The sequence below is a fragment of the Apium graveolens genome, chromosome 5 (genome assembly GCF_009905375.1).
Source record: "Apium graveolens cultivar Ventura chromosome 5, ASM990537v1, whole genome shotgun sequence".
NCBI lineage: Eukaryota > Viridiplantae > Streptophyta > Magnoliopsida > Apiales > Apiaceae > Apium > Apium graveolens.
Genome location: NC_133651.1, coordinates 198,101,134 through 198,173,222, shown reverse-complemented (window position 1 = coordinate 198,173,222; position 72,089 = coordinate 198,101,134). Strand labels below are relative to the sequence as shown.

The window sequence follows — 72,089 nt, the reverse complement described above, 5'->3', positions numbered from 1 at the left end:
TACCCTAGAGGAGGAGACTGACCTTCCTGTCCCCATAGCTGATGACATTGAGGTGCCCCAGGGAGATGGCATAGACTGGAGGGATATAGAGATGTACCCTCTCCCGATTGTTCGCTCTCCTACAACACACCCAGTGATGTAGAGCCCTTTGCCCTACACTGATGAGGACGAGGAGAATGGGATGGATGCACAGACCTACGAGGCTCATGACATATCCTCTAGCGACCCAGACACACCTCTACCACCCCCAGCGACCATACATGTAGCTATGTACGACTGGATAGTGACTCAGCTTAACGCTGAGCTCACCGCGGCATCTGCCCGCATTGTGGAGCTACGACAGGCGCTGATAGCTAAGAGAGCCATCAGGCTAGGATACCCAGGACACTTCAAAGCTGCTTCCTCGGCCATAGCCCGCAGGGAGATCGATGGGATGATGGTGATGGGGGATACATGCTGGTAGTTGACGTAGAGCTGATGTTGGCAGGAGCGATGAGGAGGGTGCGAGACCTCACGTGCAGCGATAGTGACTGAGGGACGAGTGACTATTTATGGACCTTATAAAGGGCTGGGTGACTTGTGACCAATTTTGTTAGGATAGCGAGTAGTAGATAGCGTTCCTAGACCTTCAGGGTAACCGGTATATGTATTTGTATTTCAGTATTCAGGAAAAGTGGTGATGTATTATAATCAGGTCATGTATGAACTCGGATAGTTGTTTTGTCCCCAAGATATAATTGTGAGACATTATGGTATACATCTAGCAATTATTAAGAAATTGATTTCCATATTATTGCACTTGATAAAAACATGCTAGATAATAAATGACATGCTTACCTATGAATAAATTAATCCAATTGTAAAAATTTTTGCAACTATATTGACAAATTTTCATTATCAGAACGATGCCACGCCATAGAAGAGGAACCAGGGCACAACCCGCACAATCTGTTAACCAACAACGGAATGGACCTGACCACATAGTGAATGAAGAAAGTGAAGAAGACCTAAATTAGATGAGTATGATGAGGAAGAGTATATAGAAGAAGAGGCTGGGGATACCCATCAGGGAGGGAACCCCATGAATGAGTTTATGGAACTTTTAAGCGAAAATTTGAACCAACGGCCCATTCCACCACAACCGCATATTTCCCAACAGACTGCAGCCACTGCCTTCAGGGCATTCAAATCCCTCAAACCCCCAGAGTTTCTAGGATCTGCTGACCCCGTTGAGGCACGGGCTTGACTCAAGGAAATAGAAAAGTCCTTCGAGATACTAGGTGTGGAAGAAAGACACAAGACCATTTTCGCTTCTTACATGCTGAAAGGGGAAGCTAACTACTGGTGGGAGTCCAAAAGAAACCTCGAGACTGATGCTGTGATTCAATGGGATAGATTTACCCGATTGTTCTTAGACAAGTATTTTCTTAGGTTTATGGAAACTCAGATGGAGATTAAGTTTCTAGAGTTGAAACAAGATAAGATGATTGTGGCAGAATATGAGGCCAAGTTTACTGAGTTATCATGATTTGTACCTGAGTTTGTGGATACCGAAGAGAAGAAAGCGCGAAGGTTTTAGCTTGGTCTGAATTAGTGGATCCAGAACCGAGTGGCAGTACTAGAGCTGACAGATTACGCCACCTTAGTGCAGAAAGCCTCGATTGTTGAAGCTGGCAGTGAGCAAAGTTTGAAGGAAAAGGAAAGTAAAAAAGGAAGATAGGGAGTCAAGGAGGAGGAGGAGGAACCAGGAACAGGTGCCTTCCAACCAGGTTTGTCAGGGGAGTGGAGTCCCAACTTGTGAGAGGCCCCGGATTTAGAAAAGCCCCAAGTGAGAGTGTTGGCCAGGGCGGAAGACAATCTAGGGCAACATTTCATAGCCAACCCCGCGCCCCAATACCAGAGTGTCAAACATGTAGAAGAAGACACCTTGGAGTGTGCAGCCAGGCGAGAGCCCCTCTGAAATGCTATAAGTGTGACCAAACCGGACACCTTGCCAATAATTGCAACCGACCCAACAAGACGTGTTTCAATGTGGGAAGGTAGGGCACATGAGGAAGAATTTCCTGACATTGAAGCCCCCAACCTCAGGGATGAGCAGAGCTATATCCAACCGGCCCCCAGCTGCTAGGACTTTCAACATGACTGTTCAGGACGCTCTAGCAGGTACCCTTCTGTTAAATTTTGAACATGCAAATGTCCTATTTGATTCTGGAGCGACTAAGTCTTTTATATCTCAAGATTTTGCTAAAAAGTTAAAACTTAACGCCATACCCTTAGGTAAGGTATTACAAGTGGAAATAGAAAACAAATAAATAATTCATATAAATCAAGTACACCCCAAATGCAAGTTGAAACTAGAAGGGACAAGCTTCGAGGTTGACTTAATCCTATTAGTGTTAGAAGAATTAGATATAATCTTAGGAATGGATTGGTTATCCGGTAATGGAGCACAAATAGATTGTGAGCAAAAGAGGGTGAAGATAAGAGTGCAAAATGGAAAGGAAGTAGTGTTTAAAGGTCAACGACAGACCCCAAAATTATTGACCATGTTATAGGAAAGGAGATTGTTAAAGAAAGCTAACGAGGCTTATTTGGCTTATGTGATGGATACTAAGAAGGGAGTTCCCAACATACAGGACATACCCATAGAGAATAAATTCGAGGATGTATTTCCATAGAACTTACCAGGATTGCCACCCGATAGAGAGATTGAATTTGCTATAAAATTAGCACCGGGGACGGCACCAGTATCCAAGGCCCCTTATAGGCTAGCCCCAGTTGAGACGAAGGAACTAGCTTCTCAACTACAATAGTTATTAGATAACGGAATGATAAGACCCGGTGTGTCACCATGGGGAGTGCCAGTACTATTCGTATAGAAAAAGGATGGCAGTATGAGATTATGCATAAACTACCGAGAGTTGAATAAATTGACTATCAAGAATAGGTATCCCCTCCCTAGGATTGATGACCTATTCAACCAACTCAAGGGTGCTGTACACTTTTCCAAAATATATTTGAGAACAGGATATAACCAGTTGAAAATCAAACTTGAGGATATACCAAAGACTGCTTTTCGCACTAGGTATGGGCACTATGAGTTCTTAGTCATGTCATTTCGACTAACCAATACACCCGCAGCCCTTATGAATTTGATGAACAGAGTGTTCAAAAAGTACCTAGATATATGTGTGATAGTTTTATAGACGATATTCTAATTTACTCAAAGATAGAGCAAGAGCATGCAGAACATTTGAGGGTAGTCTTAGAAATCTTGAGGAATGAAAAATTATATGCCAAGTTCTCGAAATGCGAGTTTTGGTTAAGGGGATTTCAGTTCTTAGGGCATGTGGTGAGTAGCAAAGGAGTCTTAGTTGACCCTGCCAAGATAGAGGCGGTATCCAATTGGGAAAGACTGACCACCCCAACAGAGGTTAGAAGTTTTGTGGTTTTAGCAGGATATTATCAGAGATTCATGCAAGACTTTGCCAAGATAGCCGGCCCACTGGCTAGACTTACCCGGAAAATGAAGAAGTTCGTATGGACAGAGAAATGTGAGGAAAGCTTTTAGGAACTGAAAAGGAGACTGGTGTCAGCACCAGTGTTCACTATTCCCGATGAAAACAGAGAGTTTGTGATATACAATGACACATCGCATAAAGGACTAGGATGTGTGCTTATGCATCACGGGAAGGTTATCGCGTATGCCTCTCGGCAATTGAAGGAATATGAGATCAGATACCCAACCCACGATCTAGAGTTAACAACCATAGTGTTTGCCTAAAAATTTGGAGGCACTACCTGTACAGTGAGAAATGAGAGATTTACACAGACTATAAGAGCTTCAAATATATTTTTACTCAGAAGGAACTAAACATGAGACAGAGAAGATGGTTAGAATTAATTAAAGACTATGACTGTGAAATTTTGTAACACCCGGGTAAAGCCAATGTGGTGGCTGACGCCCTCATTAGGAAGGAGAGACTCAAAATGATAATGACATCTAAGGAGTTAGTTAGGGAATTTGAAAAGATGGAAATTGATGTGAGAATAACCGGTAAAGGAACAGAAGGATTATTTGAGATTAAGCTAGTGCCGGAACTGACTGAAAAGATATGAGTGTGTCAGGAAAATAAGATTAATGAAGAAAGAGGAACACTGACCAGTGAGGAAGTCAGATGCGAGAAGGATGAGAAAAGGATCATGAGGTATGCATTCCGAATTTGGATTCCAAATGTGCAAGAGTTAAAGGACGAGCTGTTGCACGAATGGCACAACTCCAGATATTCGATCCACCCAGGAAGTACGAAAATGTACCGTGACCTTAAGGAATATTATTGGTGGCCTAACATGAAAACAGAAGTAGCAGAGTGGGTCAGCAAGTGCTTGACATGTCAGAGAGTGAAGGCTGAACATCAGCGACCAAGTGGACTATTACGGCCCCTGGAAATTCCGGAATGGAAATGGGAGCATATAACCATGGATTTTGTGACAGGCCTACCAAGAACGAAAACCAATCACGATGCCATATGGGTTATCATAGGTAGACTGACCAAGTCCGCGCACTTCCTACCAATCAATGAAAGGTAGTGAGACACGGTGTTCCTGTTGCCGTAGTGTCAGATAGAGACCCAAGGTTTATTTCTCGATTTTGGAGAAGCTTCCAGGAGTGTGTAGGCACCAGACTAAACAAGAGTACTGCTTACCACCCCCAAACTGATGGGCAAAGCGAAAGGACTATTCAGACCCTAGAAGATATGCTGCGAGTATGTGCCATCGGCTTTAAAGGGAATTGGAATGACCACTTACCCCTGATCGAATTTGCCTACAATAATAGTTATCACGCTAGCATAGAAATGCCTCCGTATGAAGCTCTTTATGGAAGGAGATTCCGCTCTCCCCTCTGTTGGGATGAGGTTGGAGAATACAAGATAATAGGACCCGAATTAGTCCAGCAAACCAGGGAAATGGTGGGACTCATTAGGAAGAGACTGGTAGCAGCTCAGGACAGACAAAAGAAGTACGCCGACCAGACCATAAAAGATAGAGAATATGAAGTAGGGGATTCAGTGTTGTTGAAGTTATCTCCATGGAAGGGAGTAATGATGTTTGGAAAGAAAGGGAAGTTGAGTCCCAGATTCATAGGACCCTTTGAAATTTTGAGAAGAATAGGACCTCTAGCTTACGAGCTCGCCTTGCCTCCTAATCTGCAACAAGTGCACAATGTGTTCCACGTATTACTGCTAAGGAAATACCTTGTCGATGCGCGACATGTGATAGAGTATGAGCAGGTAGATTTACAACCAGACCTGACCTATGTTGAGCAACCGGTAAGTGTAATGGACCAAAAAGAACAAGTACTGAGGAACAAGACTGTGAAGCTGGTTAGAATCTTGTGAAGAATTCAAAATGTTGAAGAGTCAACTTGGGAACTAGAAGATGCAATGAGAAATAGATATCCCCACCTATTTTTTAATTGATTCCGGGACAAAATCCTTGTTAGAGGGGAAGACTGTAATAACTCAAATTTTTGAGACTTTCTAAAAACGTTTAATAAATAGTAATCCTGAAAGACTGGGAAAACTTTTTGGCCCACACTATATTGTGCATGAGAAAATGAGTTTCGTAGTTGATAACATGAATATACGTACCAAATGAGTGTATGTTAACGCTATTAGTTTTCGAAGAGAACGAACTTTGAAAAATGACTGTATTTACGAACCATCAAGGATTACGGGAATCACAATATGATTACGAATTTAAAACCCTATGGATTTATATCCAAGGACAATACTTCAAAACATAAAGAATAAATATGAAAGGATTTATGCCGTGAACCGTTTACGAGATATTATTACGAAAATGATTAAGCGACCGAACGAACGCGTAAACGAATAAATAAATGTATCACGCTAACCAACCATTGTAGAAAAGTAACAATGGTTACTTTATCAAATAGTAAGCTAAGCTATATAGGAATGATCACCTAAGGCTAAAGAATAGTAGGCTAAAATGTAAAACCAACTAGCTTACCTTGTAACTTTGGAAAACTAGTAAGATTTGTCCAAGATATGCCAACATAACTCTAGTTTAGGTTATATACTAAAAGATATACAAACATATAACAAAAGTATTATTCAATAAGCAAGCAAGAAGCTCACAAAATCTCTCTCTCTCTCTCTCCCAAAACTTCTTAATTCGGCCCTAACCAAGAAATAAGAAGAAACCAATTTCAAAACTCCTAGCTCTAGTCATGGAAAAAATCCCCCATTAATTCTCAAGCTTCATACATCCTAAACTAAGGTAAGATAATTTTTTAAGCTCATTTTATCAATATTTGATGGGTGAAATAAATTCAAGAAAGATGATAGTGAATAGTATGAATAGTAACTTTTCTTTGGTTTTTTGATTTTATTGGTTGATTTAGGTTCTAAAAACCTTACCAAGAACTCCCAAGATTTCACCATCATCTAGAACACATCTCAAGATTTCAATAAAGGTATAAATCTTTGACCCATCTTTATTTATGGTTTAAGTTCAAGAATCTTTTGGAACATAGTTGTAAACCTAGTTTTGGTGAATGATTTGTTGTAATCTTGATGTTTAGTAAAGTTGATTTAAGGTTGATGGTTGTTTCCTTAAAAATATGATGTTATTGAGATGAGTTAGTGTGGTGATGATGATTTGATGATTGTTGGTGGTAGTATAGAGATTTAAGGCGGAAACGAAACTCGGATCGTAATCGTAATCTCGCTAAAATGAACAAAATATAACATTAAGTTTCTGCAGAAAGTACCGAATATATAAATAGTTTATTGATAACTAACACTTGATTATGATATCAAATTTTATAAGGATCGTTTAGGTACTTGAATCGCTTGATTCCGATTTACGGGTCAAAAGTTATGACTGTTTTACTAAAAGTGATTTACGTGACAAAAACTGCTACAAATTACGAACTTTGGAAATAAAAATGATCGACTTAAAATGTTCATAAATCATGAAAGTTTTACAGAGAGTTTTAAATATAGTTCCTTAACTTCTATAAAAATTTCAAGTGAAAATAATGATTTTCAATTTTATAAAAATATCGGAGCCAAGACCGCACGATTAGAAAGCCGTTAGAACTCATAAGCGGAGTCGACGATGAAAATATAAACGGACATAAGGTACTTCGAAAAGGAAGCGACCGTGACATGAATAAGTACTTAAAGAAAAAAAAGGGTAAAATAAGTGAGAAAACGAATAGTAAGTATCATATGAGTACGAGTCGACGTGAATTAGAACGGGACCTAATGAAACGGTTTGTGTTTATGGTTATAGATTTTCGAGCGGACCCTAGAGCATCCTCCACCTCGAGATACCCAGGCAAGTTTACGAACCCAACTCCATATATTTTTGTGTTGTGAAAGGATTGTTTTTTATCATTGCATAAATACCATGCTTGCCATGATACTTAATAATTGAGTTTTCGCATAATGTAGCGATGTTGTATGATATGTATATGTCGTAAACTGTTTAACGCCGCCACGAGCGTGACGTATAATTATAAGACCGAGAGTCAATCGAGATTTTAAAATAAAAACCCGGGAATCATTACGGTGATATTTTAGGACGATTAAAGTCCGTAGTAGTTGTATTCCAAGGGACTCCGCGTCTACTTGCGAAACATTAAACACCTCAAACTTTTATTAAAATGATTTCCAAAAATTATATTCCCTCAACTATATTTAATTACCCGGATGATGGATATTAATTCATTTATTCATTTAAAATAGGAGAATTATTATCCAATTATTATTTAGTTCAAACTCGATTAATTATTAAAGTTTACTTTAATTATTTAAAACATAAATTAGTTGAGGAATATTATTTCAAATATTTTTTTAAAGTATAATTATTCGAGGTTTAATTATTTGATGATTAATATTTAATTAATTAATTATTTATTAAATGATTTATTATGATTCAAACATCATAAAACCTGATTTAAAAATACTTTCTGAATTTCAGAAAATCATTCAAATAATTTTAGATCGTCGGAGAATGTTATCTCGACTTATTTTAAATATTTTGAATATAGTTTCAAAAGAAACTCCCCGTTATTTAATTATCTGTTGACAACTGTCAACTCACATCCTTAGTACATCCTCCGAAAATTTGGGAAGTACATATATATATACACTAATAAGATAAGTTGTTTCTATCAACAAGTAAAACACTTGGGAACTTCGATATGGTTCGAGTTCCCGAGATATGATAGGATTCTTTTAAAGCACAAGGGAGGGGTAGACTCTAGTACTATGTGTAATAGGGAGACTACCAAAGGTACCACATGCGAAGGTACTCTGTGTACTGAGGAACTTGTGAAGTATGTGTATACCCAAAATGGGACACGTAGCCCGAATGCGGCAGGGGTGATAACCGGGATACGAAGGTGTCGTCCTTCTACTAGTAGAAAAGGTTACTATTTCCATAGTATGCCTGATCATCGTATGTGGTGGCTCCAGTGAATGTCCTATTCTTCCAATTGGAATTGTGATGCAATACCGTCAGCCAAGCCTAAGTGCTGGGTTTACCATTAAGGTATTCACAGGATAACAAATCCACTAGAGAATTGTTTTCAAAAGAAGGTTTGTATCACCAAGGAAAACTATTTTTGAATAAAACGTATTTATCATATATGATGTTATACTTGAGTTTATCATACAGTCATTTCATACTGTACATTATTATGATGGGCATTATAGCTCACACTTGTTTTCTTAAATTGACACAACACAACAGTGAATCAAGATGCCTATCATGAAACTCATAGCCAGGAAATGGGTAGGAAACGACCAGCTGTTCCTTAGGATGTTTGGTGTTGTACCTCAGGTAGACCGAATAAGCTGGATTGGTTTTTCAGTTGTTTTTAGTCCGACTTATTTACAAGTATGACTTATGTAATATAATGAATAAGAAACAAATATTTGGTCGGCGGACTAACCTTACTTAAAGGTTATTTCCCCGGTAAGACTTAACTACTTTTGGGTTGTAATAATTATCACTTTGTAGATTGATTTACTTTAGTAATGAATAGTTCGTTTCCAAGACAATAACCTATAAGTGTGTGTGTGATAAATGTGGGGTTGTAAAAGTGTGAGTATTTATTTATTATGATACGAGATAAGTGTTATATAGTATTCAAGATGGCGTGGCCTCCTAGATCCTTGACCCCGGATTTTGGGGCGCCACAGTTCATGTCTCGTCCCGGCTGCAACCTTGGCTCTTGTTGAGTTCTAAGGCATAAGGGATTGAAATTATCCAAGAAAACGCCTACATATAAACATTTAGAAGGTCTTGTTCAACATCTACTTACATGGGAGGCTTAGGTTAACATCTGAGCTTAAGAACAAGAATTTTCCAAGGCAAAGTGTTAGATATCGACATCTAACATGATATCATGGTTTTGGTCAACTTCTGACACTCCTAAATCCGGTTGATAGACATCTAGGTTTCTATTTTTCTCTCCCCCTATCTCTCTCTCGGTCGATATTTAAAGGCTATTAGATAAGCAATGTCGACATTTGAAGCTAATTCGATGGCATTTGTCACATTCTAGGCTCCCAAAAAGATGCATGTCAACATGTAGAGTGAGGTCATCAAATTTGTCAACATATAACCTCTACTGGCTGTTGAAAATTGAATTTGAGTGGACTAGAAGAGGCCGCATCACCCATCCCCTTGTCCAAGCTACTATTTAGATCTATAGGCCTATATATTCACCAAAATCAAGCATCTAAATCAACACTTTTTTCAGCATCTTAATGAAGCTCAATAAAGTTCATTTCTTGGAGAACAGTTTAATTTTACTTGTTGATTTTTATAAAGAGAAGTGCTGCCCGTTTTTAGTCTCACCATAAAGTCTTACACTCTTATAAATACTCATTAGATCTAGCACTTATAGCTTAAATAATTTATCTTGCATGAGAGTTTTATCTTTTTGAAGTGATAGAAAGCATTTAGTATTGTATTCATTGTTTGTAAGCAAAACCTTTTGGGTATTTATCCTTTTTAATATAAGAATTGTTACGACCGGTATTTCTAAACCTTATCTATATATAATTGTGTGTTTATAATTGAGATTTAAATTATGTGGAATTGTTGGATATTTGAGATGTCATGTCTATTATGTTTCATTTTTAGTTTTCAGAACTTAACAAACAGGAAATATCAGTACTTACTGGAATCATTACTTACTGGAAGTCAGGACATAGTGTAATATCAAGACTTAAGGTCATGTCAGAACTTAAGTATGAGAGGACTTACAGTTAAAGAAGGAAGCTGATTCACAGTAGAAGATCGAGACTAATACAGAAGAAGATATGCAAGGAAATAGTTAGAGGACTAGAAGAATTATATAAGATATCTGATTGATATATTTTAGGAGACAAAATTATATTTCATATTAATTAGAAGTTATCTTGTAACTGTGTTATATAAACACAGACATATGTTTACACTATATGTGTTATCATTATCGAGAAGATCATACATTGTAACCTAGCAGCTCTCGTGATATTTGTTCATCACTGAGAGAGGACAGTTCCATTGTAACAGAGTTTATTATATCGAATACATCTGTTTTCTGTTACTTGTGTTCTAAATCGATTTGATTGTATTATACACTGTATTCAACCCCCTTCTACAGTGTTGTGTGACCTAACAAGTGGTATCAGAGCCTATCTGTTAACACACATACAGTAAAGATCCAAAATAATCATGTCTGAAGAAGCAGAAAATCCATCCAAGCCTGCCAAAACTGAAGAAACTCCAAAGACTCAAACCCACAGTCGATATAAGACTATTAGGGTTCCCATGTTGAGACATTCTGAGTATCCCATATGGAAAGTGAAGATGGCTATGTTTCTGGAAGCTACAGATCCAGAATACCTTGACAGAAATAATAAAGGACCACATAAGCCAACCAAGCTCTCTCTTGTAGTTGCAGATCAGCCAGAAAAGATCGTACCAAAGGAGAAAAGTGAGTATACAGCTGAAGATATTTTATCTATTGCCAAGGATGCAAATGTAAGGCATTTGCTGCATAGTGCCATTGATAATGTCATGTCAAACAGGGTAATTCACTGTAAGACTGCAAAGGAGATATGGGATGCTTTGGAGACAAGATGCCAGGGAATTGATGCAATCAAGAAGAATAAGAGGACTATACTCACTCAAGAGTATGAGCACTTTGACTCAAAAAGTGATGAGTCATTAACTGACTTATATGACAGGTTTGTCAAACTCTTGAATGATCTGTCACTGGTGGACAAGGAATATGATCTTGAAGATTCGAATCTAAAATTCCTTTTAGCTCTTCCTGAAACTTGGGATTTGAAGGCTACTATTATAAGGGACAACTATGCTTTTGATGAAACTACTCTTGATGAAATTTATGGTATGCTCAAGACTTATGAACTTGAGATGGATCAAAGAAGCAAGAGACAAGGGAGAAAGTCAAGGACAGTTGCTCTTAAGGCTGAGGAGGAATTACCCAAAGTGGTTGTCTCAATGAAAGGCAAAGGAAAAGCTCTCATCACAAAGTCTGATTCAGAATCATCAAGTTCTGATGATGATGATTCAGAAACTGAAAGTTTACCTGAAGTAGATGCTGATGAAGAGATGATGAAATTGTGTGCTCTTATGGTGAAGGGTATCACAAAAATAGCCTACAGGAAATTCGGAAGAGGAAAGAAGTTTTCCAGGAAAAGTGGAAGTTCTGATAAGAAGGGTTTCAGAAAATCTGAAGGCAGAGGAGGAAAGTCTGACAGAGGAGATTACTCAAATGTGAAATGCTACAGTTGTGGTAAAAGAGGCCACATATCTCCTGACTGCAAGAAAGAAAAGAGTGACAAAGGCAAGGCACTTGTCATAAAGAAGAAAAGCTGGACATACACTTCAGATTCTGAAGATGAGGTGAACTATGCCTTGATGGAAAATACCGATGGCAGTCCTGAAACTGCTGAGTTAAAGGTACCTCAAACAACTTATGCCTTTCATACTTATGATATTATTGAGTTGAGATTATATCTTAAAACCATGTTTATTAGCTACAGAGATCAAACTTTAACATGTGAAAGATTAACTTCTGAAAATCTTGCTTTTAAGAAAAGGAATGATTATTTAGAAAAGGAGTTATTAATGTTCCATCAAACTCAGAAAGAGAGTGATGATGCTTTTTATGTTAGAGATGAATTGCTGAAATTGAATAAATCTCTAAAAACTGAGTTAGAAAAAGAAAACAAGATTATCAGGACTTGGACTAACTCTGGCAGAACAACTCAGAATTTATTAAGTAGTGGAAACTGGAAAGAGGGATTAGGTTATGGAGATGACAAAAGTGAAAAGAGAACTGAATAAATTAAGCCAATTGTTATTAAACAAACTATTAAGCCAAAGGTAAATCCTGTTAAGTTTATAGCTAAAACTGTAAAGTCTGATTCTGAAAAGATGAAAGAGTCTGTGACAGAAGTTAAGGAGAAGTCAACTTCTAACAAATTAGAACAGGATAAACTAACTGAAGTCAACTTAGGCTTTATGACAAAGAATCAGCTTAAACATAAGCTGAAAGAAATAAGGAATGTCAACAAGGTTAAGGCAGTTAAGAAAAATAGGAATGGAAAAGAAGGTGTGAATAAAAGCAATAATTATATGCCTGTTCCTAATGCTCCTAGAAAGAAATGTTATAACTGTGGAAACTCTAACCATCTTGCTTCTTTTTGAAGGAAAAATAAGATTATAAACTCTTTATCTCCTAAGTCAGGAGTTAAGAGTCAGTCTGTTAGGTTTAAGCCACAAAATCCTTATTTTCATTGTGGTAGTTTATGACATTCCCTTTATACTTGTAAGGAATATCAAAGTTTATACTATGATTATTATCAAATAAAGCCTTCTTTGAAAAAATTTGCTTTAATTCCTTCTAGTGTAAAATATGAAGCAAAGTCTGATATAAGTTCTGAGAAACAGCATGTTAGCATAAACTCTGATATTAAATCCGCTGCAAATGCTAACAAACATAATAAGGCCAAAGGATCCAAGCAAGTCTGGGTCCTTAAAACTAACCATTAGTGGTCTTTGTGAATGCTGGGAAATAGGAGAAACATCCTAGTACTGGATAGTGGATGTTTAGGATATATGACTGCAAATAAAGCCCTGCTCTCAGACATTGTGGAGAAAGCTGGCCCAGAAGTTTCTTATGGAGATGGAAACATGGGAAAAACTCTGGGATACGGCAATATTAATCTTGGGAATGTCATCATTGAAATAGTAGCTCTGGTCTCAGGACTTAAACACAATCTGTTGAGTATAAGTCAAATCTGTGACAGAGGTTATCATGTGGATTTCTTTGAAGAACAATGTGAAGTTGTAAGAAATTCTACAGGCAAAGTGGTTCTGAAAGGTTAAAGGCATGGTAACATTTATGAAGCCAGACTTTCAACAAGTACTGATGGTTCTACTATATGTCTATTGAGTAGAGCATCAATTGAAGAAAGATGGAATTGGCACAAGAAACTCTCTCATTTAAACTTCAAAAATGTAAATGAGCTTGTAAAGAAAGATCTTGTGAGAGGACTGCAAAAATTAGTATTTGCTCCTGATGGCCTTTGTGATTCATGTCAAAAGGCAAAACAAAGAAAATCTTCTTTCAAGAGAAAAACTGAGTCATCAATTCTTGAGCCTTATCACTTACTACATGTTGATCTATTTGGTCCAGTCAATGTCATGTCTATTGCTAAGAAGAAATATGCTATGGTTATAGTGGATGAGTTCACAAGGTACACTTGAGTGTACTTCTTGCACAAGAAGAATGAAACTGCATTTACTCTAACTGATCATGTCAGACAGCTAGATAAGTTGGTCAAAGATTCTGTTAAAATAATAAGGAGTGATAATGACACTGAGTTCAAGAATTCGATTATGGAAGAGCTCTGCAAAGAACATGGAATCAAACAAGAATTTTCTGCACCTGGAACTCCACAGCAAAATGGAGTTGTAGAAAGAAAGAACAGGACTCTCATTGAAGCTGCACGAACTATGCTTGATGAAGCAAAGCTGTCAACCTATTTTTGGGCTGAAGCTGTGAAGACTGCTTATTTTACACAGAATGCTACACTCATAAACAAGCAAGGAAAAACACCATATGAGATGGTGAAGAAAAAGAAGCCAAATCTGAAATACTTTCATGTATTTGGTTGCAAGTGTTTTGTTCTTAAGACTCATCCTGGGCAGCTGTCAAAATTCAATCTAAAAGCTGATGAAGGAATTTTTGTTGGATATCCACTTTCCACAAAAGCCTTCAGAGTCTACAATTTAAGGGTTGTCATGGAATCTATCAATGTCTCTTTTGATGATAAGAATATTACTGGACTTGAAGATTTCAATGATCATGATCAGCTGAAATTTGAGAATGAAGACTTAAATTCTGATTCTATAAATTCTGATGACTTAAACTCTGAACCTGTAAGTACTGATGACATTGAATCTATGGTAACAACACCAAAGAAAAATGCACTTATCCAGGGGGGGGGGAAATGAAGATCCTACCACATCTCAAGACTCTAAAGAAGCATCAGAACCTGTCACTGGCTCTTTAAGAGCTGATTCATCTAGTTATGATGAGCTAAATACTGATAATTCTGGAAGCTCTCATACTTCAAATCCTGAAAATTCAAACTCAAATTCTGAAGTCTCAGAGAGCATAACTACACGGGAAGCATCAGAAAATGCTGATGGAGACAGCATGGATCATGGGGGAGGATCCAGTTCTAGAGATCAACTTCCATCTGCAAGAAAGTGGATTAAATCACACACACCTGATTTAATCATTGGAGATCCTGAAGCAGGTGTCGGAATTAGAACTGCAACATCAAATGAATGTCTCTATCATTTCTTTCTATCTCAGACTGAACCAAAGAAAGTGGAAGAAGCTCTTCAAGATGCTGATTGGGTGCAAGCAATGTAGGAAGAGTTAAATGAATTTGAAAGAAATAAAGTCTGGACCTTAGTGCTAAGACCAAAGAAAAGATCAATTTTTGGCACAAAATGGGTGTTCAGAAACAAAAATGATAGTGATGGCATAATTACAAGGAATAAAGCAAGGCTGGTTGCTAAAGGCTGCTCTCAATAGGAGGGTATTGATTATGATGAAACATTTGCACCAGTTGCTAGATTAGAAACCATAAGGATCTTTTTGGCTTATGCTGCTCACAAAAAGTTTAAAGTCTTTCAAATGGATGTGAAAAGTGCTTTTCTTAATGGAGAATTGGAAGAAGTGGTATATGTTGAACAACCTCCAGGCTTTGTAGATCCTAAATTTCCCAATCATGTCTACAGGCTTGACAAAGCACTTTATGGCCTTAAGCAAGCTCCAAGAGCATGGTTTGAGACTTTAGCACAATTCCTTCTGGAAATTGGATTTCACAGAGGCACAATTGACAGAACTTTATTCTACCTCAACCATGGAAAGGACTTACTTTTGGTACAAATATATGTTGATGATATCATATTTGGTTCTACAAATACTAAACTCTGTGAGAAGTTTGCAAAACTAATGCAGTCAAGATATCAAATGAGTATGATGGGAGAACTCAGCTATTTTCTGGGCCTTCAAGTCAAGCAAAATGAAGAAGGCACTTTTATTAGTCAATCCAAGTACACCAAAAATTTACTGAAGAAATTTGGAATGCAAGATTGTTCAACTGCATCCACTCCCATGGCCACTGCAACCAAGTTAGATAAGGATACTGGTAAATCAGTAGATATTACTAACTATAGAGGTATGATTGGCTCTTTACTCTATTTAACTGCAAGTAGACCTGATATTATGTATGTTACATGTCTTTGTGCAATATTTCAGGCAGATCCAAGAGAACCTCACTTAATAGCTGTGAAAAGAATTTTTAAGTACCTTAAAGGTAGAGCTGATTTAGGATTGTGGTATCTTAGAGAATCAGATTTTGAGCTAATTGGTTACTCAAATGCAGATTTTGCAGGATGTAAAATAGACAGGAAAAGCACTAGTGGAAGCTGCCAATTTCTTGGAGGCAGATTGGTTTCTTGGTTTAGCAAGAAACAGAAGTCAATTTCCACATCAACTGCAGATGTAGAATATATTGTTGTAGGAAGCTGTTGTGCACAGATTCTTTGGATGAAGAATCAGTTACTGGATTATGGGTTAGAATTTTCTAAAATCCCTATTTACTGTGATAATCAAAGTGATATTGCTATGACAAGTAATCCAGTTCAATACTCAATGACAAAGCACATCAGTATTAGGTACCACTTTATAAGGGAACATGTGGATGAAGGTACAGTGGAATTGCATTTTGTTCCAACAGATCAACAGCTAGCAGATATCTTCACAAAACCACTATGTGAGGCTACTTTTATAAGATTGGTAAATGAACTTGGAATGGTTTCAGGTTCTTTTTCTAAATCTGCTTAGTTTCTATTTTCATGCATCAGACTTTATGATCAGTATTTACAGATTGTATTATCTCTATGTAAATTCATTAAATGCTGATTGTTATCTGATGTGGATCTTTATACTCTGACAAGTGTTTTGAATGTTATGTGACTATTCAATCCAATGAGGATAACTGTGCTATATGCTGACCTAGTAGTCTTTAACATACTAGATATCCCATGTTTGAATTAGTTGTTCATGTGGAAACTCATTAACACAAGCAAATTCTGATATTGAGCTTAGTCAAGTTTACTTTGTGTATCTTATTACTAAGTCACAAACTAGAATCTTGTTTCTTATCTGTTAGATTCTGATGTCAGTAAATCTTAAGGATGAATTACATGCTGATAAGCCTCACTTATCAAAAGAAAAGAAAAGAAAAAAATAAAAGTCAGGTACTCCTTTGAGATCTAGAGTAAATATGTGGAAGGGAAGACCTAAGTGCATTGCTGGTATTAAGTAATATGCATTAGAAAAGCAAATAAATTTTCTTGGTGACTTTTCATATTCTTTGATTACTGGAGAAATACTCTGACAACATCATAAATTCTGATAAGCAGTCGTGATTCACATACACTGAGAAGCCACTGTAAAAAGGATCTTCAAAAGATGCATAAAATAAGCACAAACAGTTGAGGTAGACTCATGCATAAATTTGTTCTATAGTAGACTTCATGATTGATGACAGATTTTAAGCACTTTTCCGAGTTATGCCTTATTTCTAAGATGTACTGAAGTTTATCAGACTTTAATCTTTATCTAATATTTTCTGAATGCACGCACTTTCACTCCATATGAATGATAAAAATTAATGTGGTGATTAAGTTGTTTTTGACAAACAATTAAGTGTCATTTGCATAAATTCTGAGGACAAGTTCTGATGGAAGTTCTGATGATTAAACTCTGAAGAAAACAAGTTAGTCTTTGTACGAAGAATTACAGAAACAAACATTCACTTTTTGAGTACGAAAGCGAAATTCTGATGACTGGTAAAATCTGATATAAGTTAAGTTCTGATATTAAATCCCGATGAACTATTTGATGCTTATGTGACATTATTCTTTACTTGACTTATTTTTGGTAAAATATGAAACAGTCATATTTAAATCAGAATATATTTGGGTAAAATAAAAATAGTCATAATCATTTTGGGTTAGTGGTAAACGTGTTGGTCTTTAAAAGCTGCATGTGCATAATAATTGTTAATTATTTCCCGTGCCCATTAACTCTTGCTTTAACTTTTTACTGACTGTTATTATTACACATCGGTCTAGGGAGTCGAGGGATCATTATTTTTACTTGTAATTGTTAAACAGTCCTCGCGTCCCTTGGTATTCTATTGGTTATTTAAACCGACTATTCATCCCAGCCAAACCATCTTCCATTTTCTCACAAACTCACTCTCTCTTTTAATTCTCATCATTTTTCTTTTTCATAAACAAAAATAGTTCGTTTCAACTTGTTCATGAACGATGAAACATTCCAATATCGAGTTGAGTTGTGATGATTGGCAAAAGGAGTGGCATGTCACCGCTATTCCTGAAGAACTCTGGAACTCTGTTCCACAAGAGTTTCACACAGACCTCTTGTTCTTTTCGATGGACTACCATCTACATCTTGATCGATTGGAAGAAGAAAGGAGAGAAGCTCTCCGTCAACAAGAATGGATCATCCGTCTTGCAGTGCTCTTCGTCAGCAGTAGAAGGAAATAGTCAATAGATCTTCTTAGACCAGGACTAAGGCTGTTGATGTTAAGAATCTTAGAATAGGACTATCTTGTAATTTTTCCATGTAATTGATAAATTTCATGAAATGTACTCATCTGATATATTAATGAAATTTCCTTTAATTGCAAGATTTAGTCTCTATTTCTCATATTATGTGACTGTACATGTTTAATTGCAATTTGTTAATCTTTACTTGATCTATTTTTAACTTTATCCTGTGATGAATGTTTTGATTACAATTATGGTCAATAATAAATTTTGTTGATTTGAGGAGGAAACTATTGAAGCACAGGTTCCGGCATCTGAACCTGTGATAAATGATGCTGAGAATGTTACTTCTCAGAAAGAAATAGCAGCTCAAAGTTCTCATACTTTGGAAAGGAAATCTGTAAATTCTAATGCTGCAACAGCAACTCCTTCTTTGGCAAGGAGATTGAAGAAAATGAAAGCTAGGAGGTATTTGGCTAAATCTTCATCGGAAGATAATGAAGAAGCAGAGGAAGGGGATCATGAATCTCTGATCTAAGAAGAACCAATCATTATTGAAGCTCTGATTTCTTCAGCTCAAGCTACAGACACTGCTACTGATACAGTGGTTACCCCTCCTGACTCTCCAATAAAAGTTTCAGATGATGCTAAAGAACAAACTGACAACTCTGAGATAGATATTCATAATTTGAATATACCTCAAGTTCTTTATCTGGAAGCTCCAACTTCTGAAGCTCATCCATCTTCAGTCAAATCTCCAATCTTAGATGCTGAGATACCATCTACATCAAAGAGACCAGCTCTGGAGATAAATTCTGATGATCAGAATTTAGATGATGTTATTCTTGGATCTCCAGTTGCATCACACACTCTTATACTGTCAGAAAATGATGAAACTTCCTCAAGTTCTGGAGACGGTATTTCTGTTGAAACTCCAGTTCCTATTCTGGAAAAGGAAGCTTTGGTGAAGAAATTTGTTAGACATGATGCACCTGTACCTTGGGAAGAAACTCACAGTGGAGTTGAGTGGACCAAGAAGTGGAATGACTCAGATTTTATTCCATGCACCAAAATTCTGACAGAGCATTTATCAAAAGCTGATGAGTTATTATCAAATTCTGATTTCAAGACTGAACTCAAGGTTACAGCTATGAGTACAAGAAGTCTTCATGGTCTACATTCTATTACTCATGCTAAAATTGATACACTCAGAGAATAAGCTGATAAGCTCGATCTACAGCTCAAGCTTGACAAGAATAGGTATGTCAGACCTACTCTTCAGAAAATTGAAGCCATTGAGAAGGTTCAAGAGGAGCAACATGCCCAAATTGCTGAGGTTCTGGTTAATCAAGCTTCTCAGAAAGCTCAATTGGATGAAATCCAATCTTCAGTTGAACTTTTTCTCTCTCTCTCTCTCTTACTTCCTGATAATGCCAAAAAGGGGGAGAAGGTAGTTAAGTGCAAATGTTCACCTACTCAAGTACTAAAGAAGAAGGATGATAAAGGTGATGACCAGGGAAACTCTGAAAAGAGCAGTGGTCAAAGAAAAGTTTAAGGAAAATCTTCTATACAGAAAAAGTCAAGTTCTGATGCCGTGAATGCTCAAAGTCTGAAGTCAAGTGCTGATAAACAAAGTCTGAAGTCAAGTTCAGATATTCTGATTCAGTCTGGATCAAAAGACTCTCAGAAGTTTATGCAAACTCTGAAGCTAAAAGGGAAGCAGACTACTGTTTATTATAAAGATCCTAAAATCCAGACACTTGATGAGGAGATAGCAAGAAGATTATTACTGAAACACAAACCAGGAATGGATTTAAAAGCTCTCAAGGAGGAAGAAGCTAGATTTGCAACTGAGAAGACAAATCTTAAGTCTAAAGCTTCTGATGCAAAGAAACGTTCAAGGCCTAAGGAAAAAGGCATTGTGATCAAGGAAAAGTCAAATTCTGAAAGTTCAAAATTCAAGACTAGATCACAGACTGAGAGTAATCCTTGCAACTGAGAAGACAAATCTTAAGTCTAATGCTTCTGATGCAAAGAAACGTTCAAGGCCTAAGGAAAAAGGCATTGTGATCAAGGAAAAGTCAAATTCTGAAAGTTCAAAACTCAAGACTAGATCATAGACTGAGAGTAATCCCAAAGACAAAGGGAAAGGAAAAGTTGCTGAATCAATTAAGTCACTGGAGATGAAAATTTCTCAAGTTCTGATGAAACCAGTATGCAAAATGGTTCAAGTAACTGATGATAATCTTATTGAAGATGAAACTATTCAAATTCTGAAAAGAAGAAAGATAATTGAAGAATCTAAAATAACCTCTGACATTGCTCAAGTTGTTCAGAATGAAGGACAACAAGCTATAGAAGAAACAGCAAATTCTGATCAAGCTATCAAGACATCAACTACTGACAATGTTCAAGTTGATTTGAATAAAATGATAATTGCTGATAAGAAGAAGCTGTTATGGAAGAAAGCTACTCCAATTGAACCAAAATCCAATCTCATGATTAATCAACTAGCTACATATGGTTTGAGAGCCAAGCAACCTAGAGATAGAGCTGGATTAGGTTCTGACGAAGAGAAGATTCAAACAGGAGTAGAAGTTACTCTAAGAGATCCTTTCATGTTGACAGACAAACCATATGAACAAATCAAACAAAAGCACCTTGACAAGGTATTGTCTGCTCAAGTTGTGATAGATGCTCATGATAAGGAGAATCTAAAAGAGAAATTGATCTTATTTCTCAATAATGGAAGGACTTATAGACTAGCTAATACTGATGTACTAAAGAAGTCTGTTAGAGAACTTCAACATATTCTCTATCTTATGGAAGTAAAATATGATGTTACAAGAAGATGGTCAGAATACATTTTGAAGGCTATAACATATCTACTCAGAATCTCTGGTACAAAGACTTCTCATTACAGTCCAATGATTACTGAAGATGATGGAAGAGAAATTCATATGCTGAAGAATTCTGCTAAGGTGGACGTAATGCTGAAAGGAAAATGTTATGTTATAATGAAAACTCTTGACATTCTAAAGTTATCAGACTTGGTGATGGACTTGAAAGAACATCCATTCAAGCTCTCAGAACAGCCATTTATCAAATTGGTGATAGTAAAGAAGAAGAACTGATGCAGGTCAAAGCACAGTTAGTTGAAGTTTTGAGGAAAGCTGAAGATAAGCTGGTGAAAGATTTTGTTAAGAATCATTATGGATTCAGATTTATCCAGTAATGTTGGTAAAGCTGGATGTTCTGTAAGTTGCAATTGATAGTCTTATTCAACTCTTATTGCATTTGAACTTAAATGTTTTTGACATCATTAAATCTATTAACTTGTACATTCTTGCATAATTTACAAGTTGGGGGAGATTGTTGGATATATTTGAGATGTCATGTCTAATATATTTCATGTTTAGTTTTCAGATTTTAACAAACAGGAAATATCAGTACTTACTGGAATCAGTACTTACTGGAAGTCAGGACTTAGTGTCATATCAGGACTTAAGGTCATGTCAGAACTTAAGTATGAGAGGACTTACAGTTAAGGAAAGAAGCTGATTAACAGTAGAAGATCGAGACTAATACAGAAGAAGATATGCAAGGAAAGAGTTGGAGGACTAGAAGAAATATATAAGATATCTGATTGATATATTTTAGGGGAGAGAATTATATTCCATATAAATTAAAAGTTATCTTGTAACTGTGTACTACATAAACACAGACATAGGTTTACACTATATGTGTTATCATTATCGAGAAGATCATACATTGCAACCTATCAGCTCTCGTGATATTTGTTCATCACTGAGAGAGGACAATTTCATTATAACAGAGTTTAGTATATTGAATACATCTATTTTCTGTTACTTGTGTTCTGGTAGGACGCAGATATATCACGTCAAAAGATTATGATAATGCAGTAGATCTGCAATAAAAGGAATATCACCAGGAAAAGATAAAAAGAGTGTAATAATCATTTATCTGAGAGAGCAATCAATATCCAATCTTTCAGAACACCAGCAACTCGAATGGTCACTGCTCCGGTTCGACCAATCACTAAGAAAATTGAGAAGTTCAATGCTAGCGCACAAATGGAATTGGAAAAAAAGATCTAGAAGTTGAACTTAATCTAAGAGACTTCCACTCCAGGCTACTCCAAGAAGTACCAAGGTACAAACAGAAATGCGAAACTGTAAGTGAGAAATATTGTAATACAGAAGTTACCTAACGAAAACATGGTAGCTTCATGAACTTAACAATGCTTTCTTCTAAAAGTAAAAAAAAGGCAATTTACAGGAAATATCACCCCATCACAGAGTTGGATACAATGATATAGGAGAAAATATCACCCCATCAGAGAGTAGATCATATAATGATGGAATGAGAACATTCGTGTAATGGAATTCATATGCTGATTCTGAACTTTCAGCAACAGGTGCACAAGTTGTCCGCACACAGTACCAAAAAAAAACTGAAAAAGAAATGAACTTAAACCTGCATGGAGCGATGTAATATAAGCTTGTGATAGGATTCCGAGTCAATCCTTTCTTTTGAGGAAGGACCTGAGTTAAGACTAGCCTCAAAGCTTCTGCAAATATACCCATGACTTGGTAAGCTGTACCAATTACATTAATACGGATCTCCCCATATGAAGAAACAACCACCCCAACACTGATCAACAATATATTTAAGAAAACATCCCATCTTAATTTTTTAGTGCCACATACAACAACCATGAGGAATGTTGCCACATGCACTGCATAATTCAAAAACTGTGTATAAGCAAATCTTCACTCTATAGCAAGGAGTGTAAATTTTGTTCAAATCACATACTCAGGGATTTAAGCATCTGAATGAAAGCCACAGATATATGCAAGTATGCCGTGTTACCAAACCTGTGTCAATAATAAAAGTGAACATTACGGTTTAGAATACTGATAATGTGGGTCAACTTGAGATAGAATGGAATTTACAATGCATGTTATAGTTATTGTCTTTCCAGAAGCTATCTTTACAAGTTAGGGAACTTTAATGACATAACTAACAATATTACATTCAAACATTCTTAACTAAACACCGAAGCAAACTGTCCAATATACTGTAATTTATCAACAAACACAGAATGGAAACATCTCAATTAAGGAGTTGAAACGGTTCTTAGTGTATATAGTTTATTAAAATAGAATTGCACATATATCATGGCGAAGGAAGTTAGTTCACAAACACATAAATTTCCCAAATCTAAATAATCACTTTTAGAACTAATTACAAAAATAATTAATAAAGACATATACATAACAATAAAGTATATAATATATAATCAAACAACAATCATATTCGGTATTGGTTGGATTTGGTGGCATAATTGTGGCGTTTGCGATGAGTAAGACCCTGAACCATCCTTCCTCTGCTTTTGCTTTTAACGTCGACTCTGGATGAGATAGTAAACCAAAAGAATGTTTTATAAGAGATACAATGGCTATATATATATATATTCACTTATGTTTAAAAGTAAATTAGGGTTTCGATTTGAAAAAATCCCAATTTACAAAATTAGGAGTTTGATTTAAAAACTGTCCAATTTACAAAGTTTGTGTTGATCAAAACATCAACACTAGTTTCATTCCACGTTACCAATTAGAGTTTCTAATCAAATAAGCTTACCAGAGGTAGGCGAGAGGTTGAGCACAAAGTCGAGAGAGGGATGATGTGAGCACAAATGCGAGGGAGAGAGAGAGAGGTTCGAGAGAGACGTGAGAGGAGTTGAGATGGTGAGATGGAGATTGTGAGCGGAGAGAGGTTCGAGAGAGAGAGAGAGGGGTTCGTGAGAGAGAGAGGAGTTTGAGATTCAGTTTTTTAATTTTTAGTTTTTAATTTTTAGTTTTTAGTTTGTTGTCTCAATGAGGGGAATAAAAATTTGGTTAAGGGGGGGAAATTTTGGGAGGGGGAATTTTAGAACTAAAACTGAATGAAATTTTGACTAAGGGGGGAAAGAAAAGGTGGGCGCGAATTTTTTTGTTTTGGTGAAGTTTAGACATCGGTTTAATTATAACCGATGTCTACAAAGAACAAAGACATCACAAAAACACGGGATGATGTCAATACCTCTTTTAACATCATTGGCAAAGTTAACTGATGTCTAATGTGTGATGTCTATTGACATTATTCTTGTAGTGAATATAGCATCTGTGACCCCAAACTACACCCCAGATCTTTTAAGGTTACAGTTCTAGAAACAAGAATTCCAAATTCCATAAATAAGTTTTTTCTCTTTCTTTACAAAATTCTTTTCAACAATTCTCAATCTCAAAACTTAACCCGCTAGTATAACTTTGAAAAGAAGTATACTAGGCCCAACTATAAAATACGTAACTATAATATAATATAATATAATATAAAACAACTTTACACAATAGAACTTACACTAGTCCGCAAACCCTGGACCAACCACCTTCTAAAAGCTCCTTCTTTGCTTCCTTGAATTACGTGGTTAAACAGCGCAAACTAATCCTCATTGGAGGTTAAATTTGAAAACAGGCAAGTATGAGCAAAAAAAATGCTCAGCAAGTTCAGTATAATATATAGATGGTCGTTTTGATATAAAACCGACATCTGCACTAGGGAAAAACATTTAAAATCATGATTGCTGAACCAGAAAATTTTGATAAGGAACCCCAGAATTGGTTCCTTATTGTATTCAAAATTCTTTTGATATGCTTGAGCGAAAATGCTTCAGCAATGCATTGAATCTCAACGAGAATAAAACTCGCAAAACAGTGTTTACGGAAATATCGTAAACAACAATAACATGAAACAATGATTATGGAATTGAATCATAAACTTTATTCAAAACCGAACTCTTGATATTATTACTCATTTTGTTGTCATATCAAATTAGATATTAATAAGAACTTTGATGCTCACAACATCCCATACTGAAGTCAACATCAATCATCTATATTATTACCACCTTTGATATTTAACAACAAACTAAATATCAACATCAAGCAGAATCTGAATCAAAACTACATTTCATCTTTTATCCAAAATAAAAACACTTGATAAATCATTTATTTATGATTATCAAAATAATAAAGAATTTTAGATATCAATTTATATCAGAACCAATTATATTTCATGCTATTCCTGATGATTAGTCACGAAACAGCACCGGTATCCCGCAGCCATACCGTAAATATAGGTACCACCGGTATCACGCAGCCATACCGTACATATAGGGCACCAGAAAAGGCATATATTCGCCTTGCAAGATATTACAGCTGGACCGATGTCTCGATTGCCTACGCTGTAACCAGTAACCATCCAATCTTAAAACCTTTTATTGAAGGGTGTCATAATAATCGACACCCTTATAAATTTTTATTCCCCCATTCACTTGGGCAGAAATACTCACAACAAAATCATCTTTTTCTCAAAGTACAAACATTTATAAATACCATAATTTGATAAGCAAAAATACTTAACTATTCTGAACATAGAATAGCAGATGAGTACTTGCATAAAGAGAATCATTTAACTCAGCGATATGTAAAACAATTATATATTATGAAGTGGGAATAAAGAAGAATACTTGCATAATCATAAGCAGTTTGATATGTAAAATATTTTACTATTCTTGAATTAGAATAGTATAGAGAACTTGCACAATAGGATTCAAAATAAATATCACTTGAATGATAAGTGAAGATAGGGATACTTGCCTTTGGTTTTTAGCAGTTAGGCACACTCACAATAACACAATCCCTCATTTTGGACATCTCATGGCATCACCATCTTTTATTCCAACAATTCACTGATCTGCTGCTCTTACGATTGCTAGAAGCCAGATATCCAATACCATTCCATTCCATTCTTTCCAATGTCTAGTCTAGATCAAGTCGAATGTTCCGCATCTATATTTAAAAGATATAATTATAATCGTCTAAACGATAATTACTCGACGAACTGCGCGTCAAAACCCTATCTTCTACTCATACGATAGCCCATACATAAAGAAAACAGCCAAACACAAGATTTATGACCCACGTATGCACGTAATTCACATAGCATGTAAACACATAACTCACGTATCATATAATTCATATTACACATGCCTCGGTTCGTCAAAAAGTAGGTATCTGTTTTTTTAAAACTAAAATCGGGTCGAAAATATGATTTACCAAACAATAAACGATCAGAATGACTCGCAAAACAAGCGATATTTAAAAACAAAAGAATTTGGGTCTCATAAGTATTTTTAATGAAAGCAGAATATTTTTCTGAGTCTATACGCGTTCATTTCGTATTAAACGGACGAACGGTCTGTTTATTACGAATAAAATAAGAATAATTCAATTAATAATAATATTAATCGAATATTCAATACCTTTATATAATTTTAAAAACTTAAAATAATTTTAGAATATTATTTGGCTGGATTATAAATAATTACACTTCATTCAACTACTTTTAAATAAAATTAATTGATTAAATAAATTAATCAAATAATTAAATGAATAAATAACTAATCAAAACAAAATATAAATAATTGAATCAAATTATGATTTTTGAAAATAATAAAAGATAATAATTTGAAATCGAAATAAATATTTTAGAATTTTTTTCAAAATAACGTCTTTGTAAAACGGACTTTTCCCGGGGTCATATCCTCTCAAAATCAATCCCAAACAATACAATCCAACTATACTCTAATAAAATTAATAAATTTAAAACACATAACAATTTATATTTGCACCTATAAATACGCCAGAAATGAAAAAGTTGAATCAACTCCTAAAAAATTATATTTACGACTTCTACACAACTCCTAAAAATTATGAAATAAATATATAAACACTAACATGATATAATATACCCAAGTACCAAAGTTGAATCTCGAAATCGTTACCGAAAATAAATTCTGATTACCCCGAAGTGATTATCTGATGTCCGGAAAATATCTCCAGAAAATTCCAAAATTCATAGTTATAGACATACACACGCTGAAACGCCATGTGAAGTAATCAACACCGTCAAACTCCTTTTCTACGCCCCAAAAATAAATTAAAACGGAAAATATGCTCCGTAAATTTTCTTTTTAAAACTTCGCAAAATATATACCTGTGTAGGTATCAAAGCGCAGATCGTTTTTTTTACGAAGCGCTAATCATTTATATATATAACAATTAAAATTTGGATAAACGGTGTAGGAGATATGAAATTTTGAATATTTGGTGTATATAATACACGAACACAGAGAAAATGGAGGTAAAAAAAGAAAGTGGGAGGAAACAGGGTGGCGGTGGAACTGAGTGGGCGTGGGGAATAAGGTAGAGAGAGAGGAGAAAAGAGAGTGAGGGTGGATAGAGAGAAAGCCGTGCGTGAGTTTTTTTTTGTTTTTTTGTTTATTTTGTTTTTTGTTTTATTCCTTTTATTCGATGAACATGTATGAAGTTTGTACACGTGTCACAATCCATCCTGAAAAATTGCCACGTAGAAATAGGATTGGTTTGAATTCCCAGCAGCTCACTTCCGTCCCGCGATTTACGTTTTAACGAATAAATTTACAAGTAAATAAAAATCAGAAAATTACCAAATTAATTTTAAAATTCTGGAAATAATTAAAAACTAGTCAAATGAAAATTTCATAATTTTAAAAACATTTTTGAGTTTAACATCAGACCTGCATTACGTGATTTAACGAACAAACTTGCTAGTGAAACTAACTCGAAAAATTACCAAAATACTTCTAAAAATCTCGGAATATTTAAAACTAATAAAATAAAATCTTCATAATTTTTAAAGTATTTTTGACTCGCGCGCTATACCCCCATTTTACGATTTTACGAACAAATATGCGGGTAAATATAATCCGAAAAATTTCTGAAATAATTTTAAAATTCTCAAAATATTCAAATACTGATAAAATATATATTTCATAATTTTTGAAGTATTTATGAATTTAACACTGAACCCGCATTTAAATACAATCAGAAAATCATGCAGAGCTAAATATTTGGTAAAATATTACTTTCTAAATTTTATAAATTCCTATAAATAATTATTGAAATGATAAAATCATAAAAATAATTGTAAAGATAATTTAAATATTTATGAAAATAAATTTTAAACAAAATCACTTTTAAAGACAAAAACAAAACGAGGCGACTCATTAATTAATAATATAAATAATCCTCAATCACAACTGAGTCACACATAATTAATATTATATACAATACATAGCTGACAGAATATCCGTAATATTACAAAATGAACTCCATTTACCGATATCAATAAAATGATCGGCTTTCAAATAAACTTTTGAAGATAATACATTTAATAAATATTTTCAGAAATTAACAAGGATTGATACAACACTTAACAATTAGCACATTACCATTTAATAACACGAAATCGTCAAACATGAATAAAATATCCACCATTTTACTCCTTTCAAATCGAAAATCACATAAATATATTAAAATAATAATAATAATTCTGAAAAATACGGGATATCACACTTCCATCCAGGCATACCCCTAGAGGTCTCTGACAGGAAGGAGTTTTTTAAAAGAGTACTTTCATAAAACATGTTAGTAATAATCATCCATCATCTTCCGATCCTCACAATGTGTGCACAGAATCTGCCTAAAAATCCATCTATTTCTAGAAAAACCATCGGGCGCGCCTTAACATCTATATAAGTTAGGGCGCCCCTGATCTCCTACCCTGGAGGGCGCGATCTTTCTTTCTCAAAAAGGGGGAAAGCCCTAATCTGATGTGATCTTCATAATTTTGCCCTAATTTTGTCCAATTGACCTAACTTTGACCGAAGTTATACCAAATTTTAAGCATAACATTTACCCCCCTAATTCTATATGCTATTAGAAATGGGATTGGAATTTTCAACCCCCTAGCAAACTTGAAAAGATTTGTATGAGTGTCTACCAATTTGAGGGTGTGCCCTTACAAACTTATTCATTCCTCTTTCATCATCATCCGCCATTTCTTCTTTAAAGATAATAGGGTGCGCCCTAGATGAATGTTCGTCTCATGAATCTGTAAAATAACTTTACAGCCCTTAGCGTAACATCTGTCACTCTCTACCACTTCTCTTCTTGACGACTTTAAACTTGGTTTGTAAAGAGAGGTTTATCACTTATGCACCACATCTGTAAGCTTACATGACCTAACTCGGCGTAAGAAATAAGAGAAATCAAAAGTGTGCACCTCGCATACCTTGGAAAAACATAATCCATTTGAGGCTTTTCTCTAACTTTTTCATCCCGGTATTGGTCTCCTCTAGGCGCGCCTTAAACTGGAAGGGTCATAATAAATGGCAAGGCGTAACTAAAATATAAGACTATATCTCTAATCTTCAACTAATAAATAATCTTAGATGCAAGGAGGACATGACTTGTCGGTGAGAGTGATCCTTCCACTGATGACACAAATATAATTCTTTTAACTATTACTTCATATTTTGACTTCTTACTTCTTTCCAAATTATAATTCTAAACCAATGATCTAATCTATTTAATAAATAATGTGATTCATCTATCCAAGTCAAAGTCGGGGCTTTTAGGGTCTCATATAATCACCAATATTTAGAGGGCACACCTTTTAGAGTGGCGGAATCTTCCTCAACAAAATTAACATCCTTGGAGGGTGCATCCTCTTTATGAGGAGTGTCTTCCTCGATAAAAGTAACATCCTTGGAGAGCACGTCCTCTGTAAGATGAGTGTATACCTTGATAAGGTTTGCATCCTTCGAGGGCACGTCCTTTACATGAGTCGCGTCTACCTCAACAAAGGTATTCTTCCTTGGAGGGAGTTTTCTCCGTAAGAGACGCGTCTACCTAAACAAGGTTTTTATCCTTCGAGTACATAACTTCTGTAAGAGGCGCGTCTACTTTGACAAGGAGAATCGTACTTGGAAGGTTTGTCCTCTGTAAGAGGAGCATCTACCTCGATAAGGGAAATCATCCTTGGAGGGTACGTCCTCTTTAAGAGGAGCGTGCACCTTTGTTAAGTGGCATTTATGTCCACTTAGAATGCTCTATAAAGGCTTGAATTGGTGTTTTGTACTCGAGTTATGTATGTATTCGATGTGTTTTGTAGTGTATTTGCATTTTAGGCATAGTTGAAAGAGCCAAAAGATTTAGCATTGTTTTGGTGCTAAGTTGGTGTTAGGAATATGTCCAGGAAGTAAGCTCGTGGATCGTCATCTCAAACTAGCCAGAAAAATAAAAATCAGAGTTTTTTCTAGAAGGTCAGCGCGCCCGCGCTGGTGAAGCGCGCGGCCATGCCAGGTCGGGTTTCAAGAATCCTGTTTTAAATAGAAGATTGATTTCTGGACTTCTCTGCTAATCAGGGCTGCTATATAATGATAACTTAAGATCGATTTTCATAACAAGACATACCAGAGCTTAAGGAGAAGACGTAAGAAGACCGTATAGCAAAATTCAACCAAGGCGAAGATGATCTAGTTTATTCTTGTGATTCTTTATTTTACGTTGTAATCTTGGATGCTAGTTTTCTTATTTGTTGAACCTATACTCTTGTCTAACGTACTTGGTTTATTATTCATATTTATAAAGACTTAGTTTATTATACCATGCTTTCATCGGAACGCACGGTTATGATGAGTTCGTTTATGGGCTAATCATTATCGTGGGGTTCTAGCGGATTTACTTATAGATTTCAATAGTTAATATATTTTGATACCTTAGTGTGTGGTGATTATATGATAGCCTAGTTTTGGTTGTGCTTATTCGTCTTATGAGCGTCGCGAACTTATAAGATAATGTGTTAATCTCTATTGAAGCGAAAGTGAATATAGGGCTTTAGAACTTACCATGCTAGCATAGGTTTATGTATTTGATATGCATGATTCATAGGTATTTTAACCATCTTACTTGCCCTATGTAATCATGATAGATAACTTGCACATTAAACCGTTATATTTTCAAATTTTATAGACATATAGGGTCACAACATAATTGGCGTCTATTTAGCTTTTATCTCTTTTGTGGATGTCAGGTAGTAGGGTATTCGTACAATGAAAGTTGGCGTTTACTAGTTTCGTGTTATCTGATTAGTGTCCTCGCCATTGCATGCTAAGGTTAAGAATGAAAAAGCTATTGAATGAAGTAGTAATGAAGTTAGAATCCCATGTTTTTGTGTCATATAATTAATTAACTTTTAATTCTCTTAGTTAGTGTTAGTTAGTATAATATCTAGTTAATCGTAGTTATAAACAATCCCAATTTGTGATCGTCATAACATTGAATAATAACCATAACATTGTTGCATAGGTACATTGATTAAAATTAACCTAAACCAGTCTCTGTGGGAACGAACTAGTATTAATTCTATATTACTTGCGATCGCGTATACTTGCATGAATATTAGCGCGTGTTTTCATCCTACAAAGTTTTTGGCGCCGCTGCCGGGGACTCGGTGTTAATTTTAAGTTTATGTGCTTGACATCAGTGTTCGTTAAAGTTCATTGACTCAGATATTTTACTTACTTATTTGTTTGTTGCTTTTTCAGGTACTCTAGAGAGCATGTATGCTAACGCGTTCTCAACTTCGAAAGAGAACACTGGAAAAAGCAGAGGAGGAAGTAGTTGAAGAAATCTTGGTTGTGGAAAAAGTTGAAGAAGAAGCTCTTATTACAATGGGTGAACCAGAAGCAAATACAAAGGCTTTGATGGACTATTCTCAGCCAAAATCAATGACATTCAGTCTAGCATTGTCCGACCAGCTATCACGGCTAACACTTTTGAAATTAAGGCTAACACGATTCAGATGATACAGAATTCAGTACCATTTGGGGGTTCTCCAATGGAAGATCCCAACATGCATATTAGAGATTTCATCGAGATCTACGACACTTTCAAATTCAACAATGTTACTGAAGATGCTATTAAGCTAAGGCTTTTCCTATTTTCTCTGAGGGATATAGCTAAGATCTAGTTACATTCTCTACCACCAGGCACTATCACTAAATGGGAAGAACTTGATCAAAAGTTCCTTACTAACTTCTTTCATATGGTGAAGATAGCTGCAATCAGGAATGCTCTTACTTAATTTTGAGCAGCAGTCTGGAGAGTCTTTGTGTAAGGCTTGCGAGTGATATAAGGAGATGCTTATGAAGTGTCCTCCCCATAGGATGCTTGACTGGATTATCATTAATTGTTTCTATAATGGTTTGGGTTCAACTTCTAGACCCATGCTTGATGCAACATCAGGAGGAGCCTTGTGGGCTAAAAGCTACGATGAAGCTTATGAATTTATTGAACTGATGGCTGCTAATGAATACCAGAATCCTTCTCAGAGACTAACTCAAGGCAAGGTAGTAGGAATTCTGGAGGTAGATACAGCTACTGCTATAGCTTCTCAACTTAAGAATTTGATGATGAAGGTGGATTATTTGGCTAATTATAGAGTTAATCAGATCACTAGTGTCTGTGAGCTTTATGCTGGTGCCCATGAGACATAGTAGTGTGCTATTTCTAGTGATTCAGCTCAGTTCGTGAGCAACTTTCAGAGGTCACAGCAACCAGTTCTAGCCACCTATCATCCCAGCAACCATAATCATCCTAACTTCAGCTGGAGCAATACTCAGAATACGGTGCAACAACCTTATCAGCAGTATTATATGAAGCAATACAACCCTCTTGGTTTTCAGCAACCGTAATATGCACCAAAACAATAACTCCAGCTGCAATAATCTAATAAAAAAATTGAATTGGAGGAATTGAGGCTCATGTGTGAGAGCCAAACGGTATCCATCAAGACCTTGGAGAATCAAATTGGACAGATTGCCAATGCCTTGCTGAATCGTCAACCTAGCTCATTACCTATTAACACAGAAGTTCCAGGAAAGAACGAAGCCAAAGAGCAGGTTAAGGCAATCACATTGAGGTCTAGGAAGGTTGCAAATTCCGAAATATCTCAAGTTTCAGAAAAAGAAGCTGTGGCAGAGGAAGAAGTGACTATGCAGAAGGAAGCAGAAGTAGAACTGAGGAAGACTACTGTGGAACACACTCCTCCTGAGGGTAATACTGGGGAGAAACAGATCTACCCCCCACCTTCTTTTCCTAAGAGGCTACAGAAGAAAAAGCTGGATAAACAATTTGAGAAGTTTCTGGAGGTGTTCAAGAAACTTCATATCAACATACCTTTCACTGAAACTTTTGAATAGATGCCTAATTATGCGAAGTTTATGAAATGTATTCTCTCTCAGAAATTCAAGCTTGATGACTTAGAGACCGTTGCTCTCACGGAGGAGCGCAGTGCTGTAACGGAAGCTGCCTCCGAAGCTTAAAGATCCTGGAAGCTTTACTATTACTTGCACTCTCAGAAACTTATCGTTCGACAAGTGTTTGTGTGATTTGGGAGCTTGCATCAATTTGATGTCTTTTTCTGTTTTCAAGAAGTTGGATTTACCTGATCCAAAGCCTACTTATATGTCCTTACAGTTGGCCGATCGCTCTATTACATATCCACGAGGCATTGTGGAGGATGTCTTGGTCAAAGTGGACAAACTTCTTTTTCCTGCTGATTTTGTAATTCTTGATTTCGAGGAGGATAAGAAGATTCCCATAATCTTGGGAAGACCGTTCTTGGCTAAAGGCCGAACCTTGATAGATGTGCAGAAGGGTGAGCTTACTATGCGAGTGCTGGATCAGGATGTGACTTTCAATATATTCAATGCCATGAAATTCCCTACCAAAAACGTGGAATGCGTAAAAGGGGAGTTGGTCGAATCATTGGTTACTTTAGAACTAGATCAAATGCTAAGGTCTGATGCCTTAGAGAAGGCCTTGTTGGGGAATTCAGATAGCAAAGATGACGAAGGTGATGAGAAATTGCAGTATCTGAATGCTTCTCCTTGGAAGAGAAGGCCGGATATGCCTTTTGAATCTCTTGGAATATCAAAACTGAAAAATGTAAAGGGGCGACTCAAGAATTCTATTGAGACACCTCCCACACTAGAACTAAAAGCATTTCCTGAACACTTAAGGTATGTTTTTTTAGGTGATGCATATACTTTGTCGGTTATTATTGCATTTGACTTTTCAGGTAGTGATGAGGTAAAGCTCTTGAGAATTCTGAGAGAGTTCAAATCATCAATTGGATGGACTATAGAAGATATCAAGGGAATCGGCCCTTCTTATTGTATGCAAAAAATTCTGCTAAAGGAAGGAAGCAAGCTGAATGTTGAGCAACAGAGAAGGCTTAATCCGATCATGAAAGAGGTTGTGAAGAAGGAAATTCTTAAGTGGCTAGATGTAGGGATCATCTATTCTATTTATGACAGTTCTTGGGTGAGTCAAATTCAGTGTGTGCCAAAGAAAGAAGGCATCAGAGTTGTTGCTAATGAGAAGAATGAGCTCATTCCTACTCGAACAGTCACGGGGTGGAGAGTTTGCATATATTATGGGAAGCTAAATAAAGCCACAAGAAAGGATCACTTCCCTCTTCCTTTTATTGATCAAATATTTGACAGGTTGGTTGGGCATAAGTACTACTATCTTCTGGATGGCTATTCGGGTTATAATTAGATTTGCATTGCTTTGGAAGATCAAGAGAAGACTACCTTCACTTGCCTGTTTGGTACTTTTTCCTTCAGAAGAGTTTCTTTTGGGGTGTGTGGTGCACCTGTCACATTTCAGAGATGCATGATGGCTATCTTCTCTGACATGGTTAATTAGAATGTGGAGGTGTTCACGGACGATTTCTCTGTGTTCGGTGATTCTTTTGACGAGTGCTTGCAGAATCTTGGCGCAGTTCTTAAAAGGTGTGTTGAGACCAATCTCGTTCTCAACTGGGAAAAATGTCATTTTATGGTGCGACATGGCATTATTCTTGGGCACAAGGTCTTTAGTAAAGGTCTTGAGGTGAATAAAGCCAAGGTGGGGGTCATTGAAAACCTTCCTCCACCAATTTTTGTTAACGGAGTCCGCAACTTTCTTGGTCATGCGGGTTTCGATAGGCGGTTCATCAAGGACTTCTCTAAAATCTCTAAATCTTTGTGCAATCTTCTAGAGAAAGATATCCATTTTAAGTCTGATGATGAGTGTCGAGTTGCTTTTGAGATCTTAAAGAAGAATTTAATCACGACACTTGTCATAACTGCACCCGATTGGAATAAACCTTTTGAGATGATGTACGATGCAAGTGACTATGCAGTTGGAGCAGTTCTTGGGCAGAGAGAGAACAACATATTTCATGTGGCCTACTATGCTAGTAAGACCCTCAATGGTGCTCAACTAAACTACACTACTACTGAGAAAGAACTCTTAGCTATTGTCTATGGTTTTCAGAAGTTTCGCTCTTATTTTCTTGGGACGAAGGTGACAGTTTTCGCTGATCATGCTGCGATTCTCTATCTCGTCTCGAAGAAGAACTCGAAGCCTAGATTGATTCATTAGGCTCTTTTACTTCAAGAGTTTGAGTTGGAGATCAAGGACAGAAAAGGTACTAAGAATCAAGTTGTTGATCATCTCTCTCATTTAGAAGATCCAAGTGCGACTTCACAGGATAAGACCTTGATAAATGAGTTTTTTCCCGATGAGCATTTGTTTGGGGTGCAAGAGGAAAAACCGTGGTTCACGGACATTGTGAACTACCTTGTGGGCAATATCATGCCTCCAGACTTGTCTTCTGCTAAAAGGAAGAAGTTTCTTCATGAGGTGAAGTGGTACATGTGGGATGAGCCATTATTATTTAGGTAAGAAGCTGACCAGATCATCAAGAGATGTATTCCGTACAGCGAGACGGATGGTATCTTGTGAGACTATCATTCAACTATTTATGGAGTCCACTATGGTGGAGAGAAGACAGCAGCTCGTATCTTTCAAGCGGGATTCTTTTGGCCTATATTGTTTAAGGATGCGCATCGGTTTGTTTTGAAGTGTGATCGCTGCCAGTGTGTGGGTAATATGTCTAAGAGGGATGAGATGCCCCTTAATGTACTTTTTGAGGTTAAATTCTTCGATGTTTGGGGAATCGACTTCATGGGGCCATTTGTCTCATCTTGCAATAATCAGTATATCTTGTTTGCAGTTGATTATGTCTCGAAATTGGTGGAAGTCAAGGCTTTACCAACGAATGATGCGAAGGTAGTGCTAAATGTTCTTCATAAGCAGATATTCACAAGATTTGGGACTTCAAGAGACATATTCAGTGATGAGGGATCATATTTCTGTAATCACAAGTTCACTGCTATGATGCAAAGGTATAATGTGAATCATCATATTGTTATAGCCTATTATCCTCAGACTAATGGTCAGGCTAAGGTGTCTAACAGGGAGATCAAGCATATTCTAGAGAAAGTGGTGTGTCCATCAAGAATGGATTGGTTTTTGAAGCTAGATGAAGCTATTTGAGTGTATCGAACAACATATAAGACTCCGCTAGGTATGTCACCGTTTTCAGTATGTTTATGGTAAGGGGTGTCATTTTCCTGTGGAGCTCGAGCACAAAGCATATTGGGCTTTGAAGAAGGTAAACCTTGATTTGGATGCAGCTGGTAAGAAGAGAATGCTTCAATTGAATGAACTCGATAAGTTTCGACTTCAAGCGTATGAGAACAACAAAATGTATAAGGAGAAAGTCAAGAGGTAGCATGATAGGAGTCTAGTGCTCAAATCATTTGTGTCGGGGCAACAAATTCTTTTGTTCAACTCTCGCCTTCATCTTTTTCCTGGAAAGTTGAAGTCGAGGTGGGCAGGGCCGTTTACTATCAAAATTGTGTTTCCACATGGAACGGTGGAGATTTTTGAGAATGATCCAGGCCAAGCATTCAAGGTAACTGGATAGAGGTTGCAGCATTACTATGGTGATATGACAAACCGTGAGGTTGTTACTGTCGTTTTATTGTCCATTTGATCTCGAGTTCACATCAAGATAACGACGTAAACCAAGCGCTTCCTGGGAGGCAACCCAAGTTTGTGGTACATTAGTAAATAGAGAAAGAAGAAAAAAGGAGAAAAACACAAAAAAATAAGAAAAAGAAAAAAATTTAGTGCCAACTAAAGAAGCACGGTGAGCACGCCCTGAAGAGTGGGGCGTACGTGCTGAAACTCCAGTAGCACGGCGCACCCGCGCTGGTATGCGAGGCGGCCACGCTGGTTTTCCAGAAGCACGGTGCGCCCGCGTTGCTAGGCAGTTCGGCCGCGCTGGCTTCCTGGACCCGAAAAAAGCAGAAAATCGGGAATTTGAATACAAAATCAATTCATACCCGAAATTCTCTCCTCCACTTCCCATAATTTCTATTCCAAATTAATTACATTACTCCCATTAATCCCAGGTCTTTTCCATAACTAATTCCTAATCTCCTATATATACATACACTTATACACAAACTACTTCATCACTTCTCAAATTCTCAAACATAAATTTATTTTGTACACACATCTTTTATTCTCTCTTATTCACTTCCAGTGGCACCCAAAAGACAACGAACCCAAGTTAGCAGCAGCACTAGCGATTCTTCTAGTGTTGGTGGTGTGAGGCCTAGGTTTTCAACTCCGGAGGCTGGGGCAGAGTATATGCGGCTGCTTTTGAAACCCATAGCCAAGAAGCGAGGTTTTCTGCAATCAGGGAGGGATGGTAAGTTGTTAGAGATGATTGTGGAGATGGGTTGGATTGCTTTTTATGAGGCACCAACTGATATCCAGTGGCCAGTATTCGGAGAGGACTATGTGTACCCGCCTCCAAACACTCCTGACACTCCACCCCATGAGGGTGATGACCTTGATTCTGAGTAGGTATGCCTAATTCCTTACTATTACCTTTACTGAGGACATTAAATATATTAAGTTTGGGGGTAATAGTTAAGGAATATATGTTATGTGTGTGTCTCATATAGTTTGCTTATTCATTCTAGTTTAGTTCATATAGTTGCAAATTTGCCATGTAGTAGTTTTTTTATTTTGCATGATAGTATATTGCATATAGTTTCATTCATGTGCTTTATATCATGATCCCTTAAGTTTGCTTTTCCGACTGATTTGTGATATTGATGCTAGTGTAGTAATGTCGTGTTTAGGGATGTTAAGTCTTATCGAGTTGATTTGCATGCTAGAAGCAATAAAAATTTCACTAAGTCTTATAGGTTGCTTAAGTGCTAGGTCATGGTCATGGTTTATTTGTTTGTCGAGGTTTAATCACTTGTTTATATTTAAAATTTAGGATATTCTCTTAATGATAATATAACATGGATATTTAAAAATTAGAGAAAAAAATTGGATTTCATTGCTAGTTATTATGGCTAGGTGTCAAATGGCTAGTAGCCGGCTCATTTTATATGAGTAGTCTAGGGTTGAGCGAGATGGAGCGAAACACACTCGTTCACAAATTGAAAAAAAAAAGAGAAAAGGAAAAAAATATGTGTTTATGCAAAATTGATCACGAGTGGGCTTTTTAATACTTGAGTTTTTAAGTTCTTAGGGGACTTTGTGCCTAGTGACCTAAGGCTTTTATAGTATGGGATCCACTAACCTAACGCTCGCTACATTGGTATTATTGTATAAGTCTTTTGTGGACCTCACTTATTGCACGATCAAATAAGCGTATTTGTGATTTTTTATGTGTTGTGAATAAAAGCATGAATCCTTATATAACTCCGATATAAAAATTGAAGTGTTGTCAGTAATTTTAAGTTTAGCTTTTATTCTATTTATAACCTTGTGATTGCCTTGATGAGTAGTGAGTCGTGATTATTGATCTAGTTATGATAGTATATCGGTTAAGCATTTGCACACACACACATTTCTAGCTTGTAAGTTGATTTGTGAGATTTGATTGATCTTTATGTGAATAACTGCATTTGTTGAGATGTTGGTCATTGGTTAGTTTAGTTATTCTAAGGGGATCGTTGCATTCATATTAGTTACATTCATTCATTTTTATTTCTTGTTCTTTGAGTCTGTTTATTCTTGAGGACAAAATTGGTTCAAGTTTAGGGGTGTGTTAAGTGGCATTTATGTCCAATTAGAATTCTCTATAAAGGCTTGAACTGGTGTTTTGTACTCGAGTTATTTGTGTATTTGATGTGTTTTGTAGTTTTTTTGCATTTCAAGCATAATTGAAAGAGTCAGGAGATTTAGCATTATTTTGGTGCTAATTTGGTGCTAGGAATGTGTCCAGAAAGTAAGCTCACGGATCGCCATCTCAAACCAGCCAGAAAAATAAAAATCAAAGTTTTTTCCAGAAAGTCAGCGCGCCCGCGCTATAGTTGCGCGCGCCCGCACCGGGTGAACAGAATGACAGTGCGCCCACGCTGGTGAAGCATGTGGTCGCGCCGGGTCGAGTTTCAAGAATCCTGTTTTGAATAGAAGATTAATTTTTGGACTTCTCTACTGATCAGGGCTACTATATAACTTAAGATCGTTTTTCATAACAAGACATACCAGAGCTTAAGGAGAAGACGTAAGAAGACCGTATAGCACAATTCAACCAAGGCGAAGAGTATCTAGTTTATTCTTGCGATTTGTTTTTTTAAGTTATACTATTGGATGCTAGTTTTCTTATTTATTGAACCTATACTCTTGTTTAACGTACTTGGTTTATTATTCGTATTTATAAAGACTTAGTTTTGAAAGGGATATGTCCTAAGTCCAATCATGTATGAGGATTTAGGAATAACTTTTATGTAATTTATTTTGATTTCATTGATATTAATAAAAGACTTGTTTTGTTTTTATTGCGGGCTCTATCTATTTAAATGTTTAAATAAGATATACCACAGTTTAGAGTAAAGCTTTTTATGGATTGTGATGAGATCATAATAACGAGACCTAAAAGATGATAACTTTAAACTTAAATAGTTCCTGGTCGTAGGATTACTAACTGGTAATTAATAATCTGCAAAGATCGGTACATACTATGCTTGCTTCATTATGAAGGATGTCTGTTCTCATAGACATTTGTGTGGTGACACTATAGCTAGTATGTAGGTGCTTATTATAGAATAAGTTCACTGAACATGACTCACACAGCTGAACAACTGATGGAGTTCACTCACGTGTCAGCAGTTGTTCACATAGTGATAGTTGTACAAGTATCCTTAGACTTGAGGTCATCATAGTCATCTTGTGTACACTGAACTATGCTTTGATTTTGTTCTTAGTCTCAAGGGACAATTATTAGGGCTCTACTGGGTATATGAATTTGTACACGAAGATAGTGTATGATCAATAAATGATCTACCCCTTCCAGTGTAGGAAGAGAATGTTCAGTACTGATCCACTTATATTAGTTCAGGAATCTCTGGCCAGAGTGAATGAAATTAGAAAGGAGTTTCTAATTTACATTAAATACAACTAAGCATAGTGAATGGGAAAGCAAGTGATTAAATAAGATAGGCTTGACACAAGATCCATGCCTTATATTTAATCATGACATTGCAGGGTAGAAGAAATTAATTATACGGTAACTGCTCACTGAATAGGTTCTTGGTATTCCAAGCAGTGAATTCGTATTATCCGGATAGTCGCGATATGCTGAGAAGTATCCCTCACGATGTAGAATAAATATGATTAATTAATTAATCATATTTAATGAATTAGAGAATTTATATAAATAATGATAAAATAGTTTTATTATTATTTATTTCTACTACCGGTTTAATATTGAACCTACAGGATCACACCATAAAAGAGAATGATTTAATGGTGGAGAAATTAATTAATAATGGCTGATAATTATTTATTTATGAAATAAAAAATTAATTGGCAAATTTAATAATTGATTAAATGAGATTTAATTGATTATAAATTAATTAAGAAAAGGTTCTGAATATTATTAATTAAGAATTTAATTTTTGGAAATTAAATCAAGTGAGAGAATTATTTCTAAAGAGTTTAGAAAAAGGATTAATAATTAAAAGGTGTTTTAATTATTAGTGAGAATAATAAAGGGTTAATAATAATAATATTTTATGCGAAAATTTTCAGCTGAAAATTTTGCCTATAAATATACTATTATAAACCTTATTTTTGCCTAAATCAAAAAGATTTACAAAACCCTAATTCTCTCCATCTCCTCCTCCTTCATTACATCGTTTTCTTGGTGGATACCGGTGGAGTGCTTCACACTTGAGGAGCAGCTGCTAAGGATCTCCGTTCATCATTTTTGGATCGCCATTAAAGACTTCCATCTTTCCATTAACGTAAAGCTTCTTAAGTTAAACATACTGAACTACGAATTAAGTATTATTTTTCGCATGGATCCTGCGGAGGGTTTCGGTTTTTTTTTTAAGATTTAAATTTACGTTTTCGCTGCGTTTATGTGCTAAAAACCCTTCAATGGCATCAGAGCTACTTGTGAAAAGTTTTTAATTCGTTTATGTGTTTAACTGTTTTCGATATATGAGCATGTACGTGATTCGCCAGAATTTGATGTTGATATAATATGCTTATATATGTATGGTTTTGAATATATGATATTCATATGAGTTGTATAATCATAAGATGATTATGTAATCTGTATATATACTGATATATACATGATTTATGTTTGTTCTAATTATGAGAATCATATTAGATACGGATTCTGAATTGGCTGCTGCAGATTTGCTGAAATCTGGGTCTGGTGTCCGATTTACGCAAACGAATACCCGATTCCATAGGTAAACGAGTGTCTGAACAAAACTGATAGCTATAGCTCTCAACGACTCGTCTGTAAGGTGTTTGACGTCGTTTACTACCCGTAAACAGTGATTCTTGTTTTTCTGATTTGATTCTGATTTTTCTGATTTTTGTCATATTTTCTTTTTATGATTAGATCATGGATAATATGATATGTTAAGATCAGATTATGTGTTTTAACATGCTTTTATGTGTTGTATGAGCATGGTGGATGGTTATGGCCTTTCGACCTTAGTGTAATGGTTTTGGTTTTGGTTTTAAATACGACTTGCATGTCGTCAATCTTTGTAATCATAAATCTCGAATGTAACTCGAGTTATTCTTGTGAGTTCATTAGATTAGTTTTACTTTCAATCATGTAATGTAATTGAAGACTCAAGAAGGCTATCCAATGGAGGTGATACAAAGAAGAAGACGAGGCATACAAGAAGTCTAAACAAAGAAGAAGACTTATGTAATAAGTAGTTGTATTTATTTCCATCACCATATTAGATTGACCTTGATCTTTATCATGAGCTTGATAAAGATCACATAGGATGGGGCCATAACCAAAAACATTTACTTTATTGCACTTTATATTTACTTGTTTATTTAATTTTATATATCAGATATATGCATATGTTTACCATGCGATGATAGATTTAGGTGAACTTAAATCAATATAAGGCGTGCTCTAGAAAATCTAGAATAGGAATCATTTCTTGTCTTAACAATAAATATTATGAATACAATCATGAGATTCTTGTGTTTATGAAACACGTAATTGAATATGCATTTTCAGTATTGAGAGAAAGGATGATTCTGTCAACAACAGATTTTTATCTGTAAGAAAGGGCTATTAAGTGACGCCTCTTGACAATGCTCCACCCGATCTGGGAATCATCTGATTATCGATTATTGATTTGAAATATTTAATTTAAATGGAAGAATCTCTTTATAATATGATTATGATTGTAACGTAATATAATCCCTCTAAAATTAAATAATATCAAACAGTAATTGGCCAATGACACAACGGGCTTGTGTCGGTCATAGCCTTCCAACAAGGTAAAAAGTGGTTCTTATTTTTAAATCATTGTCGTTTCGTGCTACAGCCGAGGGCTTTGAATTCGAAATAAGAAATACTTGTCTATTACATAGAGAATTGTACATTGAATTAGAGTCTAAAGGTCGGTACGTGTTACAGCCGTGGGCCGTTGGAGACTGAGTCAATTGTACGAAATGTTGGGTTAAACTTGACTTAGAATATTGAGTTTGTCGTGCCACAGTCATGACTCAATTATTCAAGAGGCTAAACTTATATTAGGGAATAACATAAGATGTAATTAACAAGAGTTGTCTGCCTATTGAACATCACATGACATTTCGTGCCACAGCCGAGGTTGTGTAATGGAATGTAGGATCCCTATTCCCACTAGCATTATGAATGCTTAATTTTCACTTAGGGGGTTGAAAAAAATTAGATAAACTAGTGGGAGACACTTATGAATAAAGACCCAATTCATATAGTGTTTTGAAATGAAATTGAATATTTGCTAAGTGTTGTTATGTGTTTATCATTTACAGATTTACTATATTCGTCATGTCTTCTGCACTATCACTCCGGAGCATACTAGATGCTCACAAGTTGACTGGTCCTAATTTAGTTGTTTGTTTTCACTGTAACAAGTTGGGGCACTGGAAGAGGAACTGCAAGGTTTACCTTGCAGAATTGAAGATGAAGGGTAGTGAGACTACCACTTCTGATTCAGGCATGTTCATGATCGAAGTTAATATGTCACTAGGTCAAATTTCTACTTGGGTATTAGATACCTCCTGTGGTTCTCATATTTGCAATTCATTACAAGGACTAAAGGGAAGTAGGACTCTTGAAAAAGATGAGGTAATTTTACGTATGGGCAATGGAGCAAGGGTTGCGGCCATATCTGTAGGATCATTTAGTTTACATATGCCTACGGGCAAGACTATTATTTTGAATAATTGTTATTACATTCCCTCTATTGTGAGGAATAATATTTCTATTCCTATGTTGGATGTGGATGGTTTTTCATTTATTATTAAGAATAATGAATGTTCTATCCTTAGAGATAATGTTCTTTTTGGACGTGGCATTTTAAATAATGGTCTGTATGTATGTGACGTAGAGCATGATTTACTTCAGATTGAACAAAATAATAAAAGAAAACGAGATGATGAAAATCTGACCTATTTATGGCACTGTAGGCTAGGTCATATTAGTGAAAATAGATTGCGGATATTGCATAAGGAAGAGTTACTTGACCCCTTTGATTTTGAATCATATCCTACATGCGAGTCTTGTCTATTGGGTAAAATGACCAAATCTCCATTTAGTGGACATGGAGAGAGGGCTGCAGATTTGCTATGATTGGTACACACAGATGTATGTGGACCAATGTCTACGCAAGCCATGGGTGGATTTTCGTACTTCATTACTTTCATAGATGATAGATCTAGATTCAGATATGTGTATTTGATGAAACACAAGTCTTAAGCCTTTGAAAAGTTCAAAGAATATAAACATGAAGTGGAGAAACAAACCAAACACAGTATTATGACTCTTCGATCAGATCGAGGTGGTGAATACTTGAATGGAGAGTTTGTAGATTATCTCAAAGAAAATGGTATAGTCTCCCAGTGGACTCCTCCATATACTCCACAGTTAAATGGGGTATCTGAACGGAGAAATCGAACATTGTTAGATATGGTTCGGTCCATGATGAGCTATGCGAATCTTCCAGTATTCCTATGGGGTTATGGATTGGAAACCTCAGCATATTTACTGAATAAGGTGCCTTCTAAATCTGTTCCTCAAACACCATATGAGATATGGAAAGAAAGGAAACCGAGTCTTAAACACGTTAAGATTTAGGGATGTCCAGCTTATGTCAAGAAAGTTGACCCAGATAAGCTGGAATCTCGATCCGTAAAATATAATTTTGTGGGATATCCTAAAGAGACTTTGGGGTATTACTTTTACACCGATCATCGGGTGTTTGTCTCCAGACATGCTACCTTCTTGGAAAAGGAGTTTATCCTTGAAGGAAACAGTGGGAGCATAATTGAACTTGATGAAGTTCAAGAAGCACAAACTACTACGGATCAAGTGCAAACACCTGTTCAGACTGAACAACCTTCTGTGGAACAGCCCATTCGTAGGACAGGGAGAGTGTCTCGCCAACTTGAGAGGTATTATGGCCTTGTCATTAAGAATGACAATGAGTTGTCAATCACTGATGATGATAACCCTGTGACCTATAATGAGGCTATGAGTAGTGTTGACTCAGAGAAATGGCATAGTGCCATGAAATCCGAAATGGAATCTTTGTATACCAACCAAGTATGGACTCTGGTTGAGGCTCCTGAAGGTGTTAAGCCTATTGGGTGCAAGTGGGTATACAAAAGAAAGATTGGAGCAGATGGCCAGGTGGAGACCTATAAGTCCAGGCTCGTGGCAAAAGGATTCAAACAAAGGCAAGGGATTGACTTTGATGAAACTTTTTCGCCTGTAGCCCTGTTAAAATCAATTCGGATTTTGCTTGCGCTTGCTGCTTACTACGACTATGAGATCTGGCAAATGGACGTGAAAACGGCCTTCCTCAATGGGGAACTTGAGGAGGAAATGTATATGACACAGCCAGAGGGTTTTCTTTCCAAGGGAAATGAACACCTAGTGTGTAAGCTGCTGCGAACCATATATGGTTTAAGGTAAGCTTCTCGTAGATGGAACATCCGTTTTGATGAGACAATCAAAGAGTTTGGTTTTATCAAAAACATAGATGAACCATGTGTCTACAAGAAAGTTAGTGGGAGCGCGGTAATATTTCTTGTATTGTATGTGGATGACATACTTCTTATAGGAAATGATATACCAATGCTATAATCAGTCAAAGTATGGCTATCAAAGAACTTCACCAAGAAGGACTTGGGAGAAGCATCCTACATTCTCGGTATGAAGATCTATAGAGATAGATCTAGAAGAATGATAGGTCTTACCCAGGGTACATACATCCAGAAAGTGCTTAAAGGTTTAGCATGGAAAACTCCAAAAGAGGTCTCATACCGATGAGCCATGGAGTGTCCCTTTCCGAAAAAATGTCTCCTAAGACACTTGAGGAAAGAGAGCGTATGAGTAAGATTCCTTATGCTTCAGCAATAGGATCTATCATGTACGCGATGTTGTGTACAAGGCCTGATGTTGCTTATTCAATTAGTGTGACGAGCAGATATCAGTCCAATCCAGGTGAAGACCACTGGAAAGCAGTGAAAAACATCCTTAAGTACTTGCGAAAGACTCAGGACATTTTTCTTGTTTTTGGTGGTGAATCTGAGTTGAAAATAGAGGAGATGTCAACGTCGAGAGAGTTGACACACATAACAACATAGCAGACCCACTCATAAAGCTACTTTCTCAGAGTCACTTTGATCGTCATAAAGATAAGATGGGTATTACATACCAGAGTGATTGGCTTTAGTACAAGTGGGAGATTGAAAGAGATATGTCATAAGTCTAATCATGTATGAGGATTTAGGAATAACTTTTATGTAATCTGTTTTGATTTCATTGATATTAATAAATGACTTGTTTTGTTTTTATTGCGGGCTCTATCTATTTAAATGTTTAAATAAGATATACCACAGTTTAGAGTAAAGCTTTTTATGGATTATGATGAGATCATAATAATGAGACCTAAAAGATGATAACTCTAAACTTAAATAGTTCCTGGTCGTAGGATTGCTAACTGGTAATTAATAATCCGCAAAGATCGGTACATAATATGCTTGCTTCATTATGAAGGATTTTTATTCTCATAGACATTTGTGTGGTGACACTATAGCTAGTATGTAGGTGCTTATTATAGAATAAGTTCACTGAACATGACTCACACAGCTGAACAACTGATGGAGTTCACTCATGTGTCAGCAGTTGTTCACATAGTGATAGTTGTACAAGTATCCTTAGACTTGAGGTCATCATAGTCATCTTGTGTACGCTGAACTATGCTTTGGTTTAGTTTTTAGTCTCAAGGGACAATTATAAGGGCTCTACTGGGTTTAGGAAATTGTACACGAAGATAGTGTATGATCAATAAAGGATCTACCCCTTCCAGTGTAGGAAGAGAATGTTCAATGCTGATCCACTTATGTTAGTTCAGGAATCTCTGGCCAAAGTGAATGAAATTAGAAAGGAGTTTCTAATTTACATTAAATACAACTAAGCATAGTGAATGTGAACGCAAGTGATTAAAGAAGATAGGCTTGACACAAGTTCCATGCCTTGTATTTAATCGTGACATTGCAGGGTAGAAGGAATTAATTGTACGGTAACTACTCACTGAATAGGTTCTTGGTATTCTAAGCAGTGAATTCGTATTATCCGATAGTCGCGATATGCTGAGAAGTATCCCTCACGATGTAGAATAAATATGATTAATTAATTATTCATATTTAATAAATTAGAGAATTTATATAAATAATGATAAAATAGTTTTATTATTATTTATTTTTACTACCGGCTTAATATTGAACCTACAGGGTCACACCATAAAAGAGAATGATTTAATGGTGGAGAAATTAATTAATAATGGCTGATAATTATTTATTTATGAAATAAAAAATTAATTGGAAAATATAATAATTGATTAAATGAGATTTAATTGATTATAAATTAATTAAGAAAAGGTTCTGAATATTATTAATTAAGAATTTAATTTTTGGAAATTAAATCAAGTGAGAGAATTATTTCTAAAGAGTTTAGAAAAAGGATTAATAATTAAAAGGTGTTTTAATTAATAGTGAGAATAATAAAGGGTTAAAAATAAGAATATTTTATGGGAAAATTTTCAGCTGAAAATTTTGCCTATAAATATACTATTATAAACCTTATTTTTGCCTAAACCAAAAAGATTTACAAAACCCTAATTCTCTCCATCTCCTCCTCCTTCATTACATCATTTTCTTGGTGGATACCGGTGGAGTGCTTCACACTTGAAGAGCAGCTGCTATGGATCTCCGTTCATCGTTTTTGGATCGCCATTAAAGACCTCCATCTTTCCATTAACGTAAAGCTTCTTAAGGTAACCATACTGAACTACGAATTAAATATTATTTTTACCGTGGATCCTGCGAAGGGTTTCGTTTTTTTTAAGATTTAAATTTACATTTTCGCTGCGTTTATGTGCTAAAAACCCTTCAAGTTTATTATACCATATTTTCATCGGAACCCATGGTGATGATGAGTTCGGTTATATTCTAATCATTATTGTAGGGTTCTACTGGATTTACTTATAGATTTCAATAGTTATGTTTTGATAGCTTAGTGTATGGTGATTGTATGATAGCATAGTTTTGGTTGTGCTTATTCGTCTAACGAGCGTCGCGAACTTATCAGATAGCGTGTTAATCTCTTTTGAAGCAAAAGTGAATATAGAAGTTTAGAAATTTCCATGCTAGCATAGGTTTATGTATTTGATATGCATGATTCGTAGGTAATTTTAATCATCTTAATTGCCCTATGTAATCATGATAGATAACTTGCACATTATACCATTATGTTGTCAAATTCTATAGACATATAGGGTCTCAATTTAATTGGTGTCTATTCTGCTTCTATCTCTTTTGTGGATGTCTGGTAGTAGAGTATTCGTACAATGAAAGTTGGCCTTTACTAGTTTCATGTTATCTGATTAGTGTCATCACCATTGCATGCTAAGGTTAAGAACGAAAAAGCTATTGAATGAAATAGTAATGAAGTTAGAATCCCATATTTGTTTCATATAAGTAATCAACCTTTAATTCTCTTAGTTAATGTTAGTTAGTATAATTTCTAGTTAATCATAGTTATAAACAATCTCAATTTGTGATCATCTTACAATTGAATAATAACCATAACATTGTTGCATAAGTACATTGATTAAAATTAACCTAAACCAGTTTCTGTGGGAACAAACTAGAATTAATTCTATATTACTTACGATCGCGTAAACTTGCATGAATATGAGCGTGTGTTTTCATCCTAACAACCTTTAAAATGGTATTCATCCTATGAGGGTGCGTCCTCTATAAGATGAGCATCCATCTTGAAAATAGAATTCATCCTTGGAGGGCGCATCTTCTATAAGAGGAGCGTTTTCCTCGACAAAAGTAACATTCTTAGAGGGCGCGTCCTCTGTAAGAGCAGCGTCAACCTCGACAAGGTTTTCATTCTTCGCAGGTGCATCCTTCACATGTGTCGCGTCTACCTCAACAAAGGTATTCATCCTTGGACAAAGCTTCCTCTGTAAGAGACGTGTCCACCACGACAAGATTTTCATCCTTCCAGGGCGCGTCTTCTGTAAGAAGTGTGTCTACCTTGACAAGGAGAATCATCCTTGGAAGGGGCATCCCCTATAAGAGGAGCGTACACCTTGACATGGGTATTTATCCTTGGAGAGTGCGTCCTCTGTAAGAGAAACATCCATCTCAACAAGGGAAATCATCCTTGGAGGGTGCGTCATCTGTAAGAGGAGCATCCACCTTAACAAGGGTATCATCCTTGGAGGGCGTATCTTATGTAAGAGGAGCGTCTACCTCGACAAGGGAAATTATACTTGGAGGGCGCGTCATCTATTAAAGGAGCGTCTACCTCGTCAAGGGTCTTCTACAAAATCTTTTTATAATAAAACCAAATCCAAGATGAATATTTTTAGAAGGCTTCTATCTTCAACAAAACTCAAGGAATGCATAAACTATCTTATGTATAAGCATCTTTTAACGAGGCATCTCACGAAGTGGTATCCAATAAATGGCATCTGACTCTCAGAGAAATTTTCTTGAGTGTTTCCCTGAACTTGGGCATTTCCATGATTTTTAGGAAAGGCCATATATCTTATGCATGTGACAATATGTAACACCCCAGAATTAATAAGAAGTTTTCAAACCCCCGAGCTTGCATTCTGTTGGAAGTACTTGATAGCCTTATCTTTCTCATATTTTTCTAAAGCAACTCCTATAATTTCTTCTTGTTAAAAAAACCAGATGACCTTGGTAATCATATCAAAGAAAAGTCTTTGACATATGAGACTGATATGCTCAGGGAGCGCCCTGAAAAGTCACTCAGATTATTGAAGATATGAGGGCATGTTCGTTGATTCTAAACTCTCGACACACTATAAAGATCATTGTACTTCATTAAATCATGTCTGCAATTTTGAAGAAGATGACATGGGTATCTTAATGGAGTCGCGCCCTGAGAGAGATGTCCTTGGAGAGGTCACTTATAACTGCGGAGGATAAAATATTACATACTTAGATGGAGGAGCTCTTTATGTCACGGGGCCTCACCTTGACAGTCAAGGGGCGCATCCTAGGATTTATCATACCTCTACTCTGATAACTTCTTTTTTTATGAAGTTCCAGTATTAAAATTCTCCTTGTAGTTAATAAAGTTCACCTCACCATCAATATTTTTTAGAGGGCGCACTTTGAGGAAAGGGTATATCTTGAAAGACGAGTAATTGGTTCCAGCGGAACCATAATTTAAGTAATAACTATAACTCATCTGACCATCAGGACATATTCATTGAATAATTTAATAGAATTTTTCTTCTGAGGGCGCGCCTTGAGAGGGAAATTCTCCACTAAATATCTCATATGCAGAGGGCGTGCATTAATAGATTATGATGCAGCACTTGGTAACTCTTGAGATATTTCCCAGATAAGAATCCCCATCTAAAAGAAATCAAATAACATGGAACTTTAAATGTTTCTTGGAGGACACGTTTGAGATGAACAAACGTTTCCAAACATCAAATTCTCTTGGAATTTATTGAAAGTCGCCTGGGCCTAGGATATCTTCATCAAGGAACGTCCTATTAATTTATTGGGATCTCCTTCATGCAAAATCTCTTTCACAACCTTCTTCCTGCACAAGTATTATAACCAAATAATGGAAAGCACGACAAAAACAGTTAAGTGTTACCTTGAGGGATCATCTTAAAGACGCTTGATAATAATGCCTTCATCTTAGAATGTACTCCTCATGATCGTCCTCGGATTTGCCCCTGGTTAAGTCTTCTAAACTGAATAAGATTTTCAAATCTTCTAAATCAATTTGGATTCTTCAGTCTTCTTGGTTGAATAAGATTCTACAATCTTCTAAGTGGAATATGATTTTTCAATCTTATAATTAGTATAAGATTCTTCAATCTTTTCCAATCTTCTATACCGAATAGGTTTCTCCCAATATTCTGAACTAAGTAGTTTTTTTCAACCTTCTAAATTAAATAGATTTCTTTCAATCTTCTAAACCGAATAGGTTTTTTCAATCTTCTAAATAAATAAGATTTTTTTAGTGAAAATTTGCAGCTTCTTTTTTCTTATGTGTCTGGGATGTTCAACATGGATTCTCGTAACTAGATCACCACTGAATTGAATAAAATTCAATAAACTTCACGTAAGCTATCATCAAATTAATTTAAACTTTGTTACTTGTTCAAGGTATTTTGGTCTAAATACATGTTGAGTGGCATTTATGACACTTTATTACGCTCCGTAAAGCTTTGAATTGGTGTAATTATACTCAAGTTGTTGGTATTTTAATGTGTTTTCTAGTGTTTTTGCATTTTCTGGAAATATCTAGGTAATCAGGTGAATTAGCATTATTTTGTTGCTAATTTCGTGTTAAGGTGGTGTTGGAATAAAAGCTCTTGGAAAGCCGGCTCAATTCAGCAAGAAAATGAAGAAATCAGACGTTGATCCAGGAAGTCAGCGCGCCCGCATTATATTAGCGCACGGCCGCGCCCAAAGTCCATAAACTCAGCGCGCCCACGCTGGTCAAGCACGCGGCCGTGCCAGATCGAATTAAAAAGACTTCTACTTTGCATGGGGCTGCTATATATATATAATTAAGTTTATTTTTCAAAAGAGACATATCAGAGAGCAAGGAGAAGGAGTAAAGAAGGCTGTTTTAGCACAATTCAACCAAGGCGAGGAAGACCTAGTTTTAACTTGTGATTCTTTTTTTAAGTTGTAACATTGGATGCTAGTCTTCTTATGCTTGAACTTATACTCTTGTGTTATACTTTGTTTATTATTCGTTTATAAAGACTAAGTTTATTATACCATGCTTTCATCGGAACCCACATTGATGATGAGTCCGATTATGGGCTAATCGTTATCGTGGGGTTCTAGCGGATTTATTTATGGATTTCTTTAGTTGATTTGTTTTGATGCCTTAGTGTGTGGTGATTGCTTGATAACCTAGTATTGGTTGTGCTTATTCGTCTTATGAGCGTCATGAACTTATAAGATAGCTTGTTAATTCTTAATGGAGGGAAAGTGAATTTAAGGGTTTAGAACTTGTCATGCTAGAATAGGTTCATGTGTATTTGTTATGCATGATTCGTAGGTAATTATAACCATCTTACTTGCCCTATATAATCACTATAGATAACTTGTGCATTAAACCGTTATTTTGTTAAATTCTATAGACATATATGGTCTCAATATAATTGGTGTCTATTCAGCTTCTATCTATTTTATGGAGGTCTGGTAATATGGTATTCATACAACGAAAGTTGGCAGTTATCAGTTTCGTGTTATCTGATTAGTGTCATCACCATTACATGCTAAGGTTAAGAAAGAAAAGACTTTTGAATGAAGCCTTTAATGAAGTTAGAATCTCATGTTGTCATAAATATTAAATCAACCATTCTTATTCTCTTAGTTATATTTGTTAGTTTAAATCTTAGTTATAAAACAATCTCAATCTATTAATCGTCTTAGCATTGAATAATAGTCATATCATTGTTGCATAAGTGCATAAATTATAAAGTTAACCTAAACCAGTCTATGTGGGAATGAATCTAATTTATATCTTATACTACTTGCAAACGCGTATACTTACATGAATTGTAGCGCCTGTTTAGTGATAAGTAAATTTTATATCTACTTGGAAAGCTTCATTAAAAGCTTAAGTTGGTGTTTTGGACTCAAGTTGTTCGTATTTTTGATGTGTTTTTGCGTTATTACATTTTAGGCATCAGTTAAATGAAGAAAGGAGCTTTTCAAGAAAATATACCGAAAAGAGATCATAATTGGAAGCCTAGGACATTCTAAAGTTGTAGAGAATCTCGTTAGCTTCGTGTGGGCAGTTGAATCACCTAATTCTGACGAGCCGAAATCAAGATATGGCCAAAAGAAGAATTATTTGAAGAATTCCAGAAGGTCAGCGCGGCCGCGCTGGTTCCGGCACGGCCGCGCTGGTTCCGGCACGGCCGCGCTGCTGAAATCACTATTTCAGTCCGGCCGTGCCCGAAAACAGCGCGCCCGCGCCTGGTTTCTGCCCCAGAATCCTGATTTTAGTCGAAATTGATGATTTTAAAAGTCCTGGTCATTCTGGAGCCTATATATACCAATAAAAAGATGTTTTTAACAACAAGGAGGCCTTGGAGAGCAATAAGAAGACCTAGAGAGCACGAGAAGGCTACAAAGAAGAATCTTTTTATTTTCTTTAATATAGTTGATACTTGGATGCTTGTTTTTGATTTGTCTTTGAACCCTAGTACTCTTATATTGTTTATTATCATGCTTTCATTGGAACCCATGATGATGATGAGTTAGATTATGAATTAATCATTATCATGGGGTTCTAACGGATTTATTTATGGATTTCTTTAGTTAAAGTGTTTCTATATCTTGGTGTGTGCTGATTGTATGATATCCTAGTATTGGTTGTGCTTATTCGTCTTATGAGCGTAGCTAACATATAAGATAGCGTGTTAATCTCTATTGAAGCGACAGTGAATATAGAGGTTTAGAACTTGATGTGCTAGCATAGGTTCATGTATTTGTTATGCATGATTCGTAGGTAATTTTACCCATCTTACTTTCCCTATGTAATCAAGAGAGATAACTTGCGCATTAAACCGTTATGTTTTCAATTCTTATAGACATATAAGGACTAAGCATAATTGGTGTCTATTCAACTTCTATCTCTTTTGTGGATGCTTGGGAGTAGGATATTCGTACAACGAAAGTTGGCGTTTACTAGTTTCATGTTATCTAATTAGTGTCATCATCATCACATGCTAAGGTTAAGAACGAAAAGGCTATTGAATGAAGTATTTAATGAAGTTATAATTCCATGTTTGTCTCATATAAGTAATTCAACCTCAATTCACTTAGCTAATGCTATTTAGTATAATCTCTTAGTTTAATTCAAACCCAATTGTCTTAGCATTGAGCGATAAATATACATTATTGCATAGGTGCATAAATTGAACTTAACCTAAACCAGTCTCTGGGGGAACGAATATGATTTATATCTTGTACTACTTGCGAACGCGTATACTTGCGTGTATTATTAGCGCGTATTAACGTCCTAACATTTAGCGACTAACAAGTTTTTGGCACCTCTGTCGGTGACTCGGTGTTAATTTTTAGTTTATGTGTTGTCATTAGTGGTCTTTAAAGTTCATTGACTCGGACATTGTTACTTATCTGTTTCCTTGTCTTATTTCAGGTACTCTAGCGAGCGTGTATGCATACGCATTCGTGGTCTCGTAAGAGAACTCTGGATAAATCCGAGGAAGAAGTTGTAGTGGTTTGAAGGGAAGTTTTTGAGGACGAAGAGAAGGTAGAAAATGAAAAGAAAATTGAGGAACCGGCTTTAATACTGACGGGATTTCAAACATAAATTCCTAAGGCTTTGATGGACTATTCTCAGCCTAAGATTAATGATATTCAGTCAAGCATCATCAGACCAGCCATTTCGGCTAATGCTTTTGATATCAAGTCAAGCACGATTCAGATGATACAAAACTCAGTTCAGTTTGGGGGTTCTCCTACTGAAGACCGCAACATGCACATTAGGGATTTCATCGAGATCTGCGACACTTTAAAGTTCAATGGTGTGACTGAATATGCTATTAAGCTTCGACTTTTCCCATTCTCTCTGAGAGATAAATCAAAGTGCTAGTTACATTCTCTACCACCATGGTCTATCACCATATGGGAGGATCTGGCTCAAAAGTTTCTCTATAAATTCTTCCCTATGGCGAAGACTGCTGGAATCAGGAATGCTCTTACTCAGTTTTCTCAGCAAACTGGTGAATCTCAGTGTGAGGCTTGGGATCGATAGAAGGAGATGCTAAGAAATTGCCCACGCCATAGCATGCCTGATTGGATGATTATAAACTGTTTTTATAATGGATTGGGTGCTACTTCTAGACCCATGCTCGATGCAGCATCAGGAGGAGCCTTGTGGGCTAAGACCTACAATGAAGCTTATGAATTAATTGAACTGATGGCTGCTAATGAATACAAGAATCCTTATCAGAGACTGACTCAGGGAAAAGTAGCAGGAATTCTGGAGTTGGATGCAGCAACTGCTATAGCTGCCCAACTTAAGGCTTTAACGATGAAGGTGGAAACTTTGGCCAATTATTGAGTTAATCAAATCAATAGTGTCTGTGAGCTTTGTGCTGGTGCCCATGAGGCTGATCAGTGTGCTATTTCTAGTGAATCAGCTCAGTTCGTGAGCAATTTTCAGCTATCGCAGCAACCTGTTCCAGCCACCTATCATTCCAACAACCGCAATCATCCTAATTTCAGCTGGAGCAACGCTCAGAATGCGGTTCAACAGCCTTATCAGCCGTACCCAGCCATGTAGTAAAACCCCCTGGTTTTCAGAAACCGCAATATGCACCAAGAAAGCTAATGAAAAATCTGAATTAGAGGGGCTGAAGCTTATGTGCAAGAGTCAAGTTGTTTCTATAAAGACCTTGGAAAATCAAATTGGACAAATTATCAATGCCTTGCTAAATCGTCAACCTGGTACATTACCTAGTGACACTGAAGTGCCAGGAAAGAGGGAAGCTAAGGAGTATGTAAAGGTAATCACTTTGAGGTCTGGAAAGGTTGCGAATCCCGAAAAAACTCAAGTTTCAAATGAAGAAGCTGGGGCAGAAGAAAAAGTAGAGCATCAGGAAGTAGAAGTGGAACCAAGGAAGACTACTGTTGAGCACACTACTCCTGAAGGTAATACAGGGGAGAAACAGATTTATCCTCCACCTCCTTTTCCTAAGAGGCTGCAGAAGAAAAAGCTGGATAAGCAATTTGAGAAGTTTCTGGAGGTGTTCAAGAAACTTTATATCAACATACCTTTCGCTGAGGCTCTTGAGCAGATGCATAGTTACACAAAGTTTATGAAGGGTATACTCTCTCAGAAAGTGAAGCTAGATGATTTAGAGACTGTCGCTCTCACGGAGGAATACAGTGGTATGCTGCAACAAAAGTTGCCTCCGAAGCTTAAAGATCCGGGAAGCTTCACTATTCCATGCACTAGTGGAAAATTGTCCTTTGACAGATGCTTATGTGACTTGGGAGCTAGCATCAATCTGATGACTTTGTCAATCTTCAAGAAGTTGTATTGTCCTGATCCAAAACCGACTTATATGACTTTATAGTTGGCCGACCGTTCTATTACATATCCGTGAGGTATTGTGGAGGATGTCTTGGTCAAGGTTGATAAACTCATCTTCCCTGCTGATTTCGTAATTCTAAATTTCGAGGAGGATAAGAAGATTCCCTTAATTTTGGGAAGACCTTTCTTGGCGACTGGCCGAACCTTGATAGATGTGCAGAAGGTTGAGCTTAAATGCGAGTGCTGGATCATGATATAACTTTTAATGTGTTCAATGCTATGAAATTTCCTACAAGAAATGAGGAGTGCTTAAAAGTGGAGATGGTCGATTATGTGGTTACTTTAGAACTTGATCAATTGCTAAGGTCTGATGCCTTAGAGAATGCCTTGTTGGGGAATTCAGACAGTGAAGATGACGAAGGTGAAGAACAATTGCAATATTTAAATGCTTCTCCATGGAAGAGGAAGATTGATATGCCTTTTGAATCTCTTGGAATGGAGGAATTAAACAAAGCTCCTAAACGCCTCAAGCCATCTACTGAGGAAGCTCCCACTCTTGAGCTTAAGCCATCACCTGAACATTTGAGGTATGCGTTTTTAGGTGATGCATCTACTTTGCCTGTTGTTATTGCATCTAACCTTTCAGTTAGCGATGAGGAGAAGCTTTTGAGGATTCTAAGAGAGTTGAAATTGGCAATTGGATGGAATATAGCAGATATTAAGGGAATCAACCCTTCTTATTATATGCATGAAATTCTGCTAGAGGAAGGTAGAAAGCCTACAATTGAGAAGCAAAGAAGACTTAATCCAATCATAAAGGAAGTAGTGAAAAAGGAAATTCTTAAGTGGCTGGATGCAGGGATTATTTATCCCATTTCTGACAGTTCTTGGGTGAGTCTAGTTCAGTGCATACCGAAGAAAAGAGGTATCACGGGAGTTTCTAATGAGAAGAATAAGCTCATCCCTACTTGAACAATCACAAGGAATGATCACTTCCCTCAACCTTTCATTGACCAGATGCTTAACCGATTGGCTGGTCATGAGTACTACTATCTTCTGGATGGCTATTTAGGTTACAATCAGATTTGTATCGCTCCAGAAGATCAGGAGAAGACTACCTTTACTTCTCCATTTGTTACTTTCGCCTTCAGATGAGTTTCTTTTGGTCTATGTTGTGCACCAGCCACATTTCAGAGATGTATGATGGCCATCTTTTCTGATATGATTGGCCAAAATGTGGAGGTGTTCATGGATGACTTCTCTGTATTTGGCGATTCTTTTGACGAATGCTTGCAGAATCTTGGACATGTTCTCAAGAGGTGTGTTGAGACCAACTTGGTTCTCAATTGGGAGAAATGTCACTTTATGGTGTGACAGGGCATTATACTTGGGCACAAGGTTTCTAGTAAGGGTTTTGAGGTGGAAAAAGCCAAGGTGGGGGTCATTGAAAATCTTCTTCCACCTAACTCTGTTAAGGGAATTCGCAGTTTCCTTGGTCATGCGGGTTTCTATAGGTGTTTCATCAAGGACTTCTCTAAGATTTCGAAGCCATTGTGCAGTTTGCTAGAGAAAGATGTCCCTTTCAATTTCGATGAAGAGTGCATTGCCACTTTGGAGAAATTAAAGAAGAGTTTAATCACGGAACCTGTTATATCTGCACCTGACTGGAATGAACCTTTTGATATGATGTGCGATACAAGTGACTATACAGTTGGAGCAGTTCTTGGGCAGAGAAAGAACAACATATTTCATGTGGTCTACTACGCTAGTAAGACCTTGAATGGTGCTCAACTGAATTACACTACTACAGAGAAAGAACTTTTGGCTATTGTCTATGGTTTTGGGAAATTTCGATCTTATCTACTCGGGACTAAAGTGACAGTTTTCACTGATCACGCTGCGATTCGATATCTTGTCTCAAAGAAGGACTCGAAGCCGAGATTGATTAGATGGGTTCTTTTGCTTCAAGAATTTGAATTAGAGATCAGGGACAGAAAGGGAATGAAAATCAAGTCACTAACCATCTATCTCGATTAGAAAACCCTAATACTACTTCACTGGACAAGACATTGATAAATGAGTCTTTTCCCGATGAGCAGTTGTTTGGAGTGCAAGAGGAAGAACCGTGGTTCGCAGACATTGTGAACTACCTTGTGAGTAATGTCATACCTCCCGACTTATCATACGCTCAAAGGAAGAAGTTTCTGCATGAAGTGAAGTGGTATATGTGGGATGAGCCGTTTCTTTTTCGTCAAGGAGCTGACCAAATCATCGGGAGATGTATTCCTTACAACAAAACGGGGGGGGGGGGGGGTCTTGCGAGATTGCCACTCAACGGCTTATGGAGGACACTATGGTGGAGAAAAGACAGCAGCCCGTATTCTTCAAGCAGGTTTTTTTTAGCCGACTTTGTTTAAAGATGCTCATCAGTTGGTTTTGAAATGTGATCGATGTCAACGTGTGGGTAATATGTCTAAGAGGGATGAGATGCCTCTTAATGTGCTTCTCGAGGTTGAAGTCTTCGATTTTTGGGGAATTGACTTCATGGGGCCATTTATCTCATCTTATAATAATCAGTACATCTTGTTGGCGGTTGATTATGTGTCAAAATGGGTTGAAGTTAAGTAGTTTCCAACGAACGATGCGAAGGTGGTGCTTAATTTTCTTCACAAGCAGATATTTACAAGGTTTGGAACTCCAAGAGTCATAATCAGTGATAAGGGGTCGCATTTTTGCAACCGCAAGTTCACCGCTATGATGCAAAGGTATAATGTGAATCATCGTGTAACACCCCCAGATCCGGGGTCGGGGATCCGGGTCGTCACGGTCTTTCTTTCCACAATATCACTTCACTTAATTAATAATAATAACCTTATGCTGTGACCCCACACTAACACACACCACAACCCGTTATAGTCTCAGAGATGAAATTTAAATAAGTACAAGTCTTTGAATCCACAATTTAAAGTTATTACAACCCAAAATGATTACTTGATAAATTTACAGTTAATTGCCATTATCTGCCACAAGTTATAATTATACATAATTTGATTCTGAAAAATAGAATGCCTGATCTACCAATAGATCTACCTCTGCAGCTATAGCAGCCACAACATCATCGGGAAGACGCGGGACGCTTTCCACGCGCTTGCGCTGGGTCTGCTGGAGTCTGGCCATCTTTCCTAACTGTTGTTGTGTGATGAAGAAATAAAGCAAGAGTGAGCCTTACAGCTCGCAAGATAATATATAGTGATAACAATAATATAAGTATCTAAATGGATACTTACTAGAATCTTTTATCATGAGTAAGATAATTACTTACTAGATATAAGTAAAAACAAGGGATGAAGTTACCAAATACTTCACTATACTTATATCATTTATAAAGCTACTTGAACTACCACTGTTCAAAGTATAATGAGCTTTCAACAGTTCATCACATAGATGAGACTACCAGACAAGATTTGAATAGATTAAATCTTTGAAATATTATTAAAGGAAATGAAGTTATGATATACTTCATTTAGTTCTGATATATATATATATATATATATATATCCACATATACATCTTCTTTATACATTTCCTGAAAACCTCTGTCATGTAAAGTATGAACAGAATTGCAATATCCAATAAATTTGGAAAGGAAAAGAATTTGGCATAAACCAGATATCTTGCTGATCAGGCAAAGATACCCATAAGTAACCTTTTCTACTAGTAGATGGACGAATTCCCCACTGGTCATCACCCTGGTCGCAATAGGACCTTATGCTGGACTGCCACTCAGCCACTTATGCATTTGATGGACTCCCACTGAGCCACTTACACTATCATGGACGCCCACTGAGCCCATGTTGCTTATGCCGACTCAATAGATGGACTTACTTCCCGAACATTGGGTAAGTAATCAATTCATTTACCAAAACTGCAACCTTGTTGCGAATATAAAATACACCATAGAGCCGGATCCCTCAGGTTTTGAGCGAGTATTTAAATCCCCTTAAAAAGGAAGATCTTAAATATAAAAATGAGTTTTGGGATCCGCTCTAACTTTTAAAAATCATTTTGAAGACTCGAAAACACTTTATAGAGTGTTTGGAGTAAAGCTGATTTAATGAAGTAAATCAGTCCCCAGAATATTTAGAAAATGAATGAATATTATTATTTAAATAATATTCCCATAAAGAATAATCTTTATAAAAATAATTGAAGTAGAAGTATTAAAACTTATACTTGAAACGAGTATTAAATAACCAAAGATATACTTATATGAAAGTACTATCTTTATTTGAATAATCGAAAATAAGTTTGATTATTGACACCTTATTCTTTAATAAAATAAAGAATATACCTCAGCAAATAATCGGAGTCATAGATCCTCAAATGAATATTCAAATAATATTCATTAAATAATATAAACTGAGTCATAAGCCCTCGAATGAATATTCAAATAATATTCAATAAATAAAATAAAAGAGTCATAAGCCCTCGAATGAATATTCAAATAATATTCAGATAAATAAATAAAAGGGTCATAAGCCCTCGAATGAATATTCAAATAATATTCAGATAAATAAATAAAAGGAGTCATAAGTCCCCGAATGAATATTCAAAATAATATTCATTAATAAAATAAAAGGAGTTATAAGTCCTCAAATGAATATTCAAAATAATATTCATTTAATATAAAGGAGTCATACGCCTTCGAATAATATTCGAAATAATATTCAATAATAAAATAAAGTTAAAGTTATCGAATAAACCTTATTCAATTAATAGTTTTGAAAACTATGACCATATATATATATAAGTATATATATATATATATATTTATATCCATATATACAAAAATCTACTCGGGATCCTCGACTCCCGGTTTTAGAAAATATTTTCACCTTTGGGTCCCTGTACTAAGGGTATATGCAAATTACCGCTATCCTCTAGCATAGGTATTATCAACTGAATCAACAGATATATATGGAAAGAATGCGAAACAGGCATGCATATATATATATACCATAGCAGCATGCTTCAATATATTGCATCATTTGCTAATTAACCAACATGCATCTATTGCAAGATAATGCAAATACATATATTCATCACAACAACAGTTATAACGGGTAGAAAACTTGCTTGAGCGACTTGGGGTGATAAAAGGCTCGGGACGAGTCTGGTAACCTATAAACAATAAGTAAGTTGGAATTAAACCAAAGTCACTTGTAAATCTATACTTTAACTAACTTAGACTCTAACGCTTGTTTTGCGCTTATTGATTCTCTTAAGTCACTCGAGTACCCTCGGCTCCACCATTTTTAATAAATTAACCATTACGAGTTTTAAAGCGATTCCTTCGCGAGTGTCTTACCAACTGCCTAACACTCTTACCATAATTGTTTCATACATTAATTAACCCTTTTTGGTCTTTAACCTATGTTTCAAAGTAAGGCGAGGGGAAATGATTCGTTCGTGAAACGCCGTTACTTGAAACGGTCGTTTCTCCTAAACCGTACATCGGAATCAAACGAACTACATATCAAAACGAAGCTCGTAACATGAACTATCTAAACATGGCAATGGTCATAATCTAGCAGGGAGTTCTCGGGTCCAAATGTTATGAACAAAAGCAGTCTAAAGTAAATCGGACATTACGACGGCTATGTTTACGCGATTACCAATGTTTAAACTACTCCAATTAACCACCAACCAACTCATAACCATCAATACAACAAAACTTCACTGAAACCATACCACATCAGTCCATAATCTCCAAGGTTTTCAACTTAAACAACCACAATCAAGACCTATGAACTATAATCAAGCTTCAATTACCAAAATACTTCCAAATCAAACCAAACTACTAATAATCACAATCCATGCTTCTCAATTCACAAAACCAACCATTAAACTTACTAACAAATAAAGTAAAGGCTAGGGTTTGAAGTTTATACCTTCCTTTGGAGGTGTTAAGTTGCTAGGAAGCCTTAGGGAGCCTCCTACAAGCTTGATCTTTCCAAAGAAATCAAGAACACAAAGTTAGGTTTTGTAGTTTCTAAAAGTCCGATTTAACGAACTGTAAAAATGAGGGTCTTACCATGATTATTTGGACGAGACTTGTGAACAAGAGTTGTAGGTCATCTCAATACCTTTCCAATGAGCTATAGAACACAATATTTGAGTGAGAAATGAAGGAGATACAGCAGTTTTAGTGTGCTGGTTCTGTTTTGGCCGAGAGCATGAAGAACAATGCCTTGGTTTCTTTTTGATTTTGATAAAAAATGATTTGCTTGGCTTTGTTGGTTTGATTTTTGTGTTTGTTTTAGTAAATTACCTAGTTGCCCTTGATTTTGTGTGGTTAAAAAGCCACCACATCTCCTTCCTTCCCATGTCATGCTTGTGTCATCCTCATGATGTCATCCTCCCCTCCTTGTCCTCTTCTCCTTGGTTGGGTGACATCATCCTCTCTAATCCCTTTGATTAACTTCCTAATTGTTTGCCTAATGACCACTGATCTGTTATACTGTTCGCTTAACTTTCGTTTTCGTTTATCGTTTGAGGGATCATACCCGGGATCTTATTACTTAGGTTCCCTTAACCTTTCTCAATACATTATATTCCTTTTTATGATCCTCTATTATAATCCTTTAATTTAAATTCTTTTATCCTGTTACCTTATACTCAATTTTTTCCGTATCTATTGGATTTCCGGGAAAAATCAAAGTGTTCGGATTTGGATTCTGACGATCTTTACATACACTTATATCCCATATAAAGTACTAATAAAATCTCAGAATATCCATATCAGAACCCCTATATAGTGTGGCATGAAAAGTTTTCTCATTCAGCAAAAACACTATTCATAAGGGTTTCAAAATTTCCCAAAAATTGGGGTTATTATACATCGCATTGCTACGGCTTATCATCCTCAAACAAATGGTCAAGTTGAGGTATCTAACAAAGAGATCAAGCGCATTTTGGAGAAAGTTGTGTGTCTGTCGAGGATAGATTGGTCTTTGAAGCTTGATGAAGCTGTGTGGGCTTATAGAACATCATACAAAACTCCATTAGGAATGTCGCCGTTTCAGTTGGTTTATAGTAAGGGGTGTCATTTTCCGGTAGAAATCGAGCATAATGCATATTGGGCTTTGAAGAAATTGAATCTAGACCTGGATGTAGCTGAAAGGAAGATGATGCTTCAATTGAAAGAACTTGACGAGTTTCGACTTCAAGCTTATGAGAACAACAAAATATATAAGGAGAAAGTCAAGAGGTGGCACGATAGGGGTCTAGTGCTTAAATCATTTGTGTCGGGACAACAAATTCTTTTGTTTAACTCTCATCTCCGTCTTTTTCCTGGAAAGTTGAAGTCAAGGTGGTCAGGGCCCTTCATAATCAAAACTGTGTTTCCACATGGAGCGGTGGAAATTTTTGAGAATGACCTGGGCCAAGTATTCAAGGTAAATGGTCAGAGGTTGAAGCATTACTATGGTGACACGGCAAACCGTGATGTGGTTCATGCCGTTTTGTTGTCCATTTGATCTCAAGTTTCTACGTCGAGCTAACGACGTAAAACAAGCGCTTCTTGGGAGGCAACCCAAGTTTGTTGTACATTAGTAGGTAGAGGAAACAAGAAGAAAGAAGAAAAACACAAAAAAATTAGAAAAAGAAAAAAATTCAGGGCCAACTTCAGTAGCCAAGCGTGCCCGCGCTGTTTTTCCAGAAGGTAAGCGCGTCCGCGCTAATATAGCGCGCGGTCGCACCGATTTGGCAGAAGGTGAGCGCGCCCGCGCTGGTCTAGTGCGCGCCCGCGTCGGGGTCCTGACTCAGAAAAATAAAAACAACAGTTTTGAATAGGAAAAACGGGATTTTTGCTACAAAGTAAATTTCAAACCGAATTTTACTTTTCCACATCCCAAATTTCCCTCTCCAAATCAAACCCATTATTCCCACGATTCCCACGATTCCCATAATCAATTCCCACTTCTATTTTATATCTAATTCTTTTCTCACCACTTATATATACACACACTTATACACAAACTTCTCCACAACATCACAAATTATCAAACACAAAAATCCCTCAAACACTTAGCTTTTATTCTCTCCTACTCAATCCCAATGGCACCTAAGAGACAAAGAACTCAAGTAAGTAGCACCACCACCGATTCTTCATCTGCGGGTGGTGTGAGGTAAAGGTTTTCTACTCCTGAGGCTGAAGAGGAGTACACGAGGCTGCTCTCGAAGCCTGTTGCGAAGGAGCGAGGTTTTCTGCCATCAGGGAAGGATGGTAAGTTGTTGGAGATGATTTTGGAGATAGGATGGGTTCCTTTTTGCGAGGCTCCCGCTGTTGTGCCCATGAGTCTTGTGCGAGAGTTTTATGCCAATGCCAACGCAGAGAAGAATGGCTTCACGGTGGTCAGGGGGATGTCTGTGGAGTATAGTGCTGATGCGATAAGGAGGGTGATTGAGCAACCCGCGAGGAAGCCTGATCAGGACATTTGGAACGATAAGACTTCAGAGGACTTTAACTTGGATCTGATCGTTGCTACTCTTAGTGTGCCCGAGAGTCACTGGAAGTTCAAGAGGGGAACAACTGATTAATCCACATTCCCTGCGCCGTGCATGAACAGGTTTGCACGGGCTTGGAACTCGTTTATTTGTGCTAACATCATGCCATCATCACATATGCATGAGATTATTGTGGAGCATGCTCGTCTGCTTTGGGGTATTCTTCAGGATGATTATATTGATTTGGGGATGGTTATATATCAGGGGATTTTGAGGTTCTTGAGAGGAGGTACTACGGGTTCTATACCCTATGCGTCCGTTGTGACGAAGTTGTGCATGGCAGTTGGTGTTCATTGGCCCGCAGATGAGCAGCTACAGCTTTCTAGTGCTCATATCGACAGTTCTACACTGTCGAACATGACTCAATCGTATGGTGGCAAGCCCGATCCTAAGGGGCTTGGTTATTCATATGATCATCTGCAAGGTGGTAGAACAGGGGATCAGACTTTTGATGTAGGGACGTAACAAGAAAGGAGGGCAGTATGGAGAGCTTAGTTGGGAGAGGAGGCTGGCCCTTCACAGCAGGAGGAGGCTGGAGGCAGGAGCTGAGGTTGGAGCTAGTTTGAGTTCGACGCAGTATCGGCGTCTAGCGAGAAGGATGGATGCGATGCACAACATCCATAGTTGGTTTGCACGTGATCTCACCCAGGCACTTGGGACTGCATTTAGAGCCACCGGTGTTGACATCCAGTGGCCAGTATTTGGTGAGGATTCCATGTATCCACTTCTAGACACACCTGACACTCCACCCATTGAGGGTGGTGATCCTGATTCAGAGTAGGTATGCCTTATTCCTTACTATTACCTTTAATGAGGACAGTGAATATTTTAAGTTTAGGGGTAGTAGTTGAAGGAATATGTTTGTATGAGTCGCATATAGTTTGCATATTCATGATAGTTTAGTTCATATAGTTGCATATTTTACCATATAGTAGTTTTTATTTATTTGTATTGGTAGTGTTTATGTTAGTTTGTTCATGTAGTTTCATGCATTTGCATAATAATATGATCCCGTAGATGATTTTTCCGGTTGACTTGTGATATTGATGCTAGTGCAGTGATGTCGTAATTAGTGATGTTAAATCTCATTGAATTGATTTTCATGCTAGAGGCAATTGTATTTCACTAAGTCTTATAGGTTGCTAAAGTGCTAGATCATGGTCATGGTTTGTTTGTTTATCGAGGTTTAATTGCTTGTTTATATTTAGAATTTAGGATATTCTCTTAGTAATAAAAGACATGGATATTTAAAAATTGGAGAAAATTGGATTTCATTGCTAGTTGTTGTGGCTAGGTGTCAAATGGCTAGTAGCCAGCTCATATTTTTATGAGTAGTCTAGGGTTGAATGAGATGGAGCGAAACGCACTCATTTAGAAATTATTGAAAAAATAGAGGAAAAAAAAGAAGAAAAGTATGTGTTATGTATAACTGATCATGACTGGGCTCTTTAGTACTCGAGTTATTAAGTTCTTAGGGGACTTTGTGCCTAGTGACCTAAGGCTTTTAATAGTCTGGGATCCGCTAACCTAACGCTCGCTATATGCGTACTATTGTATAAGTCTTTTGTGGACCTCACTCATTGCACGGTCAAATAAGCATAGTTTTATTGTTTTGTTGGGAATAAAAGCGTGAATCTATGTAAAACTCTGATATAAGAATTGAAGTTTTAAAGTTATTTTGATTTTAGCTTTTATTCTATTTATAACCTTGCGATTGCCTTAATCAGTGGTGAGTCAAGATTGTTGATCTAGTGGCGATAGTATGTCTATAAGCAGTTGCATACACGCACGTCTCTGGTTTATAGATTAATTTGTGAGATTTGATTGATCTCTATGCGAGTAACTGCATTTGTTGAGATGTTGCTTGTTGATTGGTTTAGTTATTCTATTGGGAATCGTTGCATTCATTTAGTTACATTCATGCATTTTTATTTCTTGTTCTTTGAGTCTGTTTATGCTTGAGGACAAGCATCGATTCAAGTTTGGGGGTATGTTGAGTGGCATTTATGACACTTTATTACGCTACGTAAAGCTTTGAATTGGTGTAATTGTACTCAAGTTATTGGTATTTTAATGTGTTTTCTAGTGTTTTTGCATTTTCAGGAATTATCTAGGTAATCAGGTGAATTAGGATTATTTTTGTGCTAATTTTGTGTTAAGGTTGTGTTGGAATAAAATCTCTTGAAAAGTCGGCTCAATTCAGCAAGAAAATTAGGAAATCAGAAGTTGATCCAGGGAGTCAGCGCGCCCGCGCTGTGATAGCATGCGGCCGTGCCCAAAGTCCAGAAACTCAGCGCGCCCGCGCTGGTTAAGCGCGAGCCCGCGCCAGGTCAAATTCAAAGAATCCTGATTCTAATGGGCTTTTGATCCAAAGGACTTCTACTATGCATAGGGCTGCTATATATACATAATTAAGTTTGTTGTTCAAAAGAGACATATCAGAGAGCAAGGGGAAGGAGTAAAGAAGGCCATTTTAGCACAATTCAACCAAGGTGAAGAAGACTTAGTTTTAACTTGTGATTCTTTGTTTAATTTATAACGTTGGAAGCTAGTTTTTTTATTCTTGAACTTATACTCTTGTGTTATACTTTGTTTATTATTCGTTTATAAAGACTACATTTATTTTACCATGCTTTCATCGGAACCCACGTTGATGATGAGTCCAATTATGGGCTAATCATTATCGTGTGGTTCTAGCAGATTTATTTATGGATTTTTTAGTTGACTTGTTTCGATACTTTAGTGTGTGGTGATTGTATAATAACCTAGTATTGGTTGTGCTTATTCGTCTTATGAACGTCGCGAACTTATAAGATAGCATGTTAATTCTTAATGAAGCAAAAGTGAATTTAAGGGTTTAGAACTTGCCATGCCATCATAGGTTCATGGTATTTGTTATGCATGTTTCATAGGTAATTTTAACCATCTTACTTGCCCTATGTAATCACGATAGATAACTTGTGCATTAAACCATTATGTTGTCAAATTCTATGGACATATAGGGTATCAATATAATTAGTGTCTATTCAGCTTCTATCTATTTTGTGGATGTCTGGTAGTATGGTATTCATACAACGAAAGTTGGTGGTTATCAGTTTCGTGTTATATGATTAGTGTCATCACCATTACATGCAAAGGTTAAGAACGAAAAGACTGTTGAATGAAGTACTTAATGAAGTTAGAATCTCATGTTGTCATATATATTAATTCAACCATTTTTATTCTCTTAGTTATAATTGTTAGTTTAAATCTTAGTCAGAAAACAATCTCAGTCTGTTAATCATCTTACACTACAAGAAAAAAGTCCATAGACATCGGTTTTTTACCGATGTCTATGTTGTTTGGCAACCGATGTTGATGTCGGTGATGTCTATTCTAGACATCGGCCATAACCCGATGTCTTTACTTGCTTAGACATCGTTTCTGGCAAAAAAATTGATGTCCATGCATTGTTTTTTTACAAAAAATGTTAGAAATAAATAATTTAATAAATAAATTACACCTATTACAACAGATTAAACATATTACGAGCTATGTTTTTTTCCACATAGACATCGAGTATTTTCATTTAGGTGATGTAAAATCAGATATTAAACATCGAATTCTTTAGTGAAAGGTGATGTCTATATCGGCACATAGACATCAGTTTTATCCCTAACAAAGTGTTGTCCATGTTTAATTTAGACTTGAACATGTCAGTCTTTCACATCAATTATTCATCTAAAAGCGATGTACATTAACTTTTTTGACATCAGTTTTTCTTCTTTAAAAGTGATGTCTATATTGTCACATAAACATCAGTTTTATCCCAAACAAAGTGATGCCTATTTTCAATTTATACTTGAACATGGCAGTCTTTGACATCAGTTTTTTATCTAAAAGCATGTACATTAACTTTTTTTGACATCAGTTTTTGTTCTTTAAAAGTGATGTACAATTGCTTTTGTAACTAAGATATATCAAATATACAGAACTTGCACTCAAGTAAACTAAAGAAATAATAGATTTAAATACATGCTTAAATATATAGTCTGGTCCTTTATCATCACTAAAATAAACTGCATCTTACATTGAAAAGATACTAGTTTATTTTCTGCAATGCCCATCAATTCATCATCTATATATTTTGGTGAAACATCTACATTCTCAGGAAGATTGGATCCAAGTTCCCGCTGTGTTTTAGAGTTTTGTCCACCAGTTGACTTCTGCAACACGTCTAAATAGATGCATGTTCCAGCTAATTTTTGGCGAAAAAGATTTAAAGGTGGCCTGTAAAATAGTGAAGTACGATTCTCAAGGTTTTTATGGAGTATACCCAAAATCAAAGCAGGGACAGAGAAAACAAATATCAGTCCGCGGAAGTTCTTTATAGATTATACCTCTCAGCAGAAATGTGGTGCATTCGCGATCTGAGATTAGTATATGAATTATAAGATGCAGCAAACTCCAGAGATGCCATGGAACTCCAGAGAGTAAAAAGCTGTGGTACCATTAAGGGGAATAAGTTCCTTAGATCAAGTGGCTGCAAGCATGTGTTTACACTTCACATGTTAAAAAATGATCATATTATGAGCAATTTTTAGGAAATGTACGACATTACTAAAGGCTACAGTTACGGCAAAACCTATTGTATTAACATATCCGAAGCGGTGAGTTTCATATTGTACTGGGAAATAATAATTATGGAAAAAGCCAAAGTGAAGTGCATCGTAGAGGTATATATTAGGGCACTGTACAAATAATACCATATCAGAACTGTAGGGTGAAATATATTACTTACAATACTGCAACAAACAAATTATTGTGATTATTAATATATATATATAAAAATCAAGTACAACAAACTAGCCTCCGACATACAAACAAATCCACAAGCAAATGCAGATGAAGCTCACAAGAAAACAAACTCGGGCGTAAAAAATGAAGATATTGTGAACTTACCAGCTTTTTTGGCTGCACGCATAAGAAGTTCTTCTATAAGGTGCTGAGCAGGGTCCCCTTCTGGAAACCACTTCCTGATTGCTCAAGTACTGATATAGACCATCGGATGAACATAAGCATATTGATGACTCCACTGAAATGAACTTAGTTAAGGACCAACAAAAGTTATGGTGGTTGCTCATGCAGCAAACAAGAAACATTTGAGATTGACTCAACAGAACTTTCATATTGACCTCATAAATAAAGAAAGACCTACCAGATATAAGGGAACAACAAACTAATAATAGGATAAGATCATCATCAAACACCTACAACCTGAATTTACAGAATTGTGAAGACCCTTACTGCTTTGTCCTGCTCAAGGCCAATCATATCTATAAGGTTCTTGTGGACTACATAACAAACTATTGTGTAATTCATTTCCTAGCAACTCTAAAGGTTGTGTCGTGTATGATGCATCCGTAATAAATGTCAACAATATGTGCCAAGTTAATAAAAATTATACAAATTGATTAATTTATATTAGTAATATTATTGGTGAAAGCATCATCCGAAGAATGAACAACATGCACCTTATGCTCTTCAACAACGTATCCCAGTCAGTTTCACTGAATTGGTGTCCTCCAACTTCTATGAGATGGACCAATGCCCCCAAAGAAATTGACAGCACTGACTGATCTATCTTTTTGGCACATTCTAACAGCAAACTAAGTAATGGAGGCAGCACAAATGACACTTCCTAAGAGAAATAAAGAGAAATGTCACCAAATGACATGTATTGACAAGAACACAATCTGGATTAAGTGCAAAACTAGCTAGGAAACAGGAGGACTACTTCTCACCAATTAAAATGGAAACCATAACAGAAAATAGATAATTAGCTTAGCAACATTAAGATCAAAAGGAGTGTTATAAGAAAAATCATAAGCAGAGTTAAAACAAACAAGAATGCATATAAAATCCTTGATTCTCGGTAAACAGGGAAAGGATTGGAGTTCAGTGATATTATCTCTAAGCAAAGTGCAGCTTAAATTTAGGATTCCGCAAGATGTTTAGATGCATGATATCATGCATATTGGGTCACCAGTGACATTATTTACTGTCACAACTATCGTGGCAAAACAGCCACTGAGTTTTGTAGCCCCTCTATATATAGCATGCTGCCTACTTTATAATATGCAGTTTTAGTTATAATAGTCTGATAGATACACTTACATATTCTCTGCAGTTCTCCTTAACAGATTGAATGGTTCAGAAAGTATCAAAAAGATGAAGAAGGTTAGAAATATCGAAAGTAGATGAAAAAATTACAAATATAGAGTTGGCAAGGTACTAGTTGTTTCTTGTGTTCCTCCTCAGGCTCAGACTCGGTGTCCGACTCAGAACTGCAAAAAATACAAGACAACTATAAAAAATTACAAACAATCGAAGTACCTTAAATATAAACCAAAGATTACCTCAAATAATAGTTGTATCATATAGAAAAACAAAATTAAAAAATTAATAAATGAAAGATAAATCCAAGTAAACGAAAATAACATGCTAATTATTACCCAAACCATATTCCTTATAACCAACAAAAAGTATTAAAATTAAAAAGCCCAATTTAAAATATTAGGGTTTTGATTTTAAAAATCCCCAATTTAAGAAATTAGGTTTTTGATTTTAAAAAACTTAACTGTTAAAGCAAAGAAGACCATAATAGTATTCATGTAAAGGAGACACCAAGTGATTGTCAGCAGACCGGTGAAGGTGATTGTGATGGTGAACCCATCAGACCAAGTGGAGATGGTGGTTACTAAAACAGCAGAGCTGGTGGCGGTGGCCATTAGAGTAGCGAAGGTTGTAGTGGTGAGAGATGAGTGAGAGACGAGTGAGAGAGAGAGACAGAGAGAGAGAGAGAGAGAGAGAGAGAGAGATTCAGTGGGGGGTTGAGAGACGAGAGAGAGATTTGTGAGAGACTTTTTTTTTGTTTTTAGTTTCTCTGGACAGGGGGAATAAGTTTGAGGGAAAGTTTTGTAAAATTTCACAAAGGGGGGAAACAAATTGAAGTGGCCCGCGCTGATTTATTTTAGAGAACTTTAGACACCGGTTGTTAAATAATCGATGTCTTCAAATAACAACGACATCAGAAAAACACGGGGTGATGTTATTACCTCTTTTAACATCAGTGGCATCCGCAACCGATGTCTAATGTGTGATGTCTATTCAACTTTTTCTTGTAGTGTTAGCATTGAATAATAGCCATATCATTGTTGCATAAG

At 36.4% G+C, this 72,089-nt stretch overlaps 1 long non-coding RNA gene, 1 other non-coding gene and 1 pseudogene across 2 annotated transcripts; all 3 read right to left on the bottom strand.

The window, feature by feature from the left end:
* Positions 1-22,201: 22,201 nt before the first annotated feature.
* Positions 22,202-27,242, bottom strand: LOC141660549 (putative sugar phosphate/phosphate translocator At1g48230; annotated as a pseudogene).
* A 27,718-nt stretch (positions 27,243-54,960) lies between these two features.
* Positions 54,961-55,067, bottom strand: LOC141663300 (small nucleolar RNA R71). Its single transcript, XR_012551379.1, has one exon. It is a non-coding gene; the product is annotated as a small nucleolar RNA R71 (small nucleolar RNA).
* A 13,942-nt stretch (positions 55,068-69,009) lies between these two features.
* On the bottom strand, positions 69,010-69,837 carry LOC141724218 (uncharacterized). Its single transcript, XR_012576553.1, has 3 exons — positions 69,826-69,837; positions 69,264-69,406; positions 69,010-69,153 (listed from the first exon to the last, which is right to left on the bottom strand). It is a non-coding gene; the product is annotated as an uncharacterized LOC141724218 (long non-coding RNA).
* Positions 69,838-72,089: the final 2,252 nt, after the last annotated feature.